General features: G+C 40.7%; 2 protein-coding genes and 1 pseudogene across 3 annotated transcripts; all 3 read right to left on the bottom strand.

The window, feature by feature from the left end:
• Nucleotides 1-944: 944 nt before the first annotated feature.
• LOC309798639 (poly(A) polymerase alpha-like) lies at nucleotides 945-33,293 on the bottom strand (annotated as a pseudogene). The gene is made up of 4 exons: nucleotides 33,185-33,293; nucleotides 22,708-22,784; nucleotides 21,567-21,655; nucleotides 945-1,951 (listed from the first exon to the last, which is right to left on the bottom strand). The product of its transcript is annotated as a poly(A) polymerase alpha-like (transcript).
• Nucleotides 33,294-41,664: 8,371 nt separating this feature from the next.
• LOC309798638 (serine/threonine-protein phosphatase with EF-hands 2-like) lies at nucleotides 41,665-49,291 on the bottom strand (the record flags this gene model as incomplete). The annotated part of the gene is made up of 5 exons (XM_082611145.1): nucleotides 41,665-41,867; nucleotides 44,467-44,554; nucleotides 45,297-45,460; nucleotides 46,391-46,497; nucleotides 49,248-49,291. The coding sequence occupies 5 exons, from the start codon at nucleotides 49,289-49,291 to the stop codon at nucleotides 41,665-41,667; spliced, it is 606 nt and encodes a 201-aa protein (XP_082467271.1).
• A 91-nt stretch (nucleotides 49,292-49,382) lies between these two features.
• Nucleotides 49,383-71,020, bottom strand: LOC309798637 (serine/threonine-protein phosphatase with EF-hands 2-like; the record flags this gene model as incomplete). The annotated part of the gene is made up of 10 exons (XM_082611144.1): nucleotides 49,383-49,640; nucleotides 50,774-50,959; nucleotides 51,969-52,355; nucleotides 61,738-61,887; nucleotides 61,981-62,017; nucleotides 62,470-62,717; nucleotides 65,954-66,129; nucleotides 67,217-67,274; nucleotides 67,426-67,553; nucleotides 70,924-71,020. The coding sequence occupies 10 exons, from the start codon at nucleotides 71,018-71,020 to the stop codon at nucleotides 49,383-49,385; spliced, it is 1,725 nt and encodes a 574-aa protein (XP_082467270.1).
• Between the last annotated feature and the right edge of the window lie 608 nt (nucleotides 71,021-71,628).

The following is a 71,628-nucleotide window of genomic DNA, read 5'->3' as shown; positions in this document are numbered from 1 at the left end:
CAATACCAGAGAAAGGAAATTCTTCCCTCCTCCAACAAAAATCCATTCATCTCTTGCTCCTGTATGTTTGACAGGATAAATATTTAGCTCCTTTCAGAGAAGTCCTATACTCTCCACATCTATAGGTTTCACTTTTATGGTCCAGGCAGATCAGTCTGCAGCATTTTTACCAAAATCTAGGTTATCCAGTCTTAAGTAACATCACCTGTGGGACACCAACAGCTTAGCCAAGGCATCACTTTGCCAAACCCAATTCCTTTCAAAATATATATATATATATATATATATATATATATATATATATATATATATATATATATATTAATGAGCACTCCTTTATTGGGCTAATCAAAATAGTGTCACCTAGTTCTGGGGAAAAGTTCTAGTGCTTTGAAACTCCAGTGCAATATGAAATAAAATGCAAACTTCACAACTTCACCTCACAGACCTTCCACCAAGTTCTAGCTACATAAGTATGTGAATAGTGTAATTGCCCACAGCCCGGAATTCACTCTTTTTCTCTAGTATGATAAAACAGATTGATTCCTTTTAAAGCAGTACCTGTTCTCCTCTTTCATCTTGTCTGGAACAGAGATAATGGATAAGTGGGAAAAATCAAAGAAACTTCTGGATCCATCACAATGGGAGTCCAGCCACCATGCTAAGCAGCAGCAAACGGGATGGTCTGGGAGCCATATCAGAACCTTGTTTGTTAACTTATCTGTGTCTCCTAAATTGAAGCACTGTCTAACTCTTGGCTTCTCAACAGTGGTGATCAGAAGTTTGTTTCTTCAGGAACAAATTTGAGTGGGTGAACCTCTCAGCTTTCTCGGAATTGGCATCCCACAGGAGTATGTGCTTTCCCTTTGAAGATTCACAAGCCCTCAGCACTAAGAAACACAGATCACCATCCAGAGCAGAATGTAACACTTTCTCAGTGTGGCTTTTGCTTTTTTTTTTTTTTTTTTTTTCAGTGTCTACAATCAATTTTATTTTAATATAATCTAAACACATACCATTTAGAAAATACCAAGAAAAATTTATGTACAAGAGTTGATGCTATTGCATTTGGATAAAGCTGGCAAGTTCTTGCTACTAGCATAGCCCAGGAAACACCACCGAGGAAACCTAATATATTGGAATAGATGTTGTGGCATTTGGCCCACAGTTTGATAGCTCTCAGGGTTAACCTGAAGTTGTCAATGTTTGGTACTAGATGTAAAATTTCATCGGTTACCCTGCAACCGTTAAGACTTCTTATGCATCTTACATCTAAATTTTTAAGCAGACTGTCATCTGTTAAGTCCAAGTCTTCTGGAATAGTCTGCAGTGCTAATCTTGCAAACAAAATATCAATCTCTATCCCATCAAAACACAGTTTGATAACTGGTACAAATGCCTCTTCAACAGCTCTTAAATCTTTTACTTTTTCCTGTAATTTCAGCTTATCATAGAACGAGGTGAAAAAGTCACTTCGATCAACAAACATGTCTTGGTGCAACACACAATGCGTCAATATCGGCACCTTTTGTATGTACTCCTATAAGATCCAAATGTAAATATTTTTCCACCAACATTTTCAATTACAGATTGTGGAAGATTCTTGATTTCACTGATTTCTCGTATCCACTTTTTTACCAGGTTATTTAATTTTCCCAAAATTAAAATCCTGCGCTGCAGTTCCTTTTCCTCTTCAAAAACGCCAAAAGGCTTCAGAGTCTCAATTAGTTTCTGGGTAAGTAGGCAGTCAGTCTCCTTGGGGGCTGCTAAGCTGATGGGAGAGGTAATGCCGTAGTGCTTCTGTGGCAGCTGTGTTTGCTGTGATCCCTGCGTTGTAAAACGGCATCGTCTCCTGCGCCGGCACCGCCCAGTCACTCCCTCCACCCCCGCCCGCAACCGCCGCGGCTGTCGCCCTGGGCATGATCCACTGAGGCGGGAGGGAGGTGGGGGCCTGCCTCAGCCCTGGGTCCAACCCTACTCCCGCACCCGCTCCCGCCCGCTTTAAGCACTTCTCCTCCTTCCCCTTCGTCCTAACATGGCGCCTTTTTTTTTTTTAAGTGTAGTTGATTTACAATATTATATTCGTTTCAGGTGTACAACATAGTGATTCAGTATTTTATAGATTATACTCCATTTAAAGTTATTATAAAATATTGGCTATATTCCCTGTGCCGTACAGTAAATCCTTGTATCTTATTTTATACAAAGTAATTTGTACTACTTAATCCCCTACTCCTATCTTGCCCCTTCCCTCTCCCCGCTAGTAACCATTAGTTTGTTCTCTATATCTGTGTCTGTTTGTTTTGTTATATTCATTCGTTTGTTCTATTTTTTAGATTCCACCTATGAGTGATAGCACACAGTATTTGTCTTTCTCCATCTTATTTCACTAAGCATGAAACCCTCCAGGTCCATCCATGTTGTTGCACATGGCAAAATTTTGTTCTTTTTTATGGCTAATATTCCATTGTGTGTGTCTGTGTATGTATATATGTGTGTATGTATGTGTGTGTGTATATGTATACACACACACAGCTTCTTTATCCATTCATCTATTGATGGGCACTTAGGTTGCTTCTATATCTTGGATATTGTAAATAAAGTTGCTGTGAACATTGTGGTACATATATCTTTTCAAATTAGTGTTTTCATTTTCTTTGCATGTATACCTTGGAGTAGAATTGCTGGATCATATGGTAGTTCTATTTTTAGTTTTTTGAGGAACCTCCATACTGTTTTCCATAATGACTACACCAGTTTACATTCCCACCAACAGTGTAGGAGGGTTTCCTTTTCTCCACATCCTCGCAAACATTTGTTACTTGTGGTCTTTTTGATGGTAGCCATTTGGACAGGTGTGAGGTGATATCTCACTGTGGTTTTGATTTGCATTTCTCTGATTAGCAGTGTTGAGTATCTTTTCATGTGCCTGTTGGCCATCTGTATGTCTTCTTTGGAAAAATGTCTATTCAGGTTTTCTGCCCATTTTTTAATTGGGTTGTTTGGGTTTCTTTTGATATTGAGTTGTATGAGCTCTTTATATATTTTGGATATTAACCCCTTATCAGTCATATAATTTGCAAATATTTTCTCCCACTCAGTAGGTTGTCTTTTCATTTTGTCAATGGTTTCCTTTGCTGTGCAAAAGGTTTTAAGTTTAATTAGGTCCCATTTGTTTATTTTTGTTTCCTTTGCCTAAGAAGACATATCCAAAAAAATATTGCTATGACTTATGTCAAAGAGTGTGCTATATTTTCTTCTAGGAGTTTTATGGTTTTGGGTCTTACATTTAGCTTTTTAATCCATTTTGAGTTTATTTTTGTATATAATGTGAGAAAATATTCTCATTTCATTGTTTACATGTAGTTTTCCAGTTTTCCCAGCACTGCTTATTGAAGAGACTTTTCCTCATTGTATATTTTTGCCTCCTTTGTCATAGATTAAATTGACCATATGAGCATGGGTTTATTTCTGGCTTTTCTATTCTGTTCTATTGCTCTATATGTCCAGTTATGCACCAGTATCATACTGTTTTGATTACTGTAGCTTTGTAGCATAGTCTGAAGTCAAGGAGTGTGATTCCTCTAGCTTTGTTCTTTTTTTCTCAAGATTCCTTTGGCTATTTAAGGTCTTTTGTGGTTCCATATAAATTTTAGGATTATTTGATCTATTTCTTTGAAAAATGTCATGGGTATTTTGATAGGGACTACATTAAATCTGTAGATTGTTTTGGGTAGTATGGACATCTAAACAATATTAATTCTTCCAATCCATGAACATAGGATACCTTTCCATTTCTTTGTATCATCTTCAATTTTCTTCATCAGTGTTTTATAGTTTTCAGAGTATAGGTCTTTCAATCTCCTTGGTTAAGTGTATTCCTAGGTATTTTATTGTTTTGATGCAGTTGTAAATGGAATTATTTTTTGCTTTCTTTTTCTGATAGTTCATTATAAGTGTATAGAAAAGCAGCAGGTTTCTGCATATTAGTCATGTATCTTTCAACTTTACTGAATTCAGTTATTAGTTCTAATAGTTTCTTGGTGGACACTTTAGATTTTTTAAAAATATTTATTTATTTGTTTGTTTATTTATATTGTTGTGCAGGGTGGGCTCCTTAGTTGTGGCATGAGAACTCTTATTTGTGGCATGCATGTGGGATCTAGTTCCCTGACCAGGGATCAAACCCAGACCCCCTGCATAAGGAGCGCAGATTCTTAACCACTGCACCACCAGGGAAGTCCCAGGGTTTTCTATATATCGTATCATATCATCTGCAGACAGTGACAGTTTTACTTCTTCCCTTCTAATTTGGATGGCTTTTATTTCTTTTTCTTGCCTAATTGCTCTGGATATGACTTGAAATATTATGTTAAATAGAGGTGGCAAGAGTGGCCATCCTTGTCTTGTGCCTGATTTTAAAGGAAGGGCTTTCAGATTTTCACCATTGCAACTGATGTTAGCTGTGGGTTTGTCATAAGTGGCCGGTATTATGTTGCGATATATTCCCTTTATACCAGCTTTGAAGAGAGTTTTTACCATGAATGGATGTTGGATTTTGTCAAATGCTTTTTCTGTGTCTATAAAGATGATTGTGTGATTTTTATGCTTCATTTTGTTAATGTGGTGTATCACATTGATTGATTTTCAGATACTGAACCATTCTTACATCCCTGGAATAAACTCCACTTGATCATGGTGTATGATCCTTTTTACATACTGTTGAATTTGGTTTGCTAATATTTTGTTGAGGATTTGGGCATCTGTATTTATCAGAGATATTGGCCTGTAATTTTCCTTTTTTGTAGCATCTTTGTCTGATTTGGGTATCAGGGTAATGGTGACCTCACAGAATGTATTTGGGAATGTTCCCCCTTTCACAGTATTTTCTTTTCTTTTCTTTTCTTTTTTAGTAGATCTTTATTGGAGTATAATTGCTTCACAATACTGTTAGTTTCTGTTGTACACCAAAATGAATCAGCCATATGCATACATATATCCCTATATCCCCTCCCTCTTGAGCCTCCCTCCCATCCTCCCTATCCCACCCCTCTAGGTCATTGCAGAGCACGGAGCTGATCTCCCTGTGCTATGCTGCTGCTTCCCACTAGCTAACTATTTTACATTTGGTAGTGTATATATGTCAATGCTACTCTCACTTCACCCCAGCTTCCCCCTCCCACCCCATATCCTCAAGTCCATTCTCTATGTCTACATCTTTATTCCTGCCTTGCAACTAGGTTCATCAGTACCATTTTTTTTTTTAGATTCCATATATATGCATTAGTATACGGTATTTCTTTTTCTCTTTCTGACTTACTTCATTCTGTATGACAGACTCTTTTTATGGCTGAGTAATATTCCATTGTACATATGTGCCACATCTTCTCTATCCATTCATGTGTCAGTGGACATTTTAGGTTGGTTCCATGTCCTGGCTATTGTAAATAGTGCTGCAATGAATATTGTGGTACATGTCTCTTTGAACATTATGGTTTTCTCAGGGTATATGCCCAGTAGTGGGATTGCTGGGTCATATGGTAGTTCTACTTTTAGTTTTTTAAAAAACCTCCATACTATTTTCCACAGTGGTTGTATCAATTTACATTCCCACTAACAGTATAAGAGGGTTCCCTTTTCACCACACTCTTTCCAGCATTTATTCTTTCTAGACTTTTTGATAATAGCCATTCTGACCAGCGTGAGGTGATACCTCATTGTAGATTTGATTTGCATTTCTCTAATAATTAGTGATGTTGAGCATATATTCATGTGCCTTTTGGCCATCTGTATGTCTTCCTTGGTGAAATGTATGTTTAGGCCTTCTGCCCATTTTTCAATTGGATTGTTTGTTTTTTTGATATTGAGCTCCATGAGCTGTTTGTATATTTTGGAGATTAATCCTTTGTCTGTTGTTTCATTTGCAAATATTTTCTCCCATTCTGAGGGTTGTCTTTTTGTCTTGTTTATGGTTTCCTTTGCTGTGCAAACACTTTTAAGTTTAATTAAGTCTCATTTGTTTATTTTTGTTCTTATTTCCATTACTCTAGGAGGTGTGTCAAAAAAGATCTTGCTGTGGTTTATGTCAAAGGGTGTATTTCCTATGTTTTTCTCTAAGAGTTTTATAGTGTCTGGTCTTACATTTAGGCCTTTAATCCATTTGGAGTTTATTTTTGTGTATGGTGTTAGGTAGTGTTCTAATTTCATTCTTTTACATGTAGCTGTCCAGTTTTCCCAGCACCACTTATTGAAGAGGCTGTCCTTTCTCCACTGTATGTTCTTGCCTCCCTTGTCATAAATTAGGTGACTGTATGTGCGTGGATTTATCTCTGGGCATTCTATCCTGTACCATTGATCTATATTTCTGTTTTTGTGCCAGTACCATACTCTCTTGATTACTGTAGCTCTGCAGTATAGTTTGAAGTCGGGCAGCCTGATCCCTCCACCTCCGTTTTTCTTTCTCAAGATTGATTTGGCTATTTGGGGTCTTTTGTGTTTACATACTAATTGTAAAATTTTTTGTTCTACTTCTGTGAAGAACGCCATTGGTAGTTTGATAGGGATTGCACTGAATCTGTAGATTGCTTTGGGCAGTATAGTCATTTTCACAATATTGATTCTTCCATTCCAAGAATGTGATATATTTCTCCATCTGTTTATGTCATCTTTGATTTCTTTCATCAGTGTTTTATAGTTTTCTGAGTACAAGTCTTTTGCCTCCTTAGGCATGTTTATTCCTAGGTATTTTATTCTTTTTATTGTGATGGGAAATGGGAGTGTTTCCTTAATTTCTCTTTCTGATCTTTCACTGGTGTATAGGAATGCCAGAGATTTCTTTTAATTAATTTTGTATCCTGCAACATTACCAAATTCACTGATTAGTTCTAGTAATTTTCTGGTGGCATCTTTAGGATTTTCTATATATAGTATCATGTCATCTGCAAACAGTGACAGTTTTACTTCTTCTTTTCTAGTTTGTATTCCTTTTATTTCTTTTTCTTCTCTGATTGCCATGGCTAGGACTTCCAAAACTATCTTGAATAAGAATGGCGAGAGTGGATATCCTTGTCTTATTCCTGATCTTAATGGAAATGCTTTCAGTTTTTCACCATTGAGTATGATGCTTGCTGTGTGTTTGTCCTATATGGCCTTTATTATGTTGAGGTAGTTCCCTCTATGCCTTCTTTCTGGAGGGTTTTTTTTAATCATAAATCGGTGTTGAATTTTGTCAAAAGCTTTTTCTGCATCTATTGAGTTGATCATATGGTTTTTATTCCTTAATTTGTTAATGTAGTGTATCACATTGATTGATTTACATATATTGAAGAATTCTTGCATTCCTTGGATAAATCCCACTTGATCATGGTGTATGATCCTTTTAATGTGTTGTTGGATTCTGTTTGCTAGTATTTTGTTCAGGATTTTTGCATCTGTGTTCATCAGTTACATTGGTCTATAATTTTCTTTTTTTGTGTTATCTTTTTCTGGTTTTGGTATCAGGGTGATGGTGGCTTCATAGAATGAATTTGGGGGTGTTCCTCCTTCTGCAATTTTTTGGAAGAGTTTAAGGAGGATCGGTGTTAGCTGTTCTCTAAATGTTTGATAGAATTCGCCTGTGAAGCCATCTGGTCCTGGACTTTTGTTGGAAGTTTTTAAATTATGGTTTCAATTTCATTACTTGTGATAAGTCTGTTTATATTTTCTAATTCTTCCTGGTTCAGTCTTGGAAAATTGTACCTTTCCAAGAATTTGTCCATTTCTTCGTGGTTGTCCATTTTATTGGCATATAGTTTTTTGTAGTAGTCTCTTATAATCTTTTGTATTTCTGCAGTGTCAGTTGTGCTTTCTGCTTTTTCATTTCTAATTTTATTGATTTGCATCCTCTCCCCTTTTTTTCTTGATGAGTCTGGCTAAGGGTTTATCAATTTTGTTTATCTTCTCAAAGAACCAGGTTTTAGTTTTATTGATCTTTGCTCTTTTCTTCATTTCTATTTCATTTATTTCTGCTCTGATTTTTATGATTTCTTTCCTTCTACTGACTTTGGGTTTTCTTTGTTCTTCTTTCTGTAGTTGTTTTAAGTGTAGGGATAGATTGTTTATTTGAGATTTTTCTTGTTTCTTGAGGTGAGGTTGAATTGCTATAAACTTCCCTCTTAGAAATGCTTTTGCTGCGTCCCATAGGTTTTGGGTCATTGTGTTTTCGTTTTCATTTGTTTCTATGTATTTTTTATTTCTTCTTTGATTTCTTCAGTGATCTCTTGGTTATTTGGTAGTGCACTGTTTAGTCTCCATGTATTTGTGTTTTTTAGTTATTTTCCTGTAATTGATTTCCAATCTCATAGTGTTGTGGTCAGAAAATATGCTTGATATGATTTCAATTTTCTTAAATTTTCTGAGGCTGATTTTTGACCCAAGATGTGATCTATCCTGGAGAATGTTCCATGTGCACTTGAGAAGAAAGTGCATTCTGCCACTTTGTGTGGAAAGTTCTATAAATATCAATTAAATCTATCTGGTGTATTGTGTCATTTAAAGCCTGTGTTTCCTTATTTATTTTCTGTTTGGATGATCTGTCCACTGATGTAAGTGGCATGTTAAAGTCCCCTACTATTATTGTGTTACTGTTGATTTCTCCTTTCATGGTTGTTAGCATTTGCCTTATGTATTGAGGTGCTCCTGTGTTGGGTGCATAAACATTTATAATCATTATTTTTTTTTAGATTGATCCTTTGATCATTATGAAGTGTCCTTCTTTGTCTCTTGTGATAGTCTATTTTAAAGTCTATTTTATCGGATACTAGTATTGCTACTCCAGCTTTCTTTTGATTTCTATTTGCATGGAATATCTTTTTCCATCCCTTCACCTTCAGTCTGTATGTGTCCCTAGGTTGAAGTGGGTCTCTTGTAGACAGCATATATATGGGTCTCGTTTTTGTATCTATTCAGCCAGGCTGTGTCTTTTGGTTGGGGCATTTAATCCATTTACATTCAAGGTTATTATTGATATGTATGTTCCTATTACATTTTCTTAATTGTCTTGGGTTTGTTTTTGTGGCTCTTTTTCTTCTCTTGTGTTTCCCGCCTAGAGAAGTTTCTTTAGCATTTGTTTTAAAGCTGGTTTGACGGTGCTGAATTGTCTTAGCTTTTGCTTGTCTGAAAAGCTTTTGATTTCTCCATCAAATCTGAATGAGATCCTTGCTTGGTGGAGTAGTCTTGGTTGTAGGTTTTTCTCTTTCATCACTTTAAATATATCCTGACACTCCCTTCTCGCCTTCAGAGTTTCTGCTGAAAAATCAGCTGATAACCTTATGGGGATTCCTTTGTATGTTATTTTTTGTTTTTCCCTTGCTGCTTTTAATATTTTTCTTTGAATTTAATTTTTGTTAGTTTCATTAATATGTGTCTTGGTGTGTTTTTCCTAGGGTTTATCCTGTATGGGACTCTCTTTGCTTCCTGGACTTGGGTGACTATTTCCTTTCCCATGTTAGGGAAGTTTTCAACTATAGTCTCTTCAAATATTTTCTCAGACACTTTCTTTTTCTTTTCTTCTTCTGGGACCCCTATAATTTGAATGTTGGTGCGTTTAGTGTTGTCTCAGAAGTCTCTGAGATTGTCTTAAATTCTTTTCATTCTTTTTCCTGTATTCTGCTCCTTGGCAGTTATTTCCACCTTTTTGTCTTCCAGCTCACTTATGCATTCTTCTGCCTCAGTTATTATGTTATTGATTCCTTCTAATGTATTTTTCATTTCAGTTATTGTGTTGTTTATCTCTGGTTGTTCTTTAGTTCTTCTAGATCTTTGTTAAACATTTCTTGTATTTTCTCAATCTGTGCATCGAGTCCATTTCCAAGATTCTGGATCATCTGTTCTATCATTACTCCAATTTCTTTTTCAGGTAGATTGCCTATTTTCTCTTCATTTATTTGGTCATGTAGGTTTTTACCTTGCTCCTTGATATGTGACATTCTTTTGCAGTCTCTCTTTTTTTTTTTTTTTTTAATGAGTGGGATTTTGTTCCTGTCTTACTGGTTGTTTGGCCCGAGGCTTCCAACACTGGAGTTTGTAGGCTGTTAGGTAGAGCTGGGTTTTGGTGCTGAGATAAGGACCTCCATAAGACCTCACTCCAGTGAATATTCCCTGGGGTATGAGGGTCTCTGTTAGTCCAGTCATTCTGACATGGAGCTACCACCACAGGAGCTGTGGCCTTACCCCTGGCTTGTGAACTGGGATCCTGCAAGCCACATGGGGTGGCCAAAAAAAAAAAAAAAAGAGTGTACAATAACAAAGTAAAAAATAAAGTTAGACTAGGAAACTAACACATATGTTAGAAAGAATATAAAAATAAAAATATAGGGCTTCCCTGGTGGCGCAGTGGTTGAGAGTCCGCCTGCCGATGCAGGGGACATGGGTTCATGCCCCAGTCTGGGAAGATCCCACATGCCGTGGAGCGGCTGGGCCCATGAACCATGGCCGCTGAGCCTGCGCGTCCGGAGCCTGTGCTCCGCAACGGGAGAGGCCCCAACAGTGAGAGGCCCATGTACCGCAAAAAAAAAGAAAAAAAAAATATATAGATGAGTCAACAACTGGAAGGTACAACAGTATCATGATAGTAAAAAAAAGGGGAGGAGGGAAAAGAGAGAAAAAAAAGAAAAAAAAAACAGGGAAAAGGCCTTGGCTGTGGAGGGTGACCACCTAGAGGGGTGGGATAAGGAGAGTGGGAGGGAGATGCAAGAGGGAGGGGATAAGGGATTATACCTATGCACATAGCTGATTCACGTCATCATACAACAGAAACTAACACAACATTGTAAAGCAATTATACGCCAATAAAGATGTTAAAGGGAAAAAGAAAATAAATAAATAATTTCAAATATTTACAGCATTTTTAACTATAGTCATCATATTGTACATTATATCCCCAGTTCTTGTTTATCTTATAACTGGAAGTTTGTATCTTTTGACCACCTTCATCCAATTCCCCCACCCCTCAATATTTTATTATGAAAGATTTGAAACAGTGTATAGTTGAACAAATTTTACAGTGAACATTCATATACACACCACTGAGATTCTACTATTAACTATGAATTATTTGCTTTATCACATATCTATACATGTATCTATCTTTCTATGAATGTATTTGATGCCCATTTAAAAATTGTTACATATCTTTTTCTTGTCCATTTTTGGAAGATTCTTATCTGTTATATGTTGCAATGATCTGCATGTGTCTTTTGTCTTTACGGAGCCTCATTGCTTCTAAGCTAGTGTGCAAAGAAGCATGTTTAAGTAGAACAAAATATTGTAAGGGGCCATTTGAATAACCAGTGTCTGGTTAGCCCATTACAGGTTAGCCCACTTGGATAGTTAAGTGGGAAGAGAGGTTTGAGCACAAGAGAAAATGTCTAGTGCCAGCCCTTAAAAGTATGGAAGCAAAATGAACCAGAGGGTGCGAGCAGGAGTTCTGATGAATTTGTATGGACCACCTAACCATGAGGAGACTCTCTCTCTATTCCCACAGAAAGACAGGCATGATATAGTAAGTGTAACTTAGAAAGATGTTGGATGGTTGAATTCTTGTTCTGCCAACACTGGAAAATCCATTAAGAGAGGCACAGACTATTCAGGTCATTGGCATGTTTTCTTTCTGTGTTTTTGACTGGATTTAGACTGGTGTTATAAACCACTGGCTGCTTACTTGTTGAGACTGGTACAAGGGTTGGTTTTCTTGGTAGATATGACTAAGTCAAGAAGGTGGTCTATATTGCTAATCTATACTCTCTTCAAAATAAGAAGAGAATTTTTTTTTTGGCTGCATCGGGTCTTAGTTGTGGCACGTGGGATCTTCATTGAGGCATGTGGGATCTTTCGTTGCAGTGCACAGACTCTTCATTGTGGTGTGTGTGCTTCTCTCTAGTTGTGGTGTGGGTTTTCTCTTCTCTAGTTGTGGCATGCAGGCTCCAGAGCACGTGGGCTCTGTAGTTTGCGGCACGTGGGCTCTAGGTGAAGCGCGCAGCTGAGTAGTTGTGGCATGTGGGCTTAGTTGCCCCATAGCATGTGGGATCGTAGTTCCCTGACCAGGGATCGAACCCACACCCCCTGCATTGTAAGGTAGATTCTTTTTTTTTATGGTTTTATTTTATTTTATTTTTAAAATTTTATTCATTTTTTATTTTTATTTTTGGCTGCATTGGTTCTTCGTTGCTGCGTGCAGGCTTTCTCTGGTTGCTGCGAGTGGGGGTTACTCTTCATTTCAGTGCATGGGCTTCTCATTGCAGTGGCTTCTCTTGTTATGGAGCATGGGCTCTAGGTACGCGGGCTTCAGTAGTTGTGGCTCACAGGCTCTAGAGCGCAGGATCAGTAGTTGTGGCACACGGGCTTAGTTGCTCCGCAGCATGTGGGATCTTCCCAGGCCAGGGCTCGAACCCGTGTCCCATGCATTGTCAGGCAGATTCTTAACCACTGCGCCACCAGAGAAGCCCTAAGTTGGATTCTTTACCAATGGGCTACCAGGGAAGTCCCAAGGTGCATTTAACTTTTGAACAAAGATTATTTTATCTTATAAAAACAACTCATGACCCTCAGAAAATTTGGACTATACAGAAAAGAGCTACAATTCAGCAATTTCACTCCTATGGTTAGCCAAGAAAATTGAAAACATATATCTACACAAAAACTGGTGAATGAGTGTTCCTAGCAACATTATTCATAATAACCAAAAAGTGGAAACAACCCAGGTATCCATCAACTGATGAATAAGTAAACAAAATGTGGTATATACACACAATGGAATATTATTTAGCAATAAAAAGGAATGGCACAATATATTCAAAGTACTGAAAGAAAAAACCTTCCAACCAGGAATACTCTAAACAGCAGAGTTATCATTCAGAATTGAAGGAGGAATAAAGAGGTTTCCAGACAAGCAAAAGATAAAGGAGTTCTTCACCACTAAACCAGCTTTACAAGAAATGTTAAACGGACTTCTTTAAGCTGAAAAGAAAAGGTTTTAGTTAGTAACAAGAAAACATATGAAACAGTAAATCTCATTGGAAAGGTAGATATATAATAAAGTTAGTGGATTAATCACTTATAAAGCTAGTATAAAGGTTAAAAGACAAAAGTAGTAAAAATAAATATGATTACAATAATTAGTTAAGGGATACACAAGATAAAAAGACGGAAATGTGATGTCAAGAAACATAAAATGAGGGCTTCCCTTGTGGCGCAGTGGTTGAGAATCTGCCTGCCAATGCAGGGGACACAGGTTTGAGCCCTGGTCTGGGAGGATCCCACATGCCACGGAGCAACTGGGCCTGTGAGCCACAACTACTGAGCCTGCGCATCCGGAACCTGTGCTCCGCAACAAGAGAGGCCGCAATAGTGAGAGGCCCGTGCACCGCGATGAAGAGTGGCCCCCGCTTGCCACAACTAGAGAAAGCCCTCATACAGAAACGAAGAGCCAACACAGCCATAAATAAATAAATAAATAAAGCAAACTGTCAACAAGTAAAAATAAATAAACAAAACAAAACAAAAAAGAAACATAAAATGAGCAGTGGGGAGGGTAAAAATGTTGAGCTTTAGAATGCAATCAAACTTAAGTTGTTATCAACTTAAAATATGCTGTTATAGATACAAGTTGTTAAATGTAAGCTTTATGGTAACCACAAAGCAAAAACCTATAGTAAATATGCAAAAGATAAAGAGAAAGGAATAACATAATACCACTAAGGAAAGATATCAAACTACAAAGGAAGAGAGCAAGAGAAGAAAGGAACAGAGAGGAACTATAAAAGCAGAAAACGGTTAACAAAAGGGCAATAAGTATATACATATCAATAATTACTTTAAAATGTAAATGAACTAAATTCTCCAATCGAAGGACATGGGAGTTCCCTGGCGATCCAGTGGTTAGAACTTGGTGCTTTCACTGCCATGGCCCAGGTTCAATCCCTGGTCAGGGGAACTAAGATCCTGCAAGCTGTGTGGCGTGGCCAATTAAAAAAAAAAGGACATAAAACGGCTGAATGGATAAATAAAACAAGACCCATCAATATGCTGCCTACAAGAAACTCACTTTAGATGTAGGATACACACAGAATGTAAGTGAAGGGATGGGAAAAGATACTCCATGCAAATGGAAACCAAAAGAAAGCTGGAGTAGACATACTTATATCAGACAAAATAGACTTTGAAAGAGAGATTATAATAAGATACAAACATGGGCATTACATAATGATAAAGGGGTCAATCCGACAAAAGGATATAACATTTTTAAATATTTATGCACCCAACACAGAAGCACCTCAATATATAGAGCAACTATTAACAGATTTAAAGGGAGAAATAGACAGCAATACAATAATAGTAGGAAATTTTAATACTTCACTTATATCAATGGATATATCATCCAGACAGAAAATCAATAAGGAAACATTGGCCTTAAGTAACATGATGGATCAGATTGACTTAATAGACATACACAGAACATTCTATCCAACAGCAACAGAATGTACATTCTTCTCAAGTGCACATGGAATACTCTCCAAGATAGATCACATGTTAGGGCACAAAACAAGTTAATAAATTTAAGAGTATCAAAATCATAGCAAGCATTTCTTCTGACCACAAAAATATGAAACTAGAAATTACATGAAGAAAACTGGAAAATTCACAAATATCTGGAAATTAAACAACATTCTACTGAAAAATCAATGGATCAAAGAAGAATTAAAAAGTAAAATAAAAAAATACTTTGAGAAAAATGAAAATGTAAATATAGCATACCAAAATTTGTGGGATGCAGCAAAAGCAGTTCTAAAAGGGTAGTTCATAATGATAAAAACCAACCTCAAGACACAAGAAATATTTCAAATAAACAACCTAACTTTACCCCACAAAGAACTAGAAAAAAAAAGAAGAAAAAACAAAGCCCAAAGTTAGTAGAAGGAAGGAAATAACAAAGATTAGAGCAAAAATAAATGAAATATAGACTGAAGAAACAATAGAGAAGATCAGTGAAACTAAGAGCTAGTTCTTTGAAAAGATGAACAAAATTGACACACCTTTAGCTAGACTCACCAAAAGAAAAAAAAGAGAGAGAGAAGGCTCAATTAAATAAAATCAGAAATGAAAGAGGGGCTATTACAACTGATAGCACAGAAATACAAAGGATCATAAGAGACTACTATGAATAATTATACACCAAAAAAATTGACAACCTAGAAGAAATGGATAAATTCCTAGAAATATACAACCTACCAAGACTGAATCATGATGAAGTAGAAAATTTGAAGAGACCAATTACTAGTAAAGAGATTGAATCAGTAATCAACAAACAAAATCCAGGACCAGACAGCTTCACTGATAAATTCTACCAAACATTCAAAGAATCCTTCTCAAACTCTTCCAAAAAATAGAAGAGGAAGGAACCCTTCCAAATTCATTTTATGAGGCCAGCATTACCCTGATACTAAAACCAGAAAAGGATGCCACAAGAAAAGAAAATTACAGGCCAATATCCCTGATGAACAAAGATGAAAAAATACTCAACAAAATACTAGCAAACCAAAATCAACAATACATTAAAAGGATCATACACCATGATGAAATCGGATTTATTCCAGGGATGCAAGGCTATTTCAAGATTCTCAGATCAGTGTGATACACTACGTTAACAACATGAAGAATAAAAATCATATAATTATATTAATAGATGCAGAAAAAGCCTTTGAAAACATTCATCATCCATTTATGATAAAAACTCTAATCAAAGTAGTTATAGAGGAAATGTGCTTCAACATAAAAAAGGCCATAGATGATAAGCCCACAGCTAACATTATACTCAATGGTGAAAAGCTGAAAGCTTTTCCTCTAAGATCAGGAAGAAGACAAGGATGCCCACTCTTGTGCAAGTCCTAGCCAGAGCAATTAGGCAAGAAAAAGAAATAAAAGGCATCCAAATTGGAAAGGGAGGAGTAAAACTGCCACTATTTGCAGATGACATGATATTATATACAGAAAACCCTAAAGACTCCATCAAAGAAAATTGTTAGAGCTAGTAAACGAATTCACTAAAGATGCAGGATACAAATTTAATATACAAAAATCTGTTGCATTTTTGTACACTAATAATGAACTATCAGAAAGAGAAATGAAAACAATTCCATTTACAATTGCCTCAAAAAGAATAAAATACCTAGGAATAAATTTAACCAAGGATGTGAAAGACCTATATATTGAAGACTACAAGTCATTAATGAAATAACTTGAAGAAGACACAAATAAATGTAAAGATATTCCATGCTCATGGATTGGAAGAATTTTTATTGTTAAAATGTCCATAGTATCTAAAGCAATCTTCAGATTCAATGCAATCTGTATCAAAATGCCAATGACATTTTTAAAAGAAATAGAGTAAATAATCCTAAAATGTATATGGAACCACAAAAAACCCTCAAACAGCTAAAGCAATTATGAGAAGGACAAACAAACCTGGAGGCATCACCCTCCCTGATTTCAAACTATATTACAAAACCATAGTAATTAAAACAATATTGTATTGGCATAAAAACACACATAGATCAATGAGACAGAATAGAGAGCCCAGAAATAAACCCATACATATATGGTCAATTAACTTACAACAAAGGAGTCAAAAATATACAGTGGGGAAAGGACAGTCTCTTCAATAAATGGTGTTGGGAAAACTGGACAGCCACATGAAAAAGAATGAAACTTGACCACTATCTTACACCATACACAAAGATTAACTCTAAGTGGAGTAAAGACTTGCATGTAAGACCTGAAACCATTAAAATCCTAGAAGAAAACATAGTTATAAGCTCCTTGACATTGGTCTTGGTGATGATTGTTTTTAATCTGGCACCAAAAGCAAAAGAAAAGCAAAAATAAAGTGGGACTATATCACACTAAAAAACTTTAGCATATACACGTAAAATAAAATAAAGTAAAATAAATAAAATACTTATGCACAGCAGAGGAAATCACCACCAAAATGAAAAGGCAACCTACTGAATGGGAGAAAATATTCGCAAATCATATATCTGATAAGGGATTTATATCCAAAAATATATAAAGAACTCATACAACTCAATAGCAAAAAAACAAAAAACAAAAAGAAAAACAAACAAAAAAAAACCCCAATTTGATTAAAAAATGGGCAGAAGATCTGAATAGACATTTTCCCAAAGAAGAGGTACAGATGGCCAAGAGGCACATGAAAAGATGCTTAATGTCATTAATCATCAGGGAAATGCAAACCAAAATGACAATGAGATATCACTTCACACCTGTTAGAATGGCTATTATCAAAAAGGCAAGGAATAACAAGTGTTGGTGAAGATGTGGAGAAAAGGTAACCCTTGTACACTCTTAGTAGGAATGTAAATTGGTGTAGCCACTTTGGAAAACAGTATGGAGACTTCTCAAAAAACTAAAAATAGAACTACCATATGACCCAGCAATTCCACATTTGGGTATTTATCCAAAGCAAATGAAAACACTAACTCAAAAAGATATATGCAGCCCCATGTTCATTGCAGCATTATTTATAATAGCCATGATATATAACTTAAACAACCTAATTGTCTATCAATGGATGAATAGATAAAAGAAAATGTAGCATAGGTAGGTAGATAGATAGATAGATAGATAGAAAGAAAATGGAACAATGGAATATTATTCAGCCATAAAAAAGAAGGAAATCTTGCCATTTGTGACAACATGGATGGGCCTGGAGGGCACTATGCTAAGTGAAATAAGTCAGACAAAGACAAATACCATATGATCTCTCTTATCTGTGGAATCTAAAACAAAACAAAACAAATTAAACAAAAAACAGATTGGTGGCTGCCAGAAGTGGGGTGGGGGGGGATGAAAGAAATGGATGAGGGTGGGTCAAAGGGTTAAAAAGTGTAGTAAGTCAGGATGTATGATAGCTACAGAGGGGGAAAAAAGTCTTTATAACACCAGAACACTTTACTCTGTTCTTAGAAATAAGCATGACATTAATGAAAAAAAATTTTTTTAGGGTGAGACTTCAAGTTATCCCTAAGTGGTCATAATAAAGTCTAACAGTATTTTTAATTTAGTGAGGGAATTAGCATTTTCGAGGAAACCTGCAAAAATATTTTTGTTAGGTTAAAAAAATCAAAAGAAATGAGGTATTGATAACTGCTGCAATATGTATGCACTTTGAAAACATTATGCAAAGAGAGAAAGGCACCAGATACAAATGTCCACATATTGTATGATTCCATTTATATGAAATGTTCAGAATAGGCAAATACATAGAGACAGAAAGCAGATTAATAGTCGCAAGAGCTGGGGAGAGGGGGAATGGGAGTGACGCTAATGAGTATGTTGTTTCTTTTAGGGTGATGAAAATGTTCGGGAATTAGAGAATGGTGATGATGTACAACTCCAGGAATATACTAAAGCCATTGAACTGTACACTCTAAAAGATTGAACTTTATGGATTGTGAATTATATTTCAATAAACTTGTTATTAATGTATGTATATGAACAAAAAAGGACATAAGAACAACTCATGATCCTAATACTTAGAGCTGACCACTAGTAACTTTTTAATGCATTTCCTTCTAGTCCTTTCTTTAACATATTATTTATGTAGCTGAAATCTTAGTGAAATCTTGCCTTTTTTTTTTTACATAATATGGCAACTACAAACTCCTGGTAAACACTAATTTTAATAGATGCTTAGTAGTTTACTGGCTGAAAGATGAGAGGGCCTGAATCGGCAGGAAAGTCAGCACATAGAGTGGTGTTCTAGGAATCCTAACTAGCTGGGTGATTCAAAAGCCAAAACAAATCAGCAAAAACCTCTAGGTTCTCACTCTTCCTTAGGAAAGAGATAACTTCAATAGTTAATGAAATCAAAAGAAAAATGTCAAAATGTCATATGTCAGAGGACTAAGTTCCTTCATATATAGAAATCACTTTAAAATAAATAAGAAAAAAATGAGTAACTCAATAGGAAATAGAATAAGAACATGAGTAAGTGGTTCACGGAAGAAATACAATGGATAGCAAATTAATAAGATTTAAAATGCATATACCCTTTGACTCAGCAATTCCACTTCTAGGAATTTGCCTTGCCTCTATAATTAGACAAGGGGGCAATGAAAAATGGACAAGAGGATTTATTTATTCCATTATTGTTTATATTTGCAAAAATCTGGTCATCTAACTGTTCCTCAGTTGGGGACTAATTAAATAAATTATGGTAAGCCATGTAATGGAATATATTAAACAAACCACTGAAAAGAATGAAGTAAACTTATGTGTAAGAATATGAAAAAGTCACCAAATATATTGTTTGGTGAAAAAAATCAAGGAACAAATCATGTAACTTCACATGTGCTTTTAAAAAGATATATTCCAATATGCTTATGCGTACCTTTAAATGATTCTGGAAGGATATATACAAACTGTTAACAAAGGTCTCTTTCTAGAAGAATTTTTTCATTTTATACCTATTTATATTGTTTGAATTTTTTACTGTATATATTTTCTTTTTTTTCTTTTTTTTTTTTGTGGTACGCGGGCCTCTCACTGTTGTGGCCTCTCCCGTTGCGGAGCACAGGCTCCGGACGCGCAGGCTCAGCGGCTGTGGCTCACGGGCCCAGCCGCTCCGTGGCATGTGGGATCTTCCCGGCCAGGGGCACGAACCCGTGTCCCCTGCATCGACAGGCGGACTCTCAACCACTGCGCCACCAGGGAAGCCCTACTGTATATATTTTCATAAAAAATAGTAAAATGTATGTTAGTAGTTGCCATTGAGTTTAATGGGTTTTAAAAGACTATGTTTATTCCCCAAAGTAAGGATAATTTGCTGAGTTATATTCAGGAAGCCACTTCAGAGGAAAGATTTAGAACATTCTGCCGCTGATATTCTAAGGATGCCTTTGGATCCCGAAATATCCCTCTGCTTCTCAATTTCATGGTGAATGATGCCCAACTACTACATTTTCTGCTCTTCGATTCCAGCTCTCATTGCTCTGTCTGTATCTTTATAAGAAATCCCACCCTTCCTCCACTTACTTGAGTTAACAAGAGCTAGTTCTTTTTAACCAGAACACCCCAGGTAAAAAAAGATATTTTAAAAAAATGTTAGTTTAACTTATTTAGGTTCTTAAGCATATGGACACTGATGTTTTCTGACCGAGACTCTAGGGAATATACTAGTGTATTAACTCATTCTTAACCAACTGAATTATATCGAAGGAGACATTTATAATTAGTAAGGGCTTATAACCAATTGTTCTCAAAATAAAATGAGGAAAGTGAAAAATAGAGACACTCAGTAACATTTCTGAGAGAATAAATGAAAATCATCTGGAGGTCTCACTCTCCACTGTGATGGAGGTTGTGGGTAGGAATGACAATGCACACGGGGAAAGAACCATGTGAATTTCATTAGAAGGAAATCAAGGCTGGGACTGGGAGATAGGTATGGGATGGAGAGAGGCTTTGACATTCAGCAGTGGTTCCCAAGTGACAGTGCATGGACAAGCTGCTTCATATTTATCTGGGGGAGATTTAACTATTTGTATGGGGCTGACTAATGGCCCTCCCCAAAGAGGTCCAGATCCTAATCCCCGGAACCTGTGAATGGGTTACCTTACACGGCAAAAAGGGCTTTGCAGGTGTGATTAAGGTCCTTGAGATGTTGATAGCATCCTGCATTATCCAGGTGGGCCCAAAGTAATTACACAGGCCCTTAAAGAAGGAGGAGGGAGGCAGAAGAGGAGCTCAGAGTGAGGTGATGTGAGAACTCACTGTGCTGTTGCTGGCTTTGAAGATGGAGAAAGGGGCCATGAGCTGAGGAATGTAGGCAGCCCCTAGAAGCTGGACAAGGCAGGGAACAGATGCTCTCCTAGAGCCTCCAGAAAGGAAAGCAGCCTCGCCGAGACCTCTGTTGGATTTCTGACCTACTGAACCGTAAGAGAATACATTTATGTTGTTTTAAGCCACTAAGTTGGTAATTTGTTATAGCGGCAATGGGAAGTAAGTATGCCATCTCAAGCTCTGGGACCCCATCCTAGGTGATTCTGATCCAGCATTTTTTACAAAGCTGATATCTGTCCAGGTTTGGAGAACCCTGCTTAGAATATGCTTTAAATCCATTTAGGAGAATGGATTTAAAGAATGTAAGTCTTTAAAACTTTTTGTAGATAAAACTTTTTGGAGATCTCATTTTTCTAAAGCATGTCCAGCCAAATACTCCTCCTGATGAAGGAGAGTGTGTGACAGAGTGACCAAGAAATCCAGAAATTAAGTTTTAATACGTACTGATTTTTAGTGAATTTGGTGTGTTATTACTTTGCCGAGTTCTGCTATGTTTGCTGTCTACTTCCTGGAACAGTTAATTCCAAACTTATCTCTCAGATAAAGAGATTAATTTTTGTAATTCTTTTATAGTTACACTTTTTGTTTCAAAACTCAACACGTCCAGCCAGTATTTGGTGGGCATTCCTGTGAGCAAGGCACACCAAACCCTCCTTCTTCCCGGTTCTTGCCTCGGGGCTGGGTCAGCAGTCCAGGGCTTCTCAAGGTGGCAGCTGGCCCTTGGTTCTGTGCTGTCACCGAAGAGCGAATTATCCTCACTCTTGGGGTAAACACACAACATGATTACAGTTTCACCAAAACTGCTGCTTTGCTCAGACTCAGTGTTCACATTGTGTCATTAAAGACATTTGAAACATATGTTTTGTAATGAGAGGCTCCAGCCTCTTTGTCAGTCAAAATTTTTGCTCTGATTAAGGTCTAAACAAAACAAAACAGAAGCCCTCTAAGGTGCAGGTTTTCAACGTGGCCACACATTAGACTTTAAAATAATTGTTGATGCCTAGTTTCCACCCCAAGACTTTCTGATTCTGTTGATCCAGAATGGGGCCCAGGTGTCAATATTTTTTAAAACGCTTGCCTCCCCAGATGATTCTAATGTGGAGAACCAGGTTCTAAGGGACTTGAACTCTAGGGTGCCTGTCCTGCCTTCTTTCTTTTTGAGATTTGAGATGCCCAAGAATTCTTGCTGGTGGTTGTAGGGAATCCCACTGTTGGAGGGGCCGGCGGCAGGCACTTTGGCCTCAGCAACACGGTTTCTTCTTAGATTAGAAAGCTGACAGGACAACCTACTATTTCAAGTGGAGTTATGGATGCCCAGTGACCTTGTTCTTGTTCCCAATGGCTTGGGAAATGGACACATTACTGCAGGATTCCTGCAGATGACTCCAAGTGACAGCCCAAAGTCCGAACCTGCATGAACGTCCGGTACAAGAAACAGCTGTGAGCAAATGCACTAATTAGGGCTATGTTCATAGCTCTCCGAGGAAGGGTACTCTCACTAGGTTACATAGGCACACTTGGGGAGCTGTTGTTTTGGGCTGATGATCATGTAGTGCACACGGTGTAGCTGAGAGCGCCCAGCTCTGTTTTCACTTGCAGATATGTAGCAGTGATGACTAAACAAAAACTAGAATTCCAACAAATGCTGTCAGGTCCCGCACTCGTCAGACATGAAAAAGCCGTTTTTCATGTGTTCTGTCAGCAAGATGGTAAATACAGAGGAAATATTTGAAATGCCCCCAACCAGATTGGGAGGAAGGCAAGCATCCAATGTGTGAAGCAAATGCTCCCTATTTAGGCTGGAGAACCTACCTTTACCCCAGCCATAAACATAAATGGGGAAGGAAGGCCTAGGTTGATACGGGAAGCATTTGCTTGGGAGACTTGGCCTAAAAAAAGCAGTCAAAAACTGGAAAAAAATGAAGAGGCCCTCAAGTAACATCCTATCTGCCTATAGAGAGAGACAGTCCTGACGTGATGTAAAGGGCTATGACCAAAGATCAAGGGGTTGTCTGCAGGTGAGGAAGGATTGTGTTTGCTCTGAATACAGTATCATGTGTTGTTATTGTGGGGATCACAGAGACAAGGGATGTAGAAATAAATGCCTTATGTAACCTGTAAAGTGCAATATGGATTTGATGGTAGTGGTTCATTACCCAGAGGACCTTGCTACTCAAAGTGTGGTCTGCAAACCAACATCATCACTCTCACCTGGGAGCTTACTAGAAATGCTTCTGAAAGTGCTTTAAAAAAAAGAAGTTTTTAAAAAAAAATTGTGATAAAACGTACATAACAAAATTTGCCATTTTAATCATTTTAAAAAGTACAGTTCAGTGGCATTAGGTAATTTACATTGTTGTGCAACCTTACCATCCATCTCCAGAACTTTTTCATCTTCCCATACTAAAACTTGTACCCTGAATTGCAAGGTCTCCAGGTGATTCATATGCACAAAATTTAAGAAGCACTGGTCTGGGGGATTTCTGGCAGTAGATCCTGTGTTAAACTTAATCATAGTTTACTATGCAGTAGATGCTGTGCTAAGCATTCTTTATCTCACTTAATCTCATTTACACTTTATCTCATTTAATCCTCCCAGCAACATTATGAAATATTATCATGAACCTCACTGTACAGATAGGGAAACATTTCAGCGTTTTACTCAAGCTTACACATGGGTAAGGGGTAGAGCTGGGGTATCACTTAGCATCTGTGGTTCCAGAGCATATGCTTTCCTTCTTCTGGACTTCCTTGGTACCCATAAAGATCCCATCCAGGTGCTTGCATTTGAGGATATGTGCTGAGGAAGAAAGATGCCTGGATATGTAGAGGGAAGAAGTAAAATAAGATCCCACCACAAGTAAATCTTTATTTCCATGGTTTTACACAACTCATGCATCTGGTAAAGAGACTTGGAGAATCTGGGATGCTGCTTTCACAGCATTATTTTACTTTGTTTCTCCAGAAACTTTACTCTCAACCTGATTTTCTTTCCGTTCTTATGCATTTCAACGGATCCTATGTCTCTCTTTTCAGAACCTTCTGGAACAAACTGGAAGGTCAAACAGGAAGTGTTTGTGGGGAATTCTGTGCTGAGTAGATTGGTGTGGCCAGGCTCACTGCTTTCCTCCCTCACACCCCGTGGTTTCAGGGCTCAGCGTGACTCAGGGATGCAAACTCTGGGAGGTCTGACTTGGAATGTGAGTCAGGAACCCTGACCAGTCTCCTTTGTTCATATCTGAAACTGGGACTTTTACAAAACCCCAAACCTTTTATAATCAGAAAAGATAAATCCCCTATAGGAAAGAAAAACACCATGGAAAATTCCATGGGAAATACCTAAAATTGCCTGTCTCTTTTGTCAACCACTGGGAAGTCAGGTGTGGCCAGATGGCCACAATCGGTGCACAGCTGGACAAGTCCTTGTCCTTTCAGAGAGCAAATACCTTAGAGGGTGCTCTAGTCATTAAAAGTTGCTTTAAAATTACATAAGCCAAGACCTGGGCTTTTTTTTTTTTTAATTTTTATTAGAGTATAACTGATTTACAATGTTGTTAGTTTCTGCTGTACAGCAAAGTGAATCAGTTATACAGATACATATATCCACTCTTCTTAAGATTCTTTTCCCATGTAGGCCATTGCAGAGTATTGAAAAGAGTTCCCTGTGCTATACAGTAGGTCCTTATTATCTATTTTATATATATGGTAGTGTGTATACATCAATCCCAATCTCCCAATTCATCCCTCCCCACCCCCTTTCCCCCCTGGTAACCGTAAGTTTTTCTACATCTGTGACTCTATTTCTCTTTTGTAAATAAGTTCATTTGTACCATTTTTTTTAAAACCCAGGCTTCTTAAAGATTGCTCAGAACTACTCATTGATCAAAATCGATTAGAAGAATGGTTCTCAACCGTGGCGGCACAGTGGAATCAATCACTTGTGAAGCTCTAAACAAACAAAATCCCTATGCCAAGACCCATATCCAGAGACTCTGACTTAATTAGTCTGGGCGAATGCCCAGGCATTGGTATTTTTAATGTGTGCCCAGGGTTGAGAAACACGGAATTAGACAAAGCTGGCTAAGGTCCCATCATCTTTGTATTCACAGTGCCTAACACAGCATCTGGCCCTTCATAAATGTTTATGGAACATACGTGTGAATAAATGAACTAGTGTTACCTCATAAACTACTGTTAGCACTCAGGTAGTTTGTCATGGGTTTCAAAATACTCTTTGATATGCTTCTTTCATTTAAGTCTCGTGACTCCCCTGGAAAATATTGATGTGATGCCCATTTACAGATAAGGAAACTGAGGCTTAATTTCCCCTCCCAAATCCCAAAGAACTGATAAATGAACTGTGTTTATTTAACTCTTGTCCACTGGGAAATTTACTGACTGCTGTGGTTCTCATCTGGCTCTAGTTGTGCCCTGAGGAAGTTTGTCTGATTGTTTGCTTTGGCAAGTATGTCATTTATTCCTCCCATCTCAATGCTGATGTCTAATTTTAAACAATGCTTATAGTAAAATTCAAACAAAAAAGTAAAAAGAACAGTGTAATTAACTCATGTAATCACCCAGCTTCAACAATGATCAACTCAGGGCCACTGATTTCATCTATAGCCCCTCACACTGCCCCTTATTTTGAAACAAATCCCAGTAAATATTTCAGTACGTTTCTCTAAGGACTTAAAAACAAAAAAACTTTAATATCATTATCATACCTAAAAACTGAACAGTAATTCCGAAATATCATCAAATATCCAGTCAGTATTCACACATCTGATTTTTTTTTTCCCAACAGTTTCTTTGATTAGGGATCCAAATAAGTTCTATACGTTGCAGTTGGTTGACAGGGCTCTTAAGCCTCGTTTAATTTAAGGGTTTCCCCTTCATCTCTTTCTATTTGTCTCCTTATAATTTATTTGTTGAAGAAACCAGGTTATTGGTCGTGTAGAGTCCCCAATCTGGGTTTTGCTGACTGTGAGCTCCTGTTGTCATTTCACAAATTCCTCTGGGCTCTGTAGTGCCTGTCATTTGCTAGGTAGATCCAGAAGTTTGATCAGATTTCGGCTGGATTTTCTTTTTTTCCCCACAACTCCTTCCTAGGTGCTGGAAACGTTTTGCCTGAAGGTAGAAATTTTGGAAGCAAAATCAGTTGTCAAGGCTAGGCAGCTAATACACATAAATTCATGGCCCAGAAGTAAGGCGACCCTGCATGACCGTGGCCATGGTGGGCCCCACTTCTGCTGGGAGGATCCCTTTCCCAGCTCAGGGTCCAGGTCCAGCCCTGCCTCCCTCAGGTGTCCTGCGTCTGCGTCTCACCTTTCCTCACTTGCACCCCTTGGCACACCACGCGGCACAGGCTGGGGCTCTGCGGGGACTCTTCCCCGGAAGTCAGCGTTTCCCTGAGACCAGATAACGTCTCTACTTCTAGCTAGTTGGTGATGAGGGATCAGCATTTTCTAACAGCCATGCTATGACACAGAGCATTTGCTCAGAGTGACATCTAGTGGCTTTAAAAATATCATTTATTGACGTGTAGGGGCCCTTTTTTAAAGGAACATCAAACTGTAGTTTGGTTTATTTGTATTTTTTTAATTACAAAAGTATCTCATGATCATGGGACTTCCCTGGTGGTCCAGTGGTTAAGGCTTCGCGCTCCCAATGCAGAGGGCCCGGGTTCGATCCCTGGTCAGGGAATTAGATCCTGCATGCTCCAACGAAGATCCAGTGCACTGCAACTAAGACCCGGCACAGCCAAATAAATAAATTAAGTATTTTTTAAAAAAGTATCTCATGATCATAAGAAAAACATTAAAGGATACTGAATAATAATAGCCTTGCCAATTAGATTTTTTCCCAGAATTTCACCGAAAACTCTGATGGTGCACTATATGAACAGAAAGTGAAAGTCCCACATAAGTGCACACCCCAGGAGTAACCACAGCTAATGGTCGATAATTCTCTTTAATGACTGCATAGTGTTTCATAAATTTTTTTTTTTACCCCATCCTTCATTAATGGACTTTGGGGTAGCTTCTAATTTTTTTTTGCTATTACAAGCAATGCTGCCAAGAACATCTGTGTACATGTGATTTTGGTACTCTTGAGAGTGTTTCTGAAAATAGTCATCCAGAAGTGGAAATACTGGGTCAAAGAGAATGAGCATTTTTTGCACCAATTTACACCTCTACCGACAATGTATGAGGGTACCTTTCCCCATGTGCTCGAAACACCAGCATATTATCATTTACATAAAAATCTGTGTAGCTTGTTTTTATCTTTCTGTTAAAAAAAAAAAGGATTTTTTTTTGTTGCCATGACTAGGTTGGGTTCTGTGTGATACAGTTTTGTTAATCTTCCCAGAAACACTTGTAGGAATTTGTATCCTAGTGGTGGATTCCAACCTAGAAACAAGGAAATTTTTGACCCTTATTAATATTCATTAACTCAAATGATATTTGTGGAGTGTCTGGCCAGTTGCTGGAGACACAATGTGAATAGGGTATGAAACCTGCCCTCAGTTACTAGGGAGCTGGTGGAGCTCACACATAAGCTGATCACTGTGAGTGTGCGAGTTGGGATTTAGTGGAAGGAACCCAAGGAAAGCTGGATGGAGGAGAAGATGGGTTCCCAGAAGGCCTCACACAGGAGAAGGCATTTGAGCTGGGTTTTAAAGAATGAGGCTAGGCCAACAGGTGGGGAGAGTTGGGTGGGACACATGCAATTCAGGATCAGGGAACCAGTATGTGAAAGGTAGGGTATACCTGGGGGAACCATAGGAAAACACAAGTGGCTAGAAAATGTTTGGAAGAAGCTCAGATTTGAGACTGTAGAGATGGGCACAGGCTGGATCATACAGTCTGGACTTTGTCTGCAAGTCTGATGTTTCTCAAACTCTGGATCTCTTATTTTATTTTTATTATTATTTTTTAATGTTTTGACCACACCTACGGAATGTGGGATCTTAGTTCTCTGACCAGGGATGGAACCCACGCCCCCTGCATTGGAAGCACAGAGTCTTAACCGCTGGACTGCCAGGGAAGTCCCTGGACTCTCTTATTTTAAAAGAAAACATTACCTCAATGCTGTAATTGAAAAATCAGTATCCTTTGCCATAAACGTAAGATACCGTAAAAACAACTTTAGTAAAAAAGAAAAAAAATCCAAGTGAATACATTTGAAATAGTTAAAATTAAAATATAATAATGAATCTAATGTTTACAAAAAATGAACACCTAAAATTATCTTCAGCTGGGAAAAAAATAAAATGATTTATAATTGGTCAGTAATAGAGATTCAGCAATGTATCCTTTAGTTTCAGACCAAGAAGAGGGTTCTGTCAAGACAATTCTGTGTTTCTGATTTTGTGTTTATTAGCCCCCAGAATCAACACACCTGTGTGGGTGTTTATGGCCCCCGCCTCCTAAAGAGCAGGACGGCAGGGAGCTCAGATGACCTCCCAGATCCCATAGCTGGGAATCAAAATCCATGTCTTCTGACTCCAGACCCTCACACCAGGCTGATGTTTGATACAAGGGAAAACTTTCTAAAACATACATCTCTCTGAAAACAGAACTAAGCTGCCTCTGAGAGCAGTGACCTCCTGCCTGGAGCAGGCCAGCACACACCTGCCTGAGAAGTGTTTTTTGTTTTTTTTTAAATTAATTAATTAATTTATTTATTTGTGGCTGTGTTGGGTCTTCATTTCTGTGCGAGGGCTTTCTCTAGTTGTGGCAAGCGGGGGCCACTCTTCATCACGGTGCGCGGGCCTCTCACTATCGCGGCCTCTCTTGTTGCGGAGCACAGGCTCCAGACGCGCAGGCTCAGTAGTTGTGGCTCACTGGCCTAGTTGCTGGGATCCTCCCAGACCAGGGCTCGAACCTGTGTCCCCTGCATTGGCAGGCAGATTCTCAACCACTGTGCCACCAGGGAAGCTCCTGAGAAGTGGTTTTGAGGTTATGCTTAGTGTCTGAAGTCTGTGCCTGGGAAATATTTCAAGATACTAACCCAAAGATTGGGCTTCCCTGGTGGCGCAGTGGTTGAGAGTCCGCCTGCCGGTGCAGGGGAAACGGGTTCGTGCCCCGGTCTGGGAGGATCCCACATGCCGCGGAGCGGCTGGGCCCGTGAGCCATGGCCGCTGGGCCTGTGCGTCCGGAGCCTGTGCTCCGCAATGGGAGAGGCCACAGCAGTGAGAGGCCCACATACCGCAAAAAAAAAAAAAAAAAAAACAAACTAACCCAAAGATTAAGAAATTTATGACTTTGTTTTAATCATTAAAACATGGGTAAAAGGAGGTTTTGAGTTCTACAGAAATAAACATTCAAATTTGAAGCAACGATTGTTAGAGATTTATGGAACCCTAATTATAACTGCTTGTGAGTTCTCTGTCCAGCAGCAGTAGTAATTGCTTAGAAAACAAACCTCCAAAATATTTATAACTTGAAGATATGTCAAAAATCCCGCAATAGGAAAAGACTGTTAGTATATTGTTAGAAAATAGTGTTTCTGGGAAGTATGAGCCCTTCCTGACACTATCCTTCATGGACTAACACGGTGAAACTTTAATTTCTGGGATTGTCAAATGTCTTGGGTTACCTATTGCTGGATAACCAATTAGCCCAAAAGTTAGTGGCTTTAAACAACAATAACTATTTATTATATTTCACAATTCTGTGGATTAACTGAGCTCAGCTGGGTGGTTCTTCTGCTCCATGTGTTATCAGCTGTGGCTGCCATTAGCTGGCCTGGAACATTCAGCAAACCTAACTTTGTTCAATTATAGGTATGTTCCTTGTGGTCTTTGCCTGTATAGTATTGACAGCATGAAAAGTTTATTGATATGGTTTCAAATTCCCCATTTATACTAACCTTTAAGAACTACCATTTGTCAACTTTTGGTATAGTATCAAAGAAGAATATCCACAGTTATCTGAAAAGGCTATTAAAACAGTCCATCCTTTTTCAACTAGCAATATATATCCGTATGAGGCTAGATCTTTTCATATACTTCAGCCAACAAAACATTTCATGGCAGATTGACTGTAGAAACAGTTATGAGAATCCAGCTGTCTTCAATTAAGCCAGATATTAAAGAGATTTGGAAATATGTAAAAATGCCATGCTTTTCATGGAATTTTGTTTGTTGTATGGATATATAATTAATCTTCTTTAAAATATGTTATTTATTATCAATTTGGTTTTGATAATGTACTGTGGTTAAGTAAGATGTCACCACTGAGGGAAGGTGGGTGATGGAAACCTGGGATCTCTTGGCATTATTTTTCAACTTCTTCTGAGTCTCTAATTATTGCAAAATAAAAAGTTTAAAAATATGTTATTTGTGTTAACATATAAGTATAGTTTTTATTTTAAAATGATTGATAAGTAAAATATTTCTCAGTTTCAATTTCTAATACAGTAAACATACATAAGCAAAAGCTCTTTGGGATCTTCAATCATTTTTAACAGCATAAAGGGATCCTGTGATCAAAAACTTTGAGAATCACTGAAATATAAGTAAGGGAGGAAGTGGGGAGACTGGTGAGAAATCATATGGTTTAGACTAGGGAGGTAGCAGTGGAGGAGTAAGAAGGGGTTCAATTCTGGACGTGTTTTGAAGGTAGAGTCAACAAGATTTGCTGAAGGATCAGTTGTGGGAAACAAAAACAGAGGTGTGTGTTTTTGTTTGTCTTTTGCATAAGAAACTGGTGGAATGAAACTGACATTTAATCAGCTAGGAAAGATCATAAGAGGAATAGATTTTGGGGGGAATATATTATTTTGGAAATGTTTTGAGATGCCCATTAAATATCCAAGTGAAGTATATATGTTCAATCTGACACAAGGCTTTCTTGTGTCTGGTAACACTATTTGGGGTTATTTGGCAGTTTCCTCATCTAAATCTGAAAATGTTAGGTTTCTGAATTGGCCTCTCATATTTATAGTTACACTAGTACAAGTAACAGTTAATGTCTTACCAAATAATCACCCTTCCCTATTGCAGGGTAAACCAATTAGATATGCAGTATTGGAGCCTGCTGCGTGTTAGAATCACCTGGGGAGCCTTTAAAACATTCTGATAGCGTGGCCTCTTACTCAGAGATTTTGATTTAATTGTTCTGGAGTGGGGTCACAGGCATCCTATGTTTTAAAAGCTCCTCAGATGATTTTAATGAGCAGTTAAGGCTAAATTACTGGATTAGAGTCATGATTTTGCTATTTCTTCCTAGAGCAATTTAAAAATTCCTTTTAAATTAAAACTCCCTTGAAACCAACCCCCTATTAATTCCCTATGCGAATTGATAAAGGAAATTTTCTCTGAGCCTTGAGTGTGCAAATAGGACTTGCCCACAGAACGCAGAGCCTGAAGGGTGTAAACAGTAGTGAGGGCCCCTGAAGGAGCCAGAGCAACTGCTTCCCAGAAAACTGACTAGAGTGAGAAGGGCCTGATGTGAACCTGTGACTATGCTATCTAGACTCAAGGAAGGAACTCGGAGTTCAGCCGTTGACACTCCAAGCCCCACTACAACCAATCAATCCTGAACTGACAAGCCAAGGACTTGTTTAAACTGACCCATCATGTTACCTTGTGAAGCTTTGTGGCTTCTGCCTTTATAAGCCCCACCCATGCCTTTGGTTGGAGAGATGGTATTCAGGGGCTCCTCTCCAAAATATGTATCTATACACAGTAACCCCCCAGGGCTCTAACTCATCCTCTCTGAGTTATTTTGAAGCCTCAGAGTCCTTGTTTACGTTTAATCACAAAGAAGGGGCAGGGGGAAAACAACACATACTTCATTTGCTGAGTTTTAACTGTTTTCACAAAATGTCAGACAGATATGAATGTGAATTCATTAGTACACTTGGTCTCTCAGTTAATGAATCAGGCAAGGTAAACACATGGATCATATGTATTCACTAAAATATCTGAACTTTTCTCCAGATTGTACTCACTGATAGAAATCCAGACTTTTCTGGAGTAATGGAATAAGAAAATGAAAAGTTTTCCAGGAAGCACAGTGTGTTGGTTGTCTATGCTGTGAAACAATGCTGTGAAACAAATAACCACAAACGGAGTGGATTAAAACAACACACATTTATTATCTCACAGTTTCTGTGGGTCAGTAGTCTGGGCACAGCTTTACTGGATCTTCAGCTCAGGGTCTCACAAGCCTGCAGTCAAGGTGTTGGCCAGGAGGCCTTCTCACCGGGAGGCTCAACTACATCTGGAAGAAGCTGCTTCCAAGCTAAGTCAGGCTGTTTGCAAAATTTATTTCCTTGTATGAGTGAAGGCCCTGGCTTCTCATAGCCATCAGTTGGAAGCTGTCTGCAGATCCTAAAGGACACCCAAAGTTCCTTGCCATGTGGGTTCCCTCAACATGGCTGCTTGTTTCCACAAGCCAGCAAAGAGAATATCCTGTTCCACTCTACTAACATGGGATTTTATATAATGTAATATAATCACAGGAGTAACACCCCATCACCTTTGCCGTATTCTATTGCTCAAAAGCAAGTCACAGGACCTGCCTGCAACACATGGAGAGGGGAAACACACAAAGGTGTGGCCACCAGGAGGCAGGATATCACTGGGGGCCGGGGTCACCTCAGGGTGTGTTTGCCAAACAAGAAAAGAGGGCAGGAGAAACAGGGATTGTTTATAGTCAAACCAAACAAAACAAACCTAGTTTGTCCTGAAAAAACTGGAAAGGACAGTGGATGGAGCCAGGGATCAAAGGTTCTGGTCTTGGTTGTGTCATTAACTAGATTACATATCCATCTGGACCTCAATTTCCTTACTTTACAAATGAGGTAGGGCAGATGCTAATCAAAGAAATGCATATTAAAATAGCAAGGAAGCACCATTGTTCACCTTTAGCAAAAATTAGAAATGACTGTACTCCAAGCTCGTGAGTTTTTAGTGAAACAACTATGCTCCGTCCTGGAAAGCAATCTGTCATTAAAATGTTCACACCTGTGATGATTACTGTTATGTGTCAATTTGGCCATGGGGTGCCAAGATATTTGGTTAAATATTATTTCTGGGTATATCTGTGAGGGTGCTTCTGGATGAGATTAACATCTGAATCAGTAGACCGAATAAAGCAGCTTGGCCTCCCCAATGTGGGTGGGCCTCATCCAACTCATTTAAGTCCTGAATAGAATAAAAGGCTGAGCTCTTTGACAGGCTCCCAGACGCCCCAGCGCCCCGTGACCCTGCCACCGGGTCCGCAGGCCAGTCCAGTCCCTGGGATATGCTAGGTGGGCAGCCTTGGCTCTGGCCCACCAAGAAAGGCCCGGTAACGTTGACCCGGCTCCGGGTTCAAATCTGCCTCCTCCACTGGCTGGCCCTGTGACCTTGGGCTGGGCCCCTCGCCCGAGTCCAGGTGACTCATTGGGACGAGAATGACCCTCCTCGTGGGCTAGGCGGTTCCGGAGGGCACCTGGAAAGCGCTGGCCTGGGCTGCCGTCAGGTGGGGGACCGCCTTGGGTGCTGGGGCTACCACAAACCGGCAGACCTTGATGTTAGCTTAGAACCCCTGGCCCGGAGGTGCCCTTCCGAGCTCGCCTTCTCCCTGAGGTCCTGTGCAGCCATCGCCCAGCCTCCCGGTTCCTTGCATGGTCCCAGAGAGGTCCAGCCATTTCTCACGACCTTGCAATCACCCCTCTGCACAGGCCATGAACCCCGTCAGACACTCCCGGGCCTTCCAGTGGGGCCGCTCCATCTGGACCCTCCTTCCTGGGCCCCTTGCCCATCATCAGCAAGCCCCAGAGCACAGGGTGATACAGTCAAGAGTCCCTCTGGTGCCTGGGAACAGGAGCAGCCTCTCTGAGGAGATGAGTTGAATGACAGCCAATCACCATCAGAGCAAAGGACTTTCAGCAGTGCGAGACTCAAGCAGGGGAAAGCTCAGCATGTCCCAGGAGCCAACAAAAGCAAGCCTCTCTACACTTGGATTCATCGTGTTTCAAGTACTCAGCAGCCACATGTGGCTCATGGCAACCGTATTAGACAGCAACTATAATTTTTTACTCAGAAACAAAAATATTATGCAAGAATGAAGATAGTGGAGTAGAAGGACGTGCTCTCACTCCCTCTTGTGAGAACACCAGAATCACAGCTAGCTGATGGACAGTCATCGACAGGAGGACACTGGAACTCACCAAAAAAGATACCCCACATCCAAAGACAAAGGAGAAGCCACAATGAGACGGTAGGAGGGGCGCAATCACAATAAAATCAAATCCCATGACTGCTGGGTGGGTGACTCGCAGACTGGAGAACACTTATACCACAGAAGTCCACTCACTGGAGTGAAGGTTCTGAGCCCCACGTCAGGCTTCCCAACCTGGGGTTCTGGCAATGGGAGGAGGAATTCCTAGAGAATCAGTCTTTGAAGGCTAGTGGGATTTGATTGCAGGACTTCAACAGGACTGGGGAAAACAGAGACTCCACTCTTGGAGGGCACACACAAAGTAGTGTGCGCATCAGGACACAGGGGAAGGAGCAGTGACCCCAGGGGTGACTGAACCAGACCTACCTGCTAGTGTGGGAGGGGCTCCTGCAGAGGTGTGGCGTGGCTGTGGCTCACTGTGGGGACAAGGACACTGGCAGCAGAAGATCCGGGAAGTACACCTTTGCGTGAGCCCTCCCAGAGTCTGACATCAGCCCCACCAAAGAGCCCAGGTAGGCTCCAGTGCTGGGTTGCCTCAGGCCAAACCACCAACAGGGAGGGAACCCAGCCCCACCATCAGCAGTCAAGCAGATTAAAGTTTTACTGAGCTCTGCCCACCAGAGCAACAGTCAGCTCTACCCACCACCAGTCCTTCCCATCAGGAAACTTGTACAAGTCTCTTAGATGGCCGCATCCACCAGAGGGCAGACAGCAGAAGCAAGAGGAACTGCAATCCTGCAGCCTGTGGGAAAAAGCCACATTCACAGAAAGATAGACAAGATGAAAAGGCAGAGGGCTATGTACCAGATGGAGGAACAAGATAAAACCCCAGAAAAACAACTAAATGAAGTGGAGATAGGCAAACTTCCAGAAAAAGAATAGAGAATAATGATAGTGAAGATGATCCAGGACCTGGGAAAAAGAATGGAGGCAAAGATCGAGAAGGTGCAAGAAATGTTTAATAAAGCCCTAGAAGGATTAAAGAACAAACAGAGATGAACAATTCAATAACTAAAATGAAAACTACACTAGAAGGAATCAATAGCAGAATAACTGAGGCAGAAGAATGGATAAGTGACCTGGAAAACAGAATGGTGGAATGCACTGCTGCAGAACAGAATAAAGAAAAAAGAATGAAAAGAAATGAAGACAGCCTAAGAGACCTCTGGGACAACATTAAAAACAACAACATTCGCATTATAGGGGTCCCAGAAGGAGAAGAGACAGAGAAAGGACCAGAGAAAATACTTGAAGAGATTATAGTCAAAAACTTCCCTAACATGGGAAAGGAAATAGCCACCCAAGTCCAGGAAGTGCAGAGAGTCACATACAGGATGAACCCAAGGAGAAACACGCCGAGACACATAGTAATCAAATTGGCAAAAGTTAAAGACAAAGAAAAATTATTGAAAGCAGCAAGGCAAAAATGACAAATAACATACAAGGGAACTCCCATAAGATTAACAGCTGATTTCTCAGCAGAAACTCTACAAGCCAGAAGGGAGTGGCATGATATGCTTAAAGTGATGAAAGGGAAGAACCTACAACCAAGATTACTCTACCCAGCAAGGATGTCATTCAAATTCGATGGAGAAATCAAAAGCTTTACAGACAAGCAAAAGCTAAGAGAATTAAGCACCACCAAACCAGCTCTACAACAATGCTAAAGGAACTTCTCTAAGTGGGAAACACAAGAGAAGAAAAAGACTTACAAAAACAAACCCAAAAGAATTAAGTAAATGGTCATAGGAACATACATATCGATAATTACTTTAAACGTGAATGGATTAAATGCTCCAACCAAAAGACACAGGCTTGCTGAATGGATACAAAAACAAGACCTGTATATATGCTGTCTACAAGAGACCCACTTCAGACCTAGGGACACATACAGACTGAAAGTGAGGGGATGGAAAAAGGTATTCCATGCAAATGGAAATCAAAAGGAAGCTGGAGTAGCAATACTCATATCAGATAAAATAGACATTAAAATAAAGAATTAAAATAAAGAATGTTACAAGAGACAAGGAAGGACACTGCATAATGATCAAGGAATCAATCCAAGAAGAAGATATAACAATTATAAATATATATGCACCCAACATAGGAGCACCTCAATACATAAGGCAACTGCTAACAGCTCTAAAAGAGGAAATCGACAGTAACCCAGTAATAGTGGGGGACTTTAACACCTCACTTACACCAATGGACAGATCATCCAAACAGAAAATTAATAAGGAAACAGAAGCTTTAAATGACACAAGAGACCAGATAGATTTAATTGATTTTTATAGGACATTCCATCCCAAAACAGCAGATTACACTTTCTTCTCACGGGCGCATGGAACATTCTCCATGATAGATCACATCTTGGGTCACAAATCAGGCCTCAGTAAATTTAAGAAAACTGAAATCATATCAAGCATCTTTTCTGACCACAACGCTATAAGATGAGAAATGAATTACAGGGAAAAAAATATAAAAAACACAAACACATGGAGGCTAGACTATACTACCCAAAGCAATCTGCAGATTCAATGCAATCCCTATCATATTACCAATGGCATTTTTTACGGAACTAGAACAAAAAAATCTTAAAATTTTATGGAGACACATAAGACCCCAAATAGCCAAAGCAGTCTTGAGGGAAAAAAACAGAGCTGGAGGAATAAGACTCCTTGACTTCAGACTATACTACAAAGCTACAGTCATCAAGACAATATGGTACTGGTACAAAAACAGAAACATAGATCAATGGAACAAGATAGAAAGCTGAGAGATAAACCCACACACCTATGGTCAACTAATCTATGACAAAGGAGGCAAGGATATACAATGGGGAAAAGACAGTCTCTTCAATAAGTGGTGCTGGGAAAACTGGACAGCTACATGTAAAAGAATGCAATTAGAACACTCCCTAACACCATACACAAAAATAAACTCAAAATTGTTTCGAGACCTAAATATAAGACCAGACACTATAAAACTCTTAGAGGAAAACACAGGAAGAACACTCTTGGACATAAATCAGAGCAAGATCTTTTTTGATCCACCTCCTAGAGTAATGGAAATAAAAACAAAAATAAACAAATGGGACCTAATGAAGCTTCCAAGCTTTTGCACAGCAAAGGAAACCATAAACAAGACAAAAAGACAACCCTCAGAATGGGAGAAAATATTTGCAAATGAAGCAACGGACAAAGGATTAATCTCCAAAATATATAAACAGCTCATGCAGCTCAATATTGAAAAAACAACCCAATCCAAAAATGGGCAGAAGACCTAAATAGACATTTCTCCAAAGAAGACATACAGGTGGCCAAGAAGCACATGAAAAGCTGCTCAACATGACTATTAGAGAAATGCAAATCAAAACTACAATGAGGTATCACCTCACACCAGTTAGAATGGGCATCATCAGAAAATCTACAAACAACCAATGCTGGAGAGGGTGTGGAGAAAAGGGAACCCTCTTGCACTGTTGGTGGGAATGTAAATGGATACAGCCACTATGGAAAACAGTAGGGAGGTTCCTTAAAAAACTAAAAATAGAACTACCATATGACCCAGCAATCCCACTACTGGGCATATACCCAGAGAAAACCATAATTCAAAAAGACACATGCACCCCAACGTTCATTGCAGCACTATTTACAATAGCCAGGTCATGGAAGCAACCTAAATGCCCATCGACAGACGAATGGATAAAGAAGATGTGGTACATATATACAATGGAATATTACTCAGCCATAAAAATGAACAAAATTGAATCATTTGTTGAGACGTGGATGGATCTAGAGACTGTCAAGCAGAGTGAAGTAAGTCAGAAAGAGAAAAACAAATATCGTCTATTAACACATGTATGTGGAACCTAGAAAAATGGTACAGATGAACTGGTTTGCAGGGCAGAAGTTGAGACACAGATATAGAGAACAAACGTATGGACACCAAGGAGGGGAGGCCGCGGGGTGTGGGAATGGTGATGTGCTGAATTGGGCAATTGGGATTGACATGTATACACTGATGTGTATAAAATTGATGACTAATAAGAACCTGCTGTATAAAAAAATAAAAGTAAAAAAAAAGCTGAGTAAGAAAAAATTCTTTCTCTCTGCTTGACAGTCTTTAAGCTGGAATATCGGTCTTCTCCTGCCTTCAGACTCAGACTGGAACCACACTATCAGCTCTCCAAGGTCTCCATCTTGCTGACTGCAGATCTTGGGACTTCTCAGCCACCATAATCACATGAGCCTTACAGTAAATCTTTTTATAGACTAATCTAACATTTGACAAAGTAATCTGACTCCTGGGAGTCTAGCCTAAGAAAATGTATACTTCAAGAGCTTTTTATGAAACAAGCTATGTGCACAAAGTTATTAACCGTAGTGTTATTCATAATAATTAAAAACTGGAAACAATACACATGTTTAACAATTGGAGCATGGCTGAATAGATTATATTGCATCTGTCTGAAATTATGCAGCCATTAAAGGAATAATCATGAAGAGTATGGAACAACACAGATGTCAATTTATAAAACAAAAGCAGAACATTAAATTATATAAACATTTTAGTTTTAACAAGAAAAAGTAAATAATGAAAAGAATCCATATGTTTGGGTCATGGGATTACACAAACAATTTTTCACAACTCTCCTTTACCAATAAGACATTATAAAAACAATAAATAAAAGTTATACAATGAAAACAATGAAGGGATTGAATTATCAGTGGTTCTTAAGTGGGATAGACTTCAGAATTTTAAAATACTTATACCTGGGTCCTACCTTGTGAAAATTCTGAAATGGGATAGGGCACCTATGTATTTAAAAATATGCAGAAACACTCTAACCTCATCCCCACCCCCCAATACACAGGTGATTTTTTTTTTATTGAAGTATATTTGATTTATAATATTGTGTTAATTTGTGCTGTACAGCAAAGTAACTCAGCTATACACATATATACATTCTTTTTTACATTATTTTCCATTACAGTTTATCCCAGGATACTGAATATAGCTCCCTGTGCTATACAATAGACCTTGTTCTTTATCAATTCTATATGTAATAGTTTGCATCTACTAACCTCAAACTCGCAGTCCATCCCTCCCCTCTCTCCCATACCCTTGGCAACCACAAGTCTGTTCTCTATATCTGTGATTCTGTTTCTGTTTCACAGATAGGTTCATTTGTGCCATATTTTAGATTCCACATATAAGTGATATCATATGGTATTTGTCTTTCTGACTTACTTCACTTAGTATGATACTCTCTAGTTGCATCCATGTTGCTGCAAATGGCATTATTTCCCTCTTCTTTATGGCTGAGTAGTATTCCATTGTATATATGTACCACATCTTCTTTATCCATTCATCTGTCAATGGACCTTTAGGTTGTTTCCATGTCTTGGCTATTGTGAATAATGCTGCTATGAACATAGGGGTGCATGTATCATTTTGAATTATAGTTTTGTCTAGATATATGCCCAGGGAGTGGGATTGCTGGATCATATGTTAATTCTATTTTTAGTTTTCTGAGGAACCTCCATACTGTTTTCCATAGTGGCTGCACCAACTTACATTCCCACCAACAGTGTAGGAGGGTTCCCTTTTCTCCACACCCTCTCCAGCATTTGTTATTTGTAGACTTGCTAAAGAACCACCTTAGCAAGCAACACTCGCTAAAGAAACTGTCTTTTTCTCATTTTATATCCTTGCCTCCTTTGTCAAAGATTAATTGACCATAGGTGTGTGGGTTTATTACTGGGGTCTCTATTCTGTCCCATTGATCCATATGTCTGTTTTTGTGCCAATACCACACTGTTTTGATTACTGTAGCTTTGTAGTATTGTTTGAAGTCTGGGAGGGTTATGCCTCCTCCTTTGTTCTTTTTTTATTTTTTAATTTTTATTTAGTTATTTATGGCTGTGTTGGGTCTTCATTGCTGCGTGACGGCTTTTCTCTAGTTGCGGCGAGCGGGGGCTACTCTTCGTTGCGGTGCGTGGGCTTCTCATTGCAGTGGCTTCTCTCATTGTGGACCAGAGGCTCTAGGAGCGTAAGCTTCAGTAGTTGTGGCATGCAGGCTCAGTAGTTGTGGCTCACGGGCTCTACAGCACAGGCTCAGTAGTTGTGGCACACGGGCTTAGTTGCTCCATGGCACGTGGGATATTCCTGGACCAGGGCTCAAACCTGGGTCCCCTGCATTGGCAGGCGGATTCTTAACCACTGCGCCACCAGGGAGGCCTCCTTTGTTCTTTTTCCTTAGGATTGCTTTGGCAATTCAGGGTCTTTATGGTTCCATATAAATTTTAGGATTATTTGTTTTAGTTCTGTGAAAAATGTCATGGGTAATTTGATACACATTAAATCTGTAGATTGCTTTGGGTAGTATGGCCATTTTAACAATATTAATTCTTCCAGGCCAAGAACATGGGATATCTTTCATTTCTTTGAATCATCTTTAATTTCCTTTACTAATGTTTTATAGTTCTCAGCATATCAGTCTTTCACCTTCTTGGTCGGGTTTATTCCTAAGTATTTTTTTTTTTTTGGTGTGATTTTAAAACGTACTGTGTATTTACATTCCTTTTCTGATATTTCATTGCTGGTGTAAAGAAATGCAACCAATTTCTGTATGTTACTCTTGTATCCTGCTACCTTGCCGAATTCACTGATCAGTTCCAGTAGGTTTTGTATGGAGTCTTTAGGGTTTTCTATATATGGTATCATGTCATCTGCATATGATGTCAATTTTACCTCTTCCCTTCCAATTTGGATACCTTTTATTTCTTTTCTGATTGCTTTGGCTATGACTTCCAATACTATGTTGAATAGAAGTGTTGAGAGTGGGCATCCTTGTCTCGTTCCAGATTTTCGTGGTAAGTCTTTCAGCTTTTCACCATTGGGTATTATATTGGCTGTGGGTTTGTCATAAATAGCTTTTATTATGTTGAGATATGTTCCTTCTATACCCATTTTGGTAAGGGTTTTTATCATGAATGAATGTTGAATTTTGTCAGATACTTCTTCTGTGTGTATTGAGATGATTATGTGGTTTTTGTCTTTTCTTTTGTTGATGTGGTGTATCACACTGATTTGCATATGTTGAACCAACCTTGTGAACTTGGGATGAATCCCACTTGGTTGTGGTGTATGATCTTTTTTACGCATTGCTGGATTCAGTTTGATAATTTTTTTTGAGAATTTTTGCATCTATATTCATCAAAGATATCGGCCTGTAATTTTCCTTTTTGGTGGTATCTCTGTCTGGTTTTGGTATCAGGATGATGGTGGCTTCATAGCATGTCTTGGGAGTGCTCCCTCCTCTTCAATCTTTTGGAAGAGTTTGAGAAGGATTGGTAAAAGTTCTTCTTTGTATGTTTGGTAGGATTCACCTGAATACACAGGTGATTCTGATGCATACTGGTAGGCAAATTCTCAGCATAAAGTTCCACAAAGCTATGGAGAATAAGGGAGATATTCCCACAGTGAGCTCAGCATTGCTTATGAGGCACCTTGGACGATGGGGACCAGACTTGCCTTAGTGTATATCTGGGCTGCTGCAGTCACTGTTATTAGTGTTTGTGGCTCGTCAGCAATCTGATGCATAATCCTTTGAGCCGGATTGCTCCACAAGGCGGAAGGCCTCCAGGAACTCATTGATGTCAATGTGGCCATCCTTGTTGAAGTCAATGCTCCGGGCAAGGTCACAGATGCAGTCGTCTGTGACATCAATGTTCATATGAGAGCTGAACAGCTTCCAAGTCTGCCTGAACTCATCCAGTGAAATGAACCCTTACCAGAGAAAGCAAGTCACTTTAGTGAGTCAGTCTAGTTTTCAGTACTCATTTCCTCTGACATTCTTGCAAGGACACCTGCTCCCTACTGTTAAACAAAGGCACCCAAGGCCTAGTATCCACTTTAAACTCCCAAGAGGATAGCACTGAACCACTTAATCAGTGGTTCTGAGAGGGAAGCAATAGTGTTCCTCTCCTTATAGGGACATTTAGAAATGTTTTGAGACATTTTTGATTGTTATGACTGGGGTGGGGGTAGGGTGTTACTGCATCTAGTAGGTAAAGGCCAGGGATGTTACTAAACACCCTAAAATGTACAGGATGGGAACCAAAACAAAGAATTACTCAAGCCAAGATGTAAGTAATGCCACTGCTGAGAAACCCTGCATTAAATCATCCTAAACATAACGTTAATTTAATCTGCTAGTAAAAAGGCTTTAGACTGGGCTTCCCTGGCGGCGCAGTGGTTGAGACTCCGCCTGCCAATGCAGGGGACACGGGTTCGTGCGCTGGTCTGGGAAGGTCCCACATGCCGTGGAGCGGCTAGGCCCGTGAGCCATGGCCGTTGAGCCTGCGCGTCTGGAGCCTGTGCTCCGCAACGTGAGAGGCCACAACAGTGAGAGGCCCACGTACCGCAAAAAAAAAAAAAAAAAAGGCTTTGGACCTATACATCTATGGTCAGTTGACTTTTTTTTTTTTCTTTTTTTGGGTACCACATTGCTTGAGGGACCTTATTTCCCCAGCCAGGGATCAAACCCGTGCCCTCCTCAGTGAAAGCATGGAGTGCTAACCATTGGACCGCCATGGAATTCGCTCAGTTGACTTTTTAAAAGGGTTCCAAGACCATTCAACAGGTGAAGGATAATTTTTTCAATAGATGGTAGGGGACAACTGAATATCCTCATGCAAAAAATGAAGCTAGACCCCTATCTTGCACTGCAAACAAAAATTAACTCAAAATGGATCAAAGACCCAACTGTAAGAGCTAAAACTGTAAAACTTTTGGATGAATACATAGGTGTAAATCCTTATGACCTTCAGTTACTAGTTTTCTTAGATATGACACCAAAAACACAAAAACAAAAGAAAAAATAAATTGAGCTTTTTAAAAATTAAAAACCTTTGTGCATCAGGAAACACTACCAAAAAAGTGAAGAGATAACCCATAAAATCAGAGAAAATATTTGCAAATCATATATCTGATAATGGCCTAATATCCAGAATATACAAAGAACTCTTACAACTCAACAATAAAAAGAAAACCCAATTAAAAGATGGGAAAAGGATTTGAATAGACATTTCTCCAAAGGAGATATACAAATTTCCAATAAGCACATGTAAAGATGCTCAATATTATTAGTTATAAAGGAAATTCAAATCAAAACCATAATGAGATATTTCACACCCAGTAGGATGGCTATAAAAAAATTTTTTTTAATGGAAGATAAAAAGTGTTGGTGAGAATGTGGAGAAATTGGAACCCTCTTACAATGTCAGTAGGAGTGTAAAATGGTATAGCCACTGTGAAAAAACAGTTTTACAGTTCCCCAAAAAGTGAAACATCATTTTACCATATGGTCCAGCAATTGCACTCCTGGGAATACATCCAAGAGAACTGAAAACATATGTTCACACACAAAGTTGTATATGAATGTTCATAACAACATTATTCATAACAGCCAAAAAGTGGAAACAATCCAAATGTCTATCAACTGATGAATGGATAAACAAAATGTGATATATCCATACAATGGAATATTATCCAGCTATAACAAGAAATAAACTGATACATGCTACAACATGGGTGAACCTTGAAAACATGCTAAATGAAAGAAGCCAGACACCAAAGGCCATGTATCATACACGTCTATTTATACGAAATGTCCATAATAGGCAAATTCATAGAGACAGAAAGCAGATTAATGGTTGCCAGGAACTGGTGGAGAAGGAATAGGGGATGGAAGTGACTGCTAATCAGTATAGGTTTCTTTTTAGGGTGACGTAAACGTTCCAAAATTAGATAGCGATAATAGTTACACAAGCTTGTGAATATACTAAAAAAGCACGGAACTGCAAGTTTTAAATGGGTAAATTATATGGCATGTGAATTGTATCTCAAAAAAAGTAATAATATTTGAAAAGGCCTTTGGGACAATGAGGAAACAGGGTGAGGGTATACAGGACCTCCCTGGACATTTTTTTTGCAACTCCTTGTGAATCTATAATTATTTAAAAATTTAAAATTTTGAAAAATAATACTTTGGGAGTAAGATTGCAAAAGCCTTTCTGTTCTAGACACTCTTCATTCCTTTGTGGCTACTTTGATAGAAGGGATAAGGGATATCACAACTATTATAATTCTTCCTATAAGAAGTTCTCATTCAGTTTGTCTTCATTCTTCTCTGCCCAACCCCTCTTCCGTAGGGATAGCTCATGTTGCTCAAATACTATCCTAGTTTCTGTCCATTTATAAGCACTGCCACTAATTTTGCTCCAAAAGCGCTTGAGTAGAAAGGTAAATAATCAGGGAGGAGACTAAAAGGTGGGAGGTAAAATACTTGCTATGTCAGAAGTGGCAGGATAATGAGCACCTTTACCTGAATGATCACTGTCTATGATCCTAAAAATGGTCTCCAGGTTGGATCGGTTTCGATACAGTGCTTCCAGCAAACTTGATTGTATATTCTGCAAGAAAAAACTCATTTTCCTTCTGTCTTTTATGTTTAGGCTTCTCCTAATAGATAATTAACACACAAGCAACCCTGACAATAAGACTCTTGAAAGAACCTGAAGATGTTTTATGATCCCTCCACTCCAGCCCCCTTCAGCCTACTAAATAATCTAATGGTTTAAGAAGTACCTAGTCCATGATGAAAATGTTCTAAAATTGACCATGGTGATGGTTGCACATATCTGCAAATATATTAAAAACCATTGAATTCTACACTTTAAATGGGTGAACTGCATGATATATGAATTATATTGCAATAAAGCTTTTTTTTTAAAAAAGTACATAGCCCAAGGCCTCACATACATTACACATAAGCTTTTACTGAACAAATACCTTTTTAAATAGGGGAAGCAGCATCATGTCAAGGAAATCAGTCAGACCTGGGTTTGAGTTCTAGTTCTATAACTTAGAAACTCTTATTATCCTAGGCAGGTTATCTAACACTTGTGACCAGTGTTCTCTTGGGTATGTTGGTGCTGATTATACCTACCTCTTGGAGATGGTTTTGAGGATAAACTGAGGCAATATGTGTAGGTCACTTAACACAAAGTCTGACACATAGAAACTCAATGAATAGTTGTTTCCATTCATCTTCCCTTTGGGGTTCTCAATATTTGGTTGTTTATGATTCAAAGTTCTCCATAAGAGGCTTCGCGGTCCACAGTATGCCTTCATCCACCACTTTCACACCCTTACCTCATGGCTGAATTGTTCTTTGGCCAAGTTTTTCAGCCAGGACTTGTACTCCAGCTTGTTATCTGTCAAGCTGCTCACCAGCTGTGGCCTCAGCATCCGCCATGGCAGTCCTAGATGCAACACAGACTCCACGGCTGCTGCCCAGTCACTCAGGGTGATTAGACCTATAGGAAAGAGCTAACTTGTTGACTCATCACCTACAAATCTTTTATCCTGACATTCTTCTTACTATCAGTAGATAATAGAAATAATGAGTACTGTCGCTATTTTTGTTGGTTATGGTAGAGTTGGCTGGAAAGTAGCGTTGCCAGATAAAATACAGGATGCCCAGTAGATCTGATTTTCAGACAGACTATAAGTATGTCCCAAATATTGCATGGGACATACTTATATTTAAAAACTATTTGTTGTCTATAATTCAGATGTAATTAGGCATTCTGTTTTTATTTGCCAAATCTATTTGGCAATACTACTGGAAGTCACACAAGACTCTTGTAAATAATATCATAAAACACTATATATATATATATATATATATATATACACACACACACACAATACACAGACACACACACACATGTATATATAGCATTGGTTATTTATGTGTACAAAAAGATAGTGCTATGATTTTATGACTGTTACTGCTATTTTTTAATAGGGCTACATGTAGTCAATGTCCATTAGACATTCCATTGAGTTGAGAAAAGACAAAATTTCCAGCTTGGATAATGGAACAAGGAACAGACAAGCACACACTTAACAGTGAGAAACCAAATCACTGATCTTTTGTTAGTCTTGGATCCACTCTGGTAACCTGTCCCCCTGTTTCTTTTTGCTTAGTTCTGGCCTTGTCACCCTTCCCTTGACTCCATTTCTTTTCACCAGCTTTGTTTATATTTAGCTAAGTTCACATTCTTCTAAAAGCTTAGAATTTATGAATTTAGGAAAGATAACTAGGATGTTAAGTTGAATAAGGGAGGACGTATTCAAAAAGGTCTTCTGGTCATTTAAACAAATATTTGCTAATTACCTGAAACAGAGGGTTTTTTGGCCAGCTGCCCTCCTCTATGAATATTTTACTTGATTAGCCTTACCAGTTTTATCTTTATCATGCTTCTTAAATTCAACAAGAAGATCTGAGGAATGGGCAAATAACTTTTCACGTAGGGCTCTCAGAGCCGACTCCCCAACTCTGCTAATCCTGGGACAGGAGATGAAAAGGAACATTTTAAAACATTAGTATAGAATAAATAGTCTTGGATTTTTACTAAGTTTCTCCTCTCTCTTTCTTAATGTCTCAACCTTCAAAGAGCTCGTCTCTTTTTTTCTCCCCAGTGCTCTCCTGCTTTGCCCTGCTGTGCACAGATAGGATCTGTCTGGGGAATGCTGCTGTCCTTCCCAGTGTAGGACAGTGGTTAGAGCAGAAGTTCTAGAGAAACACCACCTTTGTGGTAAAGTTATCTAATAATACTGTACCTCATTTTCCCCATCTGCAAAATAGTGACAAAAATGGTACCTAACTCACAGGAGTATTGTGAAGATTAAATAAGTAAATTCATGTAAAGCACTTAGAAGAAAGCCCGGCACATAGAAAGCACTCATCAAATGGTATCTGTTATCATAATCATATTCTTTCCTTGTAATTTATTATTACATTAAACAGTCACAAGGCAGGATTTATGAATAACAAAATATCACTGAGTTAGTTTTCTTATGCTTACTGGGTCAACAGAGTAATGCTGGGCATGGTACTTGGCCTAAAATGTATTCAATAAATATCTGTAGTTGAATAAACAAGAATATAGAGATAAAAGGTAAATATGTACTTTGTCCTATGTCACTGAGGAAGCAGCCATTCTATAAATGATGACCAGATAACCTATCTTTTCAAGTGCCAAAAGTAAAAAAAGGCCAAATCACAAACCAAAAAACCCCATTTTAATCATGTTTGATGAAAGTCTTCCTTGAAATTTAAGGTACTTAGCATAATGGTCTCCATAAACCCTCAGAAAAGTATGAGCTGCCTAAAATTCATCTCAGATTTCATGGGTATGTGAGCGTATGTGCTTTTTCTGGTGAGTTCGTTGTCTTATCAGAGGCTAAAAGAAGTATGGGACCCCCTAAATGTTTAAGAACCACTGGTTTGAAAAGCATTTAAACTATTTCTGGTAAACTGTGCTCATTGATGGTTATCATGCAGGGATGGAGTATAGCAGTGGCCTTGAGAGTTGCCTGGATGCACAGGGCTCTCTGTCCCTACGTCAAGCAGCGCATATTGAGCCCAAGGTCCCATAGCTAGTAAGGGGTAGGGCCAGAAATTAATCTTGACAAGTGGACTCCAGGCTGGCTAAACTATTATCATGAGACATGGGTTTAAACCAAAAATAAATGGATTCTGAATGAGGGTCCCTCTAGGAAAAACACATGATCTTGAATTGATGGACACTGAGACATCCATTATGGTTGTCAGAGTCATTTTCCTCTTTACTTCTTAGTTCTCCATTGTGGTCCAAATAGTTGGAATTGTTAGACAAGTGACTTCTGCATAAATTAGGGGATGTTGTACTTGCTTTACTGCAATCAGTGAATATTTTTAAAAGGTGAGTGTTCTTTAATTATGGTATTAAAACATGTTATTTATAGGGTTCCCCACAGTGATTCCTTTTGCAGTGGGAACATCTAAATCACATGGAATCATGGTATTCCAGGTTCCTGGGGCCCACCTCTGGAGATTCTAATTTGGGAGGGGTGGGATGGGGCTCCAATAAATGATTTTTTATAAAGCTCCAGAGATGATTCTGTAGCATAGTAGGTTTCACTATCATTTGGTGAGCTTAAATTTTCACATAATACTTCTTTTTGAGTGATGCTGGCTCTGATTGTGTAAAACTTGAGTGTTTAGTAACTCTTGAGTATTTAATAACTCGAGTGATTTAAAATAATGCACTTTTATAGCACTCACACAAGGCAGATATTAAATATTCCTGTATTCTTTTCCCACTAGATTTATGCTGACTTTTTAAAAATTACATTATTTCACTTTTTAAAAATTTTTATTTATTTTTGGCTGTGTTGGGTCTTTGTTGCCGCACACGGACTTTCTCTAGGTGCAGCGAGTGGAGGCCACTCTTCGTTGTGGTGTGCAGGCTTCTCATTGCGGTGGCTTCTCTTGTTGCGGAGCACGGGCTCTAGGTGCGCAGGCTTCAGCAGTTGTGGTGCGTGGGCTCAGTAGTTGTGGCGCACGGGCTTCGTTGCTCCGCGGCATGTGGGATCTTCCCAGACCAGGGATTGAACCCGTGTCCCGTGCATTGGCAGGCGGATTCTTAACCACTGTGCTGCCAGGGAAGTCCCTATGCTGACTTTGTTTTGATTTCTAATTTAGTTTGGCTGATAATTAAAGAAGCTTGTTCAGCAGCATTGCAACTGTATCTTTCAGCAGCTTATATACTCCGGGGCCAGCTTCTCAGTGGGCAACAGCACTGTAGAGTCGTTAAGTATGTGGGTTCTGAAATAAGACTCTCTGGGTCAAGGCTTACTTTCACCACTTACTAGCTGTGTGACCAATGGCCACTGATTTAACCTCTATTCCTTAATGATCTCATCTATAAAACTGAAATTAGTAATGCTGTGTATTTTATAAGCTCATTGTGAAACAATATATAAATTCTTTACAATAACACTTAGTGTATAGTAAGTTCTCAACTAAGATTAGAACTCAGAATCATCTCAACAGAAACCATTTAAGTAATATTACATGCTCTCTTCCCAGGAAGAAAGGAGCATTGTTAACAAATGTGTGCACTGAAATCCATCTGCTAAATCCCCAGATAGTGAAAGAACCTTTGTCTGTGGTTGACCAGGTAACACAAATGCTTTAAGGATGAAAGAAAAAGGAAGAGTGACCCTGGAAAGATTTAGTGGCCTGGTATATGGACTTCACCCAAGACATACCGACGGAGAATAATTTCTGCAGGAAGCAAATTTGTCCCTTCCATTAATGATGGGTAGGTGGAGATCTTAGTGTATATGGAGGAGAAAGAAGAGGCCTTGTTGTAATGTCTATTCTAGGTCCTACTGCTGACACGGCTAAATTTTAAACTCTGACTTAGAATTTGGATAAATGTAATGACATTTCCACTTCAAAGTTTCCACAAACACTATAATTCTGTCTTTTTGGAAATCATTCATTGAAAAGCCTTGCCTTTGCCTCATGGTAAGCGTGTGGGTTGCCTTGTTAGCTTGAAACTGCACAATGTGCGGGGTCAAGGCTGGCCCTAGTTTGACATAGGCTCCTCTGTTACTGCCAACTTCGTAGTAGTTGGAGGCAGAAAAGATGGTTAACACCTAAATGAGAAAAACAGGAAAGAGACGGGCATTCAGGTTCACTGAAGAACTCTTCACCCTCAACCCTACAGGGCCCAACCCAATTTCAGGGGTGGCTGTTCCTTCTTGATCTCATCTATGTTTTTTTTGTTTCGTTTTGGTTTTTTTTTTTTTTTTATCATTAATGCTAGTAGGGCAGGAGTTATGACTCAAGTAATAAAAACTTGAATTCTGATAGGACGTCCACAACATGTTTTCTTCACATTTTTATCTCAATCAAAAATAGCAGGGGTCATAGAAAACACTTCATTTGGTTCGACTCAGAGGCAAGCTAGGTCTGATTAACTGGGATGGCCATTACAACTAGCAGGCAGATCAGTTATTAAAGGTGGTGTGAAGCCTCAAAGCAGAGTTTCCTTTGGAGTGTTGGGCCTCCTGAGATGTTCTGTGAAAAAAATTTCCATTGTCAAGACAATGGGAAATGCTAGACACTGAATCTCTTCTTGGAGATTTACAATGAATATAGGAAATTAAAGGCTCTCAGAAGTCCTGCAATAAAGAAACTTATACAACTGTTTAACATTCCTGTTAAACATTTCTTACATTAGTTGATGTCAAACGTTTTTCCTCAGCATGGAAACCTTTAATTCTCCTGTAGAGTTGGTATTTCTGGGCATTAGGCTAAGCAAACATTGTAGGATTTGGAGATGCCCAAAGATTTAGACAGGATGTTAATTATGCTCCTGAGGAGACAAACAATCCTGAATGCCTGCCTGGGGCTCAGTGCAGAGATCCTGTTACCCTATAGTGTAGTTTGAGACCTGTGACAGTAAGCTATGTCACAGAATAGAGATGTGGCTGGGAAAACACTGGGCCATATTTCCATCCCTGAAATGGGACCATATCTGCCCCTCACTTTCCTCTCAGGGTATTGGTAAGTGGTGGCCTCAATCAAATTTTGGGTTTTAAAGAGGCTACAAAAGTCAAGGATAAATGACTGTAAAGGACCTAATTACTTTGGGCAAGTGGATAGCAAGTGGATAACAACTGCAAGGCACAGCCGATAGTGAAGAGCTGAGAGCCTTAGCTCATCCACGCCCTGGAAGGGCAACACGGACCGGACCACTCTTGCACGATGGCAGAGGCCTGCCCACCTTGCGGCTGTGGCAGAACTCATAGCCCTCGGGTTTGCACTCGTGCGAGCGGATCAGGAATTGCAGATTGTATTTCTGTAGCAACCGTTCTGTCACGTTAGGCCCAAAATAACAGCCACCTCCTCGAATGGTGTTGGCCTTGCAGCCCTCCTGAGCCATGGGGTCACTCCACAGTATATCCACCACCTAGAGAGAAAAGGCGTATTTTGCAAAAGGAGAGACTTACATTTTAAAGTTTCAGTTCTAAGTCGATGTTGAGGTCCAGATCGATAACTCAGGGAGAATGTAACCCAGACTCACCGTCTCTCTCTTGGAGGTTTGTAGCCTCAGAGTCACCTGCGATTCCTCCTCTTTCTCACCACCCTCCATCCAATCCATCAGCAAGTTCTGCTAATTTTACCTCTTAAGTAATTCTGAATTCTTTCCTTTTCTTTATTGAATGAGGCATAAGAAGCTGCCATTTTTCGTGGGTCGAAAATGGTTGATCACCAATGAGTTCAGGTAGTCCCGTTAGCATTACTACACAAGATCGCCGGCAGCAGAATCTCCCACCTGGATTACAGGTCTCCCTGCCAAAGTCTTGGCCTGGGGAATTAGCCCCCATTTGACCGCCAGAGTCATCTATTTCAGCAAGCACTGTGCGCGCCTACTCAATGTCCGTTCTCCTTCCTAGCGAACAGAACTCTTCCTGGGGTATTTGGCATGGCAATGTGCCTGGCTAAATACTTGTTTTCGCACTCTCTCTTGCAGCTAGGGGTGGCCATGGGATGCAGTTCTGAAGATTTTGGAAAAGCCTTTAGTTGCCTGAAAACGGAAGACAGAAGTGGCCGATGTAGCCCTTCTGGCCTTGAGCCACAGCAGCCAACTGATAGATGTCAGATATACATAAAATAGCATCTAATAAATTGTGGCTGACCTTAGCCCAGTGAAGCTAGGTCACTAAACCAAGTTTACTCAGACAATACAGCCCACCTGCTACATCTTCCCATCCTTTATAAAACTCCAAAGTATGAGTCATTAGGCAAATACCAAATTCCTTCTGGGGTGTTCTAACCCCAGGGAGGGAGAGAAAGAGGGGCGAAAAAAAGCCCACTCTGAAGTTACATGGAAGGAGGAGATCTGTTCGGTTTTTCTGAAATCCTTGCTCCTTCCCGAAGGCAGCGAAACTACAGAGAGCAGCGCCGGCCACACCCACCTGCCTCCACTCCTCCTGAGTGGGCTCCCGCTGCCCCTCAGCTTCCGAGTCTGCTTCGGATGCCAAGGGAAAGGGTTCCTCCTTCCCCTTGATCCCTGGGAAGCCCGCTTGCTGCCGACACCTCTCCAGCTCCAGGTCAATGGAGTGCTGCACCAAATGGGAGAGCTCCTTGGGGTCCAGGGGGACGCTGCAGGGGACGCTGGAGGAGCGCCCGGCTCTGTGGGCCTTCTGGGTGCTGGGGAGGAGGGGCGAGGTGGGGAGAGAGTGGCTTTGGGGGAGAAACCACGGGGAGGGTCTCCCGGCAGAGCTCGTCTGGTTGGCTTTTCCCTTCTCCTCCGCCTGTTTCTTATGCTCCTTTCTTGTTTTGCACCTCATGGTGGAAACAATCTAAAAATGTCCAGAGAAGATAACAGATGCTTCAATGAAACGGTTGGCCCTTTTTGAGCAGCACTTTGGCATCAAGTCAGTGCTCCCTACATTGGGCTCCACGGATTGTCCCGGCAGTGACAAGGTCAGCAGAGAACTAGGAGTAAGCCTTTAGAAGCTTTTATAGCAATTTGATATGGCTGTCATTCAAGGACGTGATCAGTGGGCTTATATTGTTTGTTTGTATTTCAGTTTTCTAGTCATTCACATTTATTGTATTTTAGTATTGATCTGTGACAAATTAGAAATTTATGAAACCTCGTCCTCCACCACAGATAATCGGAAAATGCTAACCTAGGTCATTGTTTCTAGGAACCTAGTGATTTTTAGACAAGGGTGGGAAAGGGCACCTCTCAGGAAGGAGAGCCCTTATTGACTTTCGTGTTGTTCCACAGATGCAAAAATAAAGGAGAAGAAATGCAGCCTATGGCTGAGAAATGTTGGAATGGGAAAAACTTGATGCTTACTGTGGGAGAGACAGCACTTACTGGCAGTTTACAGGAAGTGCTATCTTGTCTGCTGAGGAAGGACAGGGGAGGGGAAGGGAGGACCTCTTTTCAGCCTGGACCTAATCGGGAAGATACTCTTCTTGCCAAAGGGACTGAGTGTGGTCCCTCTCACTGTCTCAGAGTCATTATGGTACTGGGACCAAGCCAACAATGTAGAGGACACAAGCAGGAAGAATTCTGATCATGAGAAAGAGAGGGCTCAGGCCACAGAGCAGAGCTGGGACATCCAGCCAAAGGGAGAGAGCAGCCATTCCTGGCATGCCTGAGTGCCACCACGAAGACTAAGGGCCACAATGTTCCACAAGGACATCAAGATAAAGGTCTGGTTCACAAGGGGAATTCTGTGCAAGTGTGTAATCAAGGAGCAAGAACTTTCTGCAAATAGGTCTAAGGGCTGATGTACAAGAAAGTCACGTCCTGGTGTAGACTGACTGTGGGCGGGAACAAAGACGGACACTCAGAGTGGCTCGGCGGTAACTGACTGACGTTTGAAGAGGGATCCAGACGGAAGAGAACAGAACAGAGGTTCTTCTCTAACATTGGACAAGCGCTAATTACCTCCTAGGCAGTTCCAGCCCTGGGCGTAGAGAGGGAAAGTCCACAAAATGTGAGTGGACTCATAACCACCTCCTTCTCTCCTCAACTGTCTTCTTGCCAACTCACAGCCGAGGGCCAGTCCATCAGTCCCGCCATTACGATCCTCAGGTAACTTTATAAGGATGTTATCTGCTTCAAGAGGCATCCCTAGGACTTCCCTGGTGGCACAGTGGTTAAGAATCCGCCTGCCAATGCGGGGGACACAGGTTCAATCCCTCGCCCGGGAAGATCCCACATGGCGTGCAGCAACTAAGCCCGTGTGCCACAACTACTGAGCCTGCACTCCAGAGCCCGTGAGCCACAACTACTGAGCCTGTGTGCCTAGAGCCCATGCTCCACAAGAGAAGTCACGACAGTGAGAAGACCGTGCACCACAACGAAGAGTAGCCCCCACTCTCTGCAACTAGAGAAAGTTCCCACATAGCAATGAAGACCCAACGCAGCCAAAAATAAATAAATTAAAAAACTAAATTTATTTAAAAAAGAGGCACCCCTAACTTTTATTCTTAAGGGGAATAATAGTTTTAATATGTATTGAGCCTTTTCCAAATAGGTGCTCTCCTTGGCCCTTTATAGGAATTCACTGATAAGGCCTCACACCCCTATGAGATGTCATCTTCATAGTTTTGCATGAATTCATTGATTAGCCCTCACCTCCCTATGAGACAGCATCCTTACTTATAGTACAGGTAAGAAAACTGAGGCGCAGATACTAAAACTGCACCAGGACTGAATCCAGGTATCTGACTCCAGAGCCCCTGCTTCTCCAATTTTCTGAAACTGTGGGTAATCATTAGTTAAATCCATTCCACCTATAACCTGCCTTCGCTAATCAAGGTTGTTTTAATTGTTGCTACAGAAGACTTGAATGTCCTCCAAGCAGTACACAGCCTAAATAAGATGCTTGCCTGAGTTGTTTTCCGGGAACTTGGAATCAGCTGCGTCTAGTTCGAGCTGAGCTGATTAAGACTGGAGGGGACCACTGACCCTTCAACTAGGCATGCACTAGGGTACTCTTAGTGCCCTTTTGAAGGTGGAGAGGCCTGTGTAGCCTGGTTACACCTGCCCAGAACCATGATTACTGCACCTTTTTCTAATCACCTTTCCCCACACTCCTCACACCTCAGATGCCCTGCTGCTTTCTCCTATAAATACATTGAGCACCTTGCCTTCAGGGAGGCAGGTTTGAGATTTGTTCTCCCTCTCCTCACTTGGCTGCCTTGTCAATAAACCCTCTCTTTGCTGTAAACCTCAGTGTCTCAGCGTTTTGGCTGCTATGCTAGGGCAAAAGGAACCTAGTTTGGTAACAAATATGGCAAACCAGCCAGGAGGTAAGTCCAGATGGACATTTTGGCTGTGGTTGGTTGGCCACTTGCAGTATTGAGAGCCTGTGGGTGAGTCCAAACAGCTCCCTTGCCTGTTTTTTCCAGGGACCATCCTCTGGGTTTCCCTGGTGAGGTGCTGCTGACCTTCAGTGCTTAGTTTTGCAGCAAGGAGACAGTTTTGGGGATTTGGGGTTGGAAGATGTCTTTGGGTGAGTAACCTTGTTAAGGAAATGCACCTGTGCTTAGATTGTTTGGCAATCCTGACCTCCATACCTGGGTTAAAGGCCTGGGGCTCTGGTTTTTGGTTTTGTTTTGGTCTTGTTTTGTCCATGTCCACCTATGGCTGATTGTCTTAAGTTGCTAAGAATTGGCAATTGGGGATTCAACTTCTTGGTGACTGTAGCAAGGACCCTTGGAAAAATTTCACTGCTGTGACCACCTGGAAGCAAAGCCTCTTCAAAAGGGGAAATATTAATTCAGTTCCCCCTTGCAGCCCTCTAGGCAGCATTCTCCAAAATTGGGAGACTTTCAGTTATAAATTCATGGAAAAGGTTTTTTGTTTTTATGGGGGTTTTTTTGGTAACACTGCATGGCCACAATATCCTTAAGACCCTGGAGCAAAACAGTCTGAGTGGATCCTTGAATTACAATTTTGCAACTAGATTTTGTAAATGGGAAGAAAAATAAGATGAAATAATTTATGTATAGTCTTTTATGTTATTGTATCAGAATATTGATATGTTACTGTAAGATTATGGTCCAACAGGAAGGGAAGGCAAAGAAACCTGTTTTGCTTGATTCTAATGAAAAGGAAGGTGACTTGCTATTAATTCAGTCAAACGCCGCTTCGACTGCTCCTCCCCCACCCTTATATGATGGTGCTGCTGCTCTTTCATTACCAGTGCCTGAGTCACAGACTCAGGTTCGTCCCCACCCCTACCTCCCCACCCCCGTTAGATCCAAAAATAGGAACGGTCTTCCCCTCTCATACTGCGTACTGATCAGGGTACTCAGTTTGGCCAGGGAGCTACCCAAGCTCAGGTGGGGCAATATCTGTTAAGGTAAGTCCCCGTTGTGGGTGTGAATGCTGAGACCGGGCAGCCAATGGGACTGATCTGGGTCCACTCCCCCTTTTCAGCTTTAGATGTATTTAATCAGAAGAATATGCCAACTTTAGAGAGATGACCCAAAGAGAATGGAAAATCTTTTTTCATCGATTTTTGCAACTCACAGCCCAACCTGGGCAGATGTTCAAAATGTGTTAAATACCTTCCTCATTTCAGAAGAACTGGACAACTAGAATGGTGCTGGATAAAGCTAGGGAGGAGGCATATTGGCTTCATACTGAAACCCCTGGCAACCGGGTACGGGCTGCAGCAAGCGTAGCTGTACCAACAGTGGATCCTAATTGGAATGTGAATGCTGGCGATAGGCCAAAACTTGAGCGTTACTGAGATTTCATTCTTGCAGACTGAAATGAAGATTTCATTCTTCATTGCGAAGAGGGGTACCAAAACAACTTTTATTGGCCAGAGCACCCCCAATATACAGAAGAAGCTGCAAAAGGTGGAAGGGGCTTTAGGGATGCCTATGTCTCAACTTGTTGAAATTGCCTTTTTTTAATGGCAGAGACCAGGTTCGGGAGAAAAGGGAACAACAGAGAAGGAAACGACAGGCCATTCTGCTGGCGGCTGCCTTAACACAGGAAAGAGCTGGATCAACTCAAGGACCCACACAAGCGACTCAGCAAAAGTTAGGCAGCCCCAAGCTTCCACTCGAATGGAGCACCCCTTAGTGGGACCCCTCCAGTGACACTGGAGAAGAGTGTTCCATCCTAAATAAGACTCTTGAAGCAGGTAAACAACAAGTGGCACACCAGATGCCCAAACTGAGAATGAGTGACCAAGAATGATGGGGCCCAGGGTTTCCTTTAAATCCTGTCAAAGTCCATCAATATCTCTCCTACAGAGAACCCAGTGATGATGAGGGTGGGAAATCAACTTTCAGATTTTCTGACCAATTTGGGGCCACTCACTTGGTTTTTAAATACCCAGCTTTCTAAACTTTCTTCTGAGACTGTGTTTTAGTAACTGGGGTGTCTGGAGAAATCTTGAAAAAGTCTTTTCTCCTGCTGCTAGACTGCCAGATGGGGAAAACCCATCTGAAGTATAGCTTTCTATATATGCCTGAATACCCCATTCCCCTTCTGGGATGAGATTTACTAACTACATTTACTGCCAAGGTTACCTTTGCACCTGGACGAATGGGTATTAAAGTATCACCAGAACAGGCTTGCGCACTGCAGGCTTTATTGCTCTGACCTTAAAGAGGACAGCTAGCAACGATTCTGGATGAGATACTGCAGGAAGTGAGTCTGGAGGTCTGGGCAGATGGGAGGCCAGGGAGAGCAAAGATGGCTAAGGCTAGACAGGTTAGACTTCACTCTGGGGCAAAAATTCCAAACTTAAAGCAGTAATCGTTAAAGGAGCAGGCAAAGTGTGGAATTCAACCCCTGTTACTGGCCTTCCTTGAACATGATTTAATACGCCTGTGCCGTCACCTTATAATACTCCAATTTTATTGGTCCAGAAGCCAGGCACAGATGAATATCAGTTTGTGCACAACTTAAGAGCAATTAATCAAATCGTAGAAGATATTCATCCAGTAGTCCCTAACCCATATATTCTGCTCACTACTTTGTCCGGAGATTTTTGTTGGTTTACTGCATTAGAGTTGAAGGATTCTCTCTTTTTTTTTTTTTGTATACCCATGAGTTTTGAGTCCCAAGAGTCGTTAGCTTTTGAATAGTAAAATCTAGATACAAAAGTTAACAGTACCATTGGATAGTACTTCCTCAGGGCTTTAAAAATTCCCCCACAAGGGACTTCCCTGGCAGTCCAGAGGTTAAGACTCCACGCTTCCACTGCAGGGGGTGTGGGTTTGATCCCTGGTCGGGGAACTAAGATCCTGCATGATGCGCAGCATGGCCAAAAAAAAAAAAAAAAAAAAAAAAATTTCCCCCACAATATTTGGAGAAATCCTGGCAAAAGATCTGAGGGACCCTCAACTAACTGAGGGAGCCTTGATGCAGTATGTGGATGATATTCTGATTGCTAGTAAGACAAAGGACACCTCAGAACAGAATACGGTTTTGGCTTTGAATTTTTGGTTGAATGAGGCTATAACGTGTCCAAGAAAAAGGCACACATTTTCTGCCCTCTGTCAAATACTTGGGTTTTGAACTCTCACAAGTGCAGAGAGACTTGCCCCCTGACAGAGGAAGCTCTAGTCAGGGTTGCCGTTCCCACTGCCGAGAGACAACTGCAGGGATTCCTAGGAATGGCTGGGTTCTGCCTCATTTGGATCCCCAACTTTGGACTCATTGCAAAACCCCTTTAGGAAGCTCTTAAAGGAGGAGACAGTGAATCTCAAGACTGGACTAGGGAAATGCCATAAGGCATTCCAGGTTATCAAAGAAAAACTGCTGACTGCCCCGGCTTTAGGTCTTCCAGATAACATCAGAAAGCCCTTTGGCTTATTTGTTCATGAGAGACAAGGAATCAACCTTGGAATCCTGACTCGGAAACTGGGCAGCATAAGGAGGCCTGTTGCATATTTCTCAAAGCAGTTAGATACAGTTACTAAGGGATGGCCAGTTTGTCTTTGGGCTATAGCAGCTACCTGTGATCTTTTACTAGAAGCAGAGAAATTTACACTAAAACAACCTACCACAGTGCATACCCTTCACTGTGCATTTTTCTTCCTAGAACAGAAGGGAAGATATTGGTTAACTTCAGGAAGATGAGGAAAATATCAGGCTATATTATGGGATAATCCTAATGTTACTCTGAAAGCAGTCTCCACCTTGAATCCTGCCACTTTGTTCCCAAGTAATATTGAAGAGCCTATGCATGATTGTATTCAGATAATTGCACAGGGCTATTCCAGCCATCTAGACCTGATGGACCAACCACTGGAGGACCCAGTCCTTGAGATGCTCACAGATGGAAGCAGCTTTATGGACCAGGAACAATGCAAGGCTGGGTGTGCAGTGGTAAGTCATCCCAAAGATACTGGAAGCAGAAGCCCTTCCCCCACGTACCTCCTCACAAAAGGTGGAACATATAGCCCTGATGAGAGCCCCCCATACAGGTAAAGATAAGAGAGTAACTATTTTCACTGATTCTAAAATAAACTTTCTTGGTGGTCCATGCTGGGGCCATTTGGAGAGAGAGAGGATGTTAACTGCAGGAAGAAGGAAATTAAACCTGCCAAAGAATTTTAACCTTATTAGAAGCTGTCATGGAGCCAAAAGAATGAATGTCCACTGTCCAGTACATCAGAAATCAGATTGTCTGACTGCTCAAGGGAATAATCTAGCAGATCAAGCAGCAAATCTAGCAGCCAGGACTAAAACACCTATATCCCCAATGTTGGCCCTGATCCCCTGATGCGGATCTGACAAGATGCTATCCAAAGTATTTTCCTGACGACTTAAGGCCAATGAATGGGGATCTGATTGGAGTCCTGGCCATTCTCAGGATGCTGACTCTAGGAAGGGTGGGTTTATAACAGACATAGCAAGATCCTTGTACCTGAATGCCTTACGGAAGATGTAATACGTTATATACACCAGAGTACCCACTGTGGGAGAGATGCCACCCTCTAGTGGATTCAGAAATTCCTTACAGGACCAAACATGTAAAGGACAATTCAAAAGGTGATACAGAAATGCATGGTATGTGCTAAAAATAATCCTAAAACCGGGCCCCTGCCATTAATCAAAGGAGTTCAGACTCCAGGTACTGGACTGGGAGAAGATTTTCACTGTGATGCCAAGAGCCACTGGAAACCTTAGGTGCTTATTAGTATTTGTGGACACTTTCACTGGTTGGGTAGAAGCATTTCCTTGCTGGTCTGAAAAAGCCTGAGGCTGTTAAAGCTCTCCTAAAAGAAATAATTCCTAGGTTTGGGTTACCTGTGTTCATTCAGAGTGACAATGGAGGGGCCTTTATAGCAAGAATAACTCAAAGAGTATCTAGAGTCTTAAACATTTGTTGGAAAGTACATGCTTCTTGGCGACCCCAATCTACTTGCAAACCAGAAAAGAGGAATCATACTCTTTTGTGATGAGGAAAAGAGGAATCATATAACTAAAATTTGTCATATTAATTTAACCTGGGATAAAGCCTCATCAGTTGCCCTGCTTTGAGTGAAGGTAGACCTTACAAGCAGGCTCCAGTTGAGCCAACTATGAAATGTTGCATGAGAGACCCTGCCATTGTTCCAGAAATGGTTTGAGATCCAGAAGGAATTCAAATTAAGGAACGTAGATAATGTCAGGTGTGTAGAATCATTGGCAGCTACTCTAACTGCTCTATATAAGTTTGCTTCTGGCAGGTTAATGTTTCCCGCAGATGTTCACCTGTGCCACTTTTGTCCTGGAGACTGGGTCCTACTGAAATCTTGGAAGAATAAACATCCAGGAGGCCATCTCCATCCTTGCTGGATTGGACCTTATGAGGTGCTACTCATGACCCATTCCCTGGTGAAGTTGAAGGGATTAAGCCAGGGATCCATCACACTCAAGTTAAGCTGGTCCCACAGAGATCAATGGAGCCACCACATCCTGCCTACAGGAATGTATTGACACTACATTCTGACCAATGGGATGAGAGCAGAAGAGATGTATGCAACGTCTTCATTATGTCTTTAAAAGGTAGGATATTCTTCTTCCCTTCATTCTTCTATTGTATTGCCTGGGACACAGATGTGGTGGCAAGCTGTGCAGATGAGGGCGCAGGGATGACACGCTAAGGATGGCAGGGAACAAGACCTAAGAATCCTTGGTCCCTGGACAATCTAGTAAACAAAGGTGCCATACCAGCCAAGAAGTGCATGTTCCCAGATTCAAACCCAGGTTTCATAAATGAAACACTCTTTCATTTATGTCTCATAAAATAGACTTTTATACCAATTAGAGTTGCCCAAAGTAGACTGGCTTGTGTGTAATGACTTCTTTGTCTTTGGAACTGCTCAGGCTACTGTTGTCAAGGATGTCATAGCTGAGATTCCTGTGTGGATGGGCAGTGGAGGAGAGAGGCTATAGGAAGATACCATTCAAGTGTAAGAGTCTATGATTAAAAGGAAACAGAATCTTTGCTTTTTTTTTTTTTTTTTTTCCGGCCACACTGTGCAGCTTGTGGTGGGATCTCAGTTCCCAGACCAGGGATTGAACCCAGGCCATAGCAGTGAAAACACCAAATCCTAACCACTAGACCACTAGGGAACTCCCTAGAATCTTTGCTTTCTAGTTTTCCACTTCCAAAATGAAACAGAAAATCGAGACCTATTCATATTGCGGTATAATGTACTCTGTCTTTCATTCTTACTCTCCCCCTGCTGGTTATTGTAAGTTCCTTTAAGGCAAGTACCATCTCTGGTTAGTTTTGTATTTCTGCTAGCACTTTCCTTGCATAGAGTAAGCAATTAAAACATCGTTGCTGAGTTTAACTGCAATTGATCTTCATCTTTGTACCTGCCAATAGCATCCTCCTTGCATGTAGTAGGCCCTCAATATACCTTTGAGTTTAACTGAAGATGATGTGAATTATTTAGGAAATGGAGGCACATCAGGTGGCAGTGATTGAGGGGTAGTGATTAGAATTACCCAGATCAGGAATGGCAAACAGATGGCACTAGCTGCCACTCCCTGCTATCATGTCCACGGCAAACATTAACTGATCACAGCACGCTTGCACCAGCCGTGGATTCCCAATCCTCCGTTCAAAGATTTAATGGATTTATTAGTCAACTGGAGTCAGCGTGGAGTCAAGATGACATTTGTTTTATGTTGGCAGTGACACCTGGCATTATAGTGAAATCTGCATTATTTTAGCGCTCAGTCAGTACCTTGTGCCTGTCTAGTTTAGCCAAGAACTCCAAGTCAGTCATGTCTGACACTCCACCATGAAGAATCAGGACTTTCTCATCAACCAGAGTGGCCAGCGGAAGCCAACAGAACACATCTTGCAGTAGTTTTAGTATTTTCTTGCCATGTGTCTAAAAAAATGACATTAATATGATATTAAGTTTCAAATAATTTACTCAACTTATCTGAACTAAGAGAAGCTTTTGCTTTTAAAGGCAGTGTACCTTATATTTATGCATCACTTCCTTTGTGAAACCATATCTAGAGTTAGAAGCAGAAACAGATTTTAGATTTAGTGATATTAGTTATAGCATGCTTGCATTTTTATAAAAATGCATCTCTAGATGCATCTACTTAAATATATGGGAAAGACACTGAGAAATAATTGCCAAAATGTTTAAAATCATACCATTATCTGTGGGTAGAGATGTGGGATATTTTAATTTTCTTTTGTTTATCTATATTTTCTACTTTTTTATAGTGAACCCTTATTGTTTACATGATAAAGTGTATGGCTATGTGAAAACAAATGTAATGGTTTTATTAGAACAGTAGGATATTGTATAAATTAAAAAAAATCTTTTAAAATGGTAATATATTGTGTATTCCACTTTATAAAACTGGAAGACTACTTTAACAAATAAGAAGCTCTGGCAAAATAACTTTACAATCACAAGTAAAGATCAAATCCCCAATCATGTTTTGATTTGTACCGTAAGTTCACCATATGGTCCTCATGGTTTCCTCGGTTGAGATGGAACTCTTTTGGGTAAACCAACATGAAGGCAAAAAGAACCATCAGGATCTCTACTGAATCCTTCCCTCGATCCACAAAGTCGCCGTTGAACACATAGGCCCGCTCTGGTGACGGGAGGCCGTTCTTCCCAATAAGGAGAGAAGTCCAAGAAGAGGCAGTGGAAGGAAGGGAATAGGAAACTGGGTCAAGCCAGTGTGCATTTGACAGTCATATCAGGCCTGAAAGCCAATTCTGTGCTGTCTGCCTCTCTTCCAAACGTGAAATGTCAGTAAAAGATGGGAATATTGGAAATATTTTGTATTAGTCACATATTTCCTTTCTAGCCAGGCTGAGGTTATGACATGCTCATCGAAATAAATGCGTTATCCAAAGCCACACTGTTGCCAGGTGGTCTGTACAAAGAACTTGTAATTCCAAGCCCCGTTTTAAGTTCTGGCCACTCTGTCCTTAACTAGCAATAATAACAATAGCTGCCGTAGATTTCTCAGGATTTAACAAGACAATACATCAGAAACTGCTTTGTGTTAATTGCATTAATAGAATATTTATATAGCTTGTTATATGCTCTGTATTTGACAACTAAAAATAGATATGAAAATAGCTTTTGGTTGCTTTGATAGTAAACAATTTCTCTATTTAGTAATTGATTTTCTTTTTTCCAAATAATGATTCTTTCTCTTTATTTACCTTAGATTTTGTATTTTTTAAACAGTTTACAAAAATACACTAGAATATAATGCAGTGATGACTTTTACATTACACATTTGCTACACAGTAGCAAATATTATTCTAAAATATTTTAAAATCCAAGTAATAACTTAAGCATTTCTTTAATGGAGACTATCTGAACTTCTAAATTAAACCTCAGAGCAAGACAGGACCATAATTTGAGCATTCATACCTTATAAAATATAAATATTAAGTCATCCAACTGGCCGTGTAAATCTCCTAACAAAGACAGAAAAACATCAGTTTTGATTGGTCTTCACCATTGTTTCTAATTTTTTATTATAAAAAGGAAAATACCCATTGTATACCTACAACTAATACAGTATGATGTCATTTATATCTCAATTTAAATAAAAGGAAAATACCCAGGAACACCTGACAAAGAAACTTATGCTTACTCATTTTTCCATATATAAGATAGGGATAAATATTAACTTCCCTTGTTGCAGGGATAGTTAACATTGAAAGCAGAAAGCATGATATTTCTCCTGTGCGATTATCATGAACAGTAAATGACTTACATTTTTACTGAAGCAAAAATGGGACAGAATAGTGCAGGGTTGAAAACCTGGATGAGAACTAGAGAGATTTTTGCCCCACCTAAAGCAAGAAGCTGCTACTCACGGGTCAGTGTTACAAGATTTTAAGAAGTTGGAAATCTGGATTTTAATATGAAATCCTCCTATTTTCAAATGTTGGAAACTAATGTTAGAAATTTAAGAACACTTTGAGGCAGACAAGACGTATTGCAGGCTGCCAGTTTACAATCCCTGAAGTATCACCGTCTCCCCTAAGTTCAAGTGTGGGGCATCAGTCTATAATGGTTATTAAAACATCACTGAAAACATAAGAAGATGGAGAAGATTGTCATCAATAGGATTTCTCTCTGGAAGAAGAATAAATGTGGATGGAAGGAATAATTTGATAGGCATTTAGGCCTTTTCAAGTACAGTAAGTAAGTAAACTGTCTTCTAACGAGGGAAGGTCTGGTTATTTGCTAGGATTTTGTTCTGAATGGAGAGGATGAATTTGGGGCCAAATCTGGATCTCTGGGAAAAACAAAGCAGAGGCCGGGCCCTCTCACCCCACAGTTCTCCTTTACGGCACCACCCCTACCTTAAATAACTGTGGAGTAAATATGTAAATGTAATCAGTGTGAAGGCGTGAACCCAGCCTGCCCAAGTGGCCATCGGGTCCCCTCCAGCCCTCCTGCCCCTCCCTGATCACAGGCAGAGTTTTCTGGTTCGTGAAAAGCCATTTCTGACTGGCTCTTACCACATACTGTGATTTCCTCACTGTAACAAGTGGAGACCCGGTTGATGTTTGGCAGTTGTACCAGATGTTTCCTGGCTTCATACAAAAGATTCAAGACATAGCGAGCATGGAGCCTCTACTAGGAGGAAGAGGAGGGATGGGACAAAACAAAATACTTGTGAGGGAAGATGGGCCTCACCTTTACTGCTTAATGACCCCAAGACCACAAAAGTGACCCCAGTAAACTGCTCCTGGGACCCTATGCACAGATCCTTTCTTTCTCACCCATCTTGTACCCTTGTTTGTGCTTTGCATCATCCCCCAAATACTGAACTGATGTCCTCTTTCCTACCTACTCTATGTAACCCCTGCTTGCCTTGAGCTTGGGAGAAACACATGATTGTCTCAGCAAAGTATGAATAAGTGCGTGTATATCAATGGTATCGGTGATCCTGACATTACTGGGAAAATCACCCCAGCTCCTCCTGCAATGAATTATCTTCATATGAAAAAGGGGAAGGATTGGAATCTGTTATAAGAGCCAGAATCTGACCACTTCTCACCAGTTCCACCTCTACCACCAGGGTTTCAAGCCACGATCATCTTTCGCCTAGACTATTGCAGTAGTCTCTTGACTGGCCTCCCTGCTTCAGCCCTTGCTCCCAATACTCTATTCGGCAAACAGAATGATTATATTAAAGGGAAAGCTGGATTATATCATTTCTGCGCTCATTGTCTCCTCATCTCTTTCAGAATGAAAGTCCACCCTACTACTCACCTCTCTGTCTCCACCTTCTAATAGTTGTTTCCTGGTTCCTTCCTCTCCAGCCACAATGGCCTTCCTGTTGTCCCTGAGCAGTCCAGGCAAGGTCCTGCCTCAGGGCCTTTCCATTTGTTCCCTCTGTCTAGAACGCATTCCCCAGACGTCCACAAAGCACCCTCTCTCACCACCTTTGACCTTTGCTCAGAAATCACCTTTTCAGTGACACCTTCCCAGACCACTCTGTAAAACTGCCATCTCTCCCACCTAGAACTTAGTTTATGCTTTGACATAGCTCTGTCACCTAATATATTAATATATAAATATTACTCATTTGTTATTTATTATTTATTATCTGTCTCCTCACTAAAATCTCAGCCCCATGAGGGCAGAGATTTGTGTCTGTCTTGTTCACTGTTCAGTGCCTAGAAGAGTAGCTGCACATAGCAGCACTCATTAATCATCTGTGGGATGAATGAACACAGAGATTACATGATGGGGAAGAGGGATTTTCAATACATAAAAACTAGCTGATCAATCACAAGGTCCTGGCTAAGAAAAGAGCAAGTGGACCTCTCTGACGGATCCCTGACACAAACACCCTGAATCCAGGGCCATTCCTTCTGCATTGTGTCTGCTCTACTTCTACACATTCCATGGAATTGGTGGTGACCCAGGTCCCCCGGGGGGAACTTACTTGCTTCACTCTGAAAGCTTCCACCAGAGCAGTTGCATGGTCGGGAAGGAGCGGGAAGGAGAGGCGTGGCCCCGTGTAACTGTCCGGTACCTCGATGGATTCATAGTCCCTGCAATTCTCCATCTCGGAGTCCTGGGGGGATCTCTCTTCAGTGAACATGCGGTTCAGGAAGTCCCCTAGTCAGGACAGAAAGGGTGGGCCGGCTTATGATCAGACCTGCAGGCACGGGCAATATAGAATTCATTCCCTGGACCATACTTGAAGTGGGTCCTGGCCAGTCTGGCTTCAGCTCCAACACAGGAGGGGAGAAAATAAAGGGCAAAGTGATGACAAATTAAGATGGGCGGGAGAAAGGTTACGTTATTATGTCAATTCCATTCTACTTTTTTTTTTTTTTTTTTTTTTTAGCAGTACGCGGGCCTCTCACTGCTGTGGTCTCTCCCATTGCGGAGCACAGGCTCCGGACGCGCAGGCTCAGCGGCCATGGCTCACAGGCCCAGCCGCTCTGCAGCATGTGGGATCTTCCCGGACTGGGACACGAACCCGTGTCTCCTGCATCGACAGGCGGACTCTCAACCACTGCGCCACCAGAGAAGCCCTCCATTCTACTTTTATTTTAAAAGATTGCCTTAGAAAGTACAGAAATTTACAGGCCTAGGTTGGTAAGCAGGAGGAAAGCGAAAACTGCAGTGGAAAAAAAGTTCACGGGCATTTCTGGTGTACTTAGTGAGTGTGGCAGATGCCTCAGACTTTTAGGCAATTCATTTCCAGATGCTGCCCCTGCATCTCTGCCTGAGGGCTTTGTCCCTGGATCTGCAGAGAGCCCTGCATGGCAGGCCAGACCTGCGTGAACAACCCTTCCCATCCGCCCCTCCCAGCAGCCTTCTACCAATGACTGTCGGGCATTGAGACTCCAGTTCCCTCTGCCTTCAGGCAGGATACTTCCCAGGCTGCGTTTTGCACTATTTCCCAGGTACACTGCAGGTTTAGTAACCCACCCTTTTTTGCCTGCCTCCCCTTTCCTGAATCCCTTCCCCACTCCCTCCCCACCTCCCAGTGTTTCCTGTATTTACCAAATAAACTCCTGCACCCAAACTTTTGTCTCCAGGTGTGCTTCTAGGAGAACCATTTATTTGTTAGCCTCCTCGCTCATCCCCTGGCTGTCACCAGATTCACATTTCCCTTCCCTGTGCATCCCACACCTCACCCCGATGTCTTTGACCCCGAGACAGGAGGACCGGCCATGTGGCCGTTCATACTCACTCTCGTTGTGACTGCTGGGGGTGAAGTGATCCACAAGGTAGCTGAAGAAATTGTGGAGCTGCAGAAAAACCCAAGAAGACGTGGCTTTAGAGATAGAAAGAGAACCCAGGAGTGGTCCAGATCAGCTGCACCTTCTAGGCACCTGGGCCTTGCTGTGTGGGGCCTGGAAGGCAGAGCTGGAGGTGGCCCCATCCCACATCCCTTCGCACCTTGACCTGGTCTTGCTGCCCAGCATACTCTATAGACTGGAAGATGCTCCAGGTGCAGTGCCGCCTCATCTCCAGGCGGGCCATGTAGCGCCGGTACCATCTCTGGATCAGGGCCGCTGCCTTGAAGGCTGTGACACAGATGGAGAAGCAAGCCTGTGAGGTGGGACTCCCTGGGCCTGCGGGGGGAGGTGGGGGGGTGCCTCTCCCACTGTAACATGGGGACAAGATGGTAGGGAAAGCATTATATTTTGCCACCAGTAGGAAGGATTTGCCTCACTGCTGGCCAGGGTGCTCTTTTCCCCATTCCCGCCCCCATCCCTCCTCCATTCTTACCTATTACTTATACTAAAATCACTGGAGGACTATTGGAATTCCCACTTTTTGATGAAAACATTTATATGTGTAGAGATGCAAAGGTTGGATTCTGAGAAAGAGATGTAAACTGGGGAGGTTGCAAGGTTGCAGCATCCTTGAAGAGTAGGATGATGCAGATACCATTTAGCCATAAAAAAAGAATGAAATTTTGCCACGCGCAGGAACACGGATGGACTTGAGGGCATTATGCTCAGTGAAGTAAGTCAGAGAAAGGCAGATACTGTATGATATCACTTATATGTGGAATCTAAAAAATATCAGTACAACAAACTAGTGAATATAACAAAAAAGAAGCAGACTCACAGATAGAGCAAACTAGTGGTTACCAAGTGGGGAAAGGGAAGGGGGAGGGGCAATATAGAGGAAGGGGAGTAACAGGTACAAACTATTATGTATAAAGTAAGCTACAAGGATATAGTGTACAACATGGGAAATATAGGCAATAGTTTATAATAACTGTAAATGGAAAGTAACCTTTAAAAATTGTGTTAGGGGGCTTCCCTGGTGGTGCAGTGGTTGGGAGTCTGCCTGCCGATGCAGGGGACACGGGTTTGTGCCCCGGTCCGGGAAGATCCCACATGCCGCGGAGCGGCTGGGCCCGTGAGCCATGACCGCTGGGCCTGCGCATCCAGAGCCTGTGCTCCACAATGGGAGAGGCCACAACAGTGAGAGGCCGGTGTACCGCCAAAAAAAAAAAAAAAAAAAGGATGGGATGATGCAGCGGTCAGAGGGTGGGGAGGACATTTTGATACTGCAACAATAGACAGGATGTCAGGAGTCTGGTTCTGGGCCTGGAACTGCCCTAACCAGCGATGTGGCCTCAGGCAAGTCAACTTTCTGGGCCTCAGTGTCCTCATCTGGAAAAAGAGATGAACTAGATGATAACTGGGGAGAAGAAACACACGCACAAAATTACTATGTACTATCATGTCAGGTGGTGGTCGGTGCTTGATATCCCCAAATTCCTTCTCTCCCTGTGGCTTTGTGTCCCCATCACAATACACCCAGGACTGTGCTGACTCCAATCCGAAGGGCAGCCTTTGCTTCTCCTTTTGCCAGGACCTGTGCTGGGTGACCGTGTACTGCAGGATGGCATGAGTAGGTTGAATTCTTCCTATGAGCTCTAGAACCTGCAGTCAAGTACTGCTGCCAGAGAAGAGGACAGCTGTCCACATGAGTAACTAGATTCTCCTTAAGCTCCTGGGCCTGAATGTGCCACCAGGGATGAATGGAGCCTTTGTGGATAAAGCTGGATTGCAAAGGAAACCCAGCAGGTTCACTCAGGTCAACCTTGTGAACAGTAGACAGATTGATTTAATACACCTAGCTTGCATTAGAGAGCTAATGGAATTCCTACTGATGTCCCTAAGAGGAGATGAGATACAACAGTGAATGGGAAAAGAGAACTTGAGAGGAATTTAAGCAAAGCTGAATTTGGTTTTCTGTGAGGAAAAAATGTCATACACTAAGTATGTCCCAAAGGCACTCATGAAATAATAAGTGATGAGGATTGAATTCTGCAAATCCCCATTCAGAGCAGTGAATGAAAGGCCCAGAGTAAGCGGTACTTAGCTAAAGTAACAAGTCAAGGGAAACACACAGACATCTGCACCTCACCCTAGACCTACAGCATCAGAATCTCTACAGGGAACCCAGGAATCTGTAGGTTTAACAAGCTCCATGAATGATCCTGACTTGTGCTGAAGGGTAGGCATCACTGAGGAATATCCTGACCATCAAGTTTCCATGAAAATGTTGTTTGCTAACACCTTGCCTCAAGCATTTTAAGGCAAGTGCTGCCAACGAGACATACTATCCTCAGTACCTCGTCGGCTGCTCAGGGTAGGCAGACCAGGCAGTGCCTCTGTTTCTCCCTTTTATTCTCCCTCCCAATCCTCTGTCTAGGGCCTGGGTTCCATTGAGGTGGGTGCTGTGAGGTTGTAGCATAGTTTAAGGACCTCGACCCCATCCTCCCTTCCCATCAGGGCAATACTACACGCTTGGGCTCCTCTTCCTCAGCCTTGTGCAGACTAAATCCCATGGCAAAAGTTACAAATACACCTGGCTGTTAAAATTCCACATTAAGGACAAGGCAACCACGTAGGGAGACAGAGGTCAAGGTGAAGAGCCGTCCTGGAAGCAGAACCTCCAGCCCCAGCTGCCCTGAGGATCATAGACAAGCCATCTAGCTGGGCCCTTTGCAAATTCCTGACCCACAAAATCATGAGCAGAATAAAACGATTGTCTTAAGCCACTCAGTTTTGGGGTCATTTGTTACACAGCACCAGATAATTGGAATGGGAATTGTATAAATGTTTTATAAAATTATAAAGCATATTTAAATCAAAATTTAAAAAAATATCAATCTCTAAAAAGCAAAAGTCAAACAAGTGAATCTAATCTTGTACAATTTAGTGGCATAACCACACAGAAAGGAGTTCGTTCAAATGACTTGACAATTCAGTAAGTTGTATATGCCTAGTGGATGTACTCAAAGGACAAAAAGACCTACAAAGAAATCTTAGAGTTTTCAGTAATCATATCGTTATAATAGTATTGTTATTACTTTTCAGAAACTTTTTTATATACTGTAGGACAAAGTAAATAATACCACATCAGTATCATTAGGGAAAAAAGTTTTTTTTAAAGAGAAAGGAGATATAGATATAATATCCTATCAAAGTTGTTAAGTAAAAATATTGTGATCCTAAATATAAATTGGTCATTAAAATAATACATATTTTCTGGGTCTGGTCACTGAAAAGGTGTAGAAAATAATGACCAACCTGGTAGCGAACACCCCAAGCTCTGGAGAAATAGCTATTTCTGGTCTGGAGCCAAAAATATGCAAGATGAGCCTGGGACCTATTGCCAAACTAGAAAGGAAGCCATGAGCTTATAAAGTTGCTTAGGCTTATATAAACAACGTGCTGCCACTATTTCCCTTGTTTCCTCCTTCATCTCTGGCTGCCTCTCCTCGGCCTCTTTCATTGGCTCATCCTCTTTGACCGATGCTTAATAAGTACTGGAGTCCCTCATGGCTCTGTCCTAGGCCCTGGTCTCCGACCTGACTTTACTCTCACTCTAGGCTACTTCACTGACCCCCATGGCTTCAACAATCACCCGTACTCTGATGCCTTCCAAATGCATGTATCTCCACCAACATCTCCAAAATCCAGATCTGAATATGCAACTGCCTACTCAGCACATCCACCTGCATGTTGCATGGGCATCTCAAACCCATTGTGTATAAACTCAGCACCTTCCTTCTACTCGAGCTTGGTCCTTCTCCATTTATGTCAGAAATTGGCATTATCATCTGCCCATGTTCGTTAGCTAGAAACCTGGAGGTCATTCTTGATCCATCCTTTTTCCCAACCCCACACATGTAATCAGGTGGATCCTATCAATTCCACCTCCTGAATATTGTTGGAATTCACCCTCTTCTCTCCATCTCTACTGCCACCAACTCTGGACCAAGGCATAATCATCTCCTGCTTAGATGACTTTAGTAGCTTCTAAATTGGTCTTCTGGGATTCCCTGGTGGCCCAGTAGTTAAGAATCCGCCTGCCAATGCAGGGGAAACGGGTTCAAGCCCTGGTCCGAGAAGATCCCACATGCTGCGGAGCAGCTAAGCCTGTGCACCACAACTACTGAGCCCACGTGCCACAACTACTGAAGCCTGTGCGCCTAGAACCCGTGCTCCACAACAAGAGAAGCCACTGCAATGAGAAGCCCGCGCACCACAACAAAGAGTAGCCCCCGCTGGCCACAACTAGAGAAAGCCCGCGTGCAGCAACGAAGATCCAACGCAGACAAAATAAATT

This window comes from Mesoplodon mirus (genome assembly GCF_964341445.2).
Source record: "Mesoplodon mirus genome assembly, chromosome: 2".
Lineage (NCBI taxonomy): Eukaryota > Metazoa > Chordata > Mammalia > Artiodactyla > Ziphiidae > Mesoplodon > Mesoplodon mirus.
The sequence above is the reverse complement of the archived record's forward strand: the minus strand, read 5'-3'. Positions and strand labels throughout refer to the sequence as shown.